Source organism: Lycorma delicatula, chromosome 11 (genome assembly GCF_047948215.1).
Source record: "Lycorma delicatula isolate Av1 chromosome 11, ASM4794821v1, whole genome shotgun sequence".
Taxonomy (NCBI): domain Eukaryota; kingdom Metazoa; phylum Arthropoda; class Insecta; order Hemiptera; family Fulgoridae; genus Lycorma; species Lycorma delicatula.
In genome coordinates, this window is record NC_134465.1 from 66,422,318 (window position 1) to 66,494,406 (window position 72,089).

The window sequence follows — 72,089 nt, forward strand, 5'->3', positions numbered from 1 at the left end:
TAATATTTGATGATGTAAAAGGCCTCCCCAAATCTTAATGCATCGCCGCTCTAAAATCATACAGAAAATTAACTCCTACGTTTTCATCAATGAATGTTATAAATACATCACAAACTGTTTTTATTATATTTGCATGTATTTACATTGGAGTTTACTTCTGGTTGAATAAAACTTTATTCATGTATTCTCCAGAGTTAAAAACTTGAAAATTTTATCCATTTCATTAGCATGATTCCCTAAAAAATCTGAAAACAAATACAGAAATTGTTTGTTTTTTTTAAGTCACCAGTCAGTTGATTTGATGAAATTCTCAATTCTATTCTAACTTTTCTAATTTTGTAACCTCAACATATTTTCTAATTTTACATGATCAACTATCTCTTATATTTCCCAATCTTGTTTTCTATCACCGCTATCTGTCACTGTCTCCAAACTAAACTTAGATATCTTAATATTCTTTTCCTTTCTGCTTTTCCTATGTCCATATTCACAACTACTACTTTCTACAATAATAATTTCAAGTTTCTCTCCCTAATTCATAGATATATATTTGACACGCAGGTTTTATTTTTTTCATAAAAGCTGCCTTTTCTTGTTCCAGTCTGCTTTTGATTTCTACTTCATTTTGGACTTCTTTTTAATTTTGCTTCATAAGTAGTAAGATTCTATGAGTTTGTTTATTATATTCTGTTTTAATGTTTAATTTATTATCCTTCTTTCTGTCATATTTCATTATTTTTATTTTACTCTTATTTATCCTTAGCCTGAATTTCTCCCCTAGCAGTAATAAATCCATGCCATTCAGGCTTGTTACTCACCTTGGTTTTTGCCCAAAAAAAATTGTGAATTTTAACATCATTTTTTCCTCCTCAATTTTCATCTTTAATTCCTGAATTGTGTCTTCTAATTTCCAGAGTTGTTTACTCCCCCAGAACTTTACAAATTTTGTCCATTTCTTTGGCATGAATACTTTTCAAAACATGCTTACAATGTTAACCAATGTAACTTTATCGGTCATTCTACCAGAAGTGCTTGTTCACTCACTCCTTTTTGAATCAGGACTCATCTGAGCCCTTTTTGAATCAGGAGCCTCATCTTCTATTCTTATAACATGCTACCTGATTTTTGCTTAGGTTATATATGTTTTTTTTCCCTATATTTCAATCCAATTTTCTTAAAAATATTAAACATTTTGTTCAATTCTGTATTATCAAATGCCTTCTCAATCTCTATAAATATAATGCAGATGGCTTTTTTTGTTTAAGCCTGTCTTCTAAAGTTAGCCTGATCGCCAGAATGGCCTCTCTTGAACCCATACTCTTTCTCAAAATGAACTGTCTTCAAGTACATTTTCTAACACACATTCTATTTACCTTAAACTATCCAAGTAAGCATTTTCAATGAATGACACGTTGAATTGATGGAACAATTCTGAAATCAATTTCTATGTAAGTTTACAGCAGGCATTCATCTGCAATCATAGCTTGATGAATTCATGAATTTGTTTCATACAAAAACTAACTATGTAAAGCTGACAGAAGAAAGTAATTTCATTAACAATAACCTTGATCAATGGACTGAATTAAAATAAAATAACAGTGAATCATTAGAAAGAGAGCTATGATATTGGAATCATATTAAATTATGAAATAATGCACTGCTTTATATTACATAGCTAAATTCAATGTGAGCTGGCAGACACATTTGTGTTACTGAAAATTCAAACAAGATAAGAGAAAAATAAAATTATTGTTTTTTATGTACATGAAATTTGTTTCAGTCATCAGTATTGTAAAATTAGCTCCCAAATGTATCTTCAAGTTATATGTTTTATAACTATTAGTTTTAACTTTGTAGTTTCATTTTTTATATTCTCTCATACTTTTCAAAACATGGTCGTAGCATTAACCGAATAGGTTAGTCTATCGGTCATTCTGCCATTTTTATAGATCCTTATTTTAAATTAAATACAAAACAGAATTTCATATTGTTTTTTCATTAAAGCTTGATTATTTTTTGTTTTTATAGAAAAAGAACGGTTACTATCACCACTTGAAGTTGTAGATGCAGTATGCAGCTGGAAATCAGTGAAAATTAGTGATGTTAGATCATATTTAAATAGTGTATTACAAAGTGAATTGAAGACAGCTGATCATGAACAAGCACTTATTGAAAAATATACACAAGAAACTGCCAGAATAGAGATGTTATAAAAAGTTTACAGAACTCGTATGTATTAAATTTTTAATTTTATTTTGGTGTGGTGTTCAGTGTTTAAAACTTTTGTTATGTCTTCTTTATGTTTGTCCAAAATGAACCTCTTCGATTTATTTATCGTTAGAAAAAATGTATGAATCTTGAAATGTAATGTAATAACCTGATATTATTGCATAACAAATACATTTATTTGCTGAAGTCATTATCCTTCAGATATTAGTGATTCAGGCTATAAATTCAGTTATGGTAAAAATTGGCTTCAGTCTTAGTTAATAAGTAGTAATTTAAGTAGTAATTAACTTCTAATTAAATGCTAGATATTTTTCATTTTAAGTTTCATATTGTGCCAATATATATTTTAACGTAAAAAAGATTCACTTTATTTAATGAGATATGGTTATTCTGTTTATGCAGTTAACTAACTAGCTGCTCAATGAAACACTTTTTCATAAATGGAAGAACTAAAGATTTTTAAAATTATATTTATAAGTGGAAATTGAATTATTGTATTTTATCACTATTATAACTTTAAAAAAATATGTTAACTAATAATGAGTAGTATTGTGTTACTAGTAATGGAAGTCAATGTTGAATTTAACAGTTCTAGCTTGAATAATCTGTCCAGAATTGTTTTGTAGTTATTCTTTTCCTTTCTATAATAGTTACTTGATAACATTTGTTTCATCTGAGCTGGTTTTAAATCCAGTGCATGGCTGGAAAATCATCATCTATTATTTAATTTAATCTTACTATATCAATGTATACCAAATGGTAGAAACGTTTTTGCTTACAAATTTGAAATTGGAACAGAGTTTAACTTTTGTATTTATGTATTTTTTATCATATCTGTTGCACTTTAAAATACCTGTATATACTCAATTTTTTATATATATAATTAGTATGATTAAAAATTGATCTGAATTTTTTTATTAATTCTTAGTTTTAGAAATTTGTTAGCTGTGTCCTTAATTTCCTTAAATTTATTATCAACAATGTATTGTTTCGTTAAGTTATTAAATTATTTTGTGTATTAAATAATTAGTATTAAATTTTATGTAACATAAAGTAATGATTAATTCAGTATAAATTTAAAGTAAATAAAGAAGTGCTTAACAATAATTGGTTGTCTGGCAATTACTTAATGTATACAGTTTACACAACCGACAAATTACTCCACAGCTAAATTGTTGTACAGCCCAAATACAAACTAATTAAAATAGTTAATCAAATTCAACAAGAAACATACTTAACTATTATCTATTAAGAATTAAGAAACCTCCATGAACAGTGCAAATATTTTACTTCCTAAATATTTATTTGAAATTCTCTCCAACTGTGAATAGAACAGGTTTTATTTAATGATTTTATTGTTATTGTATAAGATATTTTAATTTGTTGTAATGTGATGATGTGTTATGTTGTAAACTTGTAGAAGAATATTGTTATACTTAATATACTTTTATATATGCATGTATATATATATATATATCTTATAATAATGTACATTTGTATGTGTTATATTTTTTTATTTAATTTGTTTTTCCCCCATTTGATAAATGCTTAGGTTTTATATATATATGGGTCACTTTTTGTTTTAGTGGTTCCTTTCTTTTAATATTTTATAGAACTACTTCTTTTTAATAGGTTTTATTTAATAAACATATTTTTCTTTATGTGCAATGTCCATTATTGAATGTTGGCAATCATTTGAGCAATTTCAACCTTGTCTACAGCTGATGGGAGTGAAGATATGGTTGATCCAATGCTTCAGATTCTTCAGTCATGAAATTCTGGTCTTGGATTTCAACTTTCCATGAAATATGAGGTGCAGAAACCAGCATTCCTCTGGATGTCTCACTTTATGTGCATACTCCAGGTTTTTCCTCTTAATAATCTTAAATGCTAGTACATTCTCATAGTGAATCTTGTATCTTCACCTAATCATTGCCAGTAATTGATAGACCACATCTTAAAGGCATCATTTTTGTTTAGTTATGCTTCTGATTAAATCCAAAATTTGACCCTCCAGCAGCACAGAGACGATACACAGCACTTAATCTTTCTCTTCCTACATTTAAGTATGAAGGTGAAGTGTTGTCCACCCACCCATGCCTTCAATTCTCAAAAGAGGTGAAAATCACTAGGTGCTAGGTCTAGATTAAACGTTGGATGGTTGAAAACATCCCACTTGAATTTTTTGAGAAGATGTTGTATGTTGGAGATGTTGTATGATGTTGGCACAGTACGATCAAGAATTCTCATGGATCAAAACCATGCCGGACAAGAGCATGCCTCCTCGTTTGTTCTGGATCGATCTGCAAAGGTGAGATAAAGATTCACAATAAACTTCCTTTGTTATGTTGTCCTCTGCTCTATAAAGTTCACCAACAAGACACATTTATTGTTCCAAAAAACTACAGCTATTGTTTTCCTGTTGCTCAGTGTCTGTTCGAACTTTTTTGCTTGTTTGGAGAAGTTTGCATCCACTGCTTAGACTGTTCTTTGGTTTTGTGGATTGTGACTCAGGATCCAGGTTTTATTGCTGGTAGTGATAGACTTTAAAAACACCTTCCTCCTCATTATTGTAACATGAGAAACTTTAAGGCTGATGACATTCACTGTGATCATCACTCAAATTTTTGGGACCCAACATGAAACAAATTTCTGGTACCTTAGGTCTTTAGCCACAATTGTGTACAGAGAAGACCTTGGAATCTCTGGGAATTTCACAGAAAGTTCACTTATCGTAAACCTCCGTTTGTCACGGACAAAATCATCAACACGCTCAACCAGGCAAACAGTAGCAACAGACTTGGATCCTTGCCCACCTTCATCATGTATGTCCATTCGCCCTTCTTTAAATTCCCTACACCTTCCCATACACTACCATTACTCCAAGTGTTTTCACCATATACTAGGCTCATTCTGCAGTAGATTTCATCAGTGCTACATCCTTCTACTTGCAGAAAACATATTACAGCTCACAGTTGGCGGGAGCATCTCTCTCTCTCTCTCTCTCTCTCTCAAAAATTAAATCGTTAAAGAATAAACCAATTAAGTAAATTTTCTCGTGTACTTTTAATAATACTTTTTTCGTTTCTTGTTTGACATGTTTTTTTTATTATTATTTATATATGTGTATTTTTATGATGATATATATAAATTAAATAGGTAAGGGATTGATTAAATAATTCTAGATTCTTACCAGTTGTTGAATCTTGTTTCAAAAAGTAGGTATGTTTACAATTGGTTGACAATTTATTACTGGAATACAGTTAAATTAATGTGTTACAAAGAAACTACTTTTATATTTATGTATAAAAAAAAAATAAGAACTTATATCCTATAGTTACAATATTCTGTTTTGCAAATATGCTAAGTCTAACTAGGATTCAAACCCACAAACTTCCAGATGAATGGTTGAGAGAGATCTTACTATTGTTTTAAAAAAGTTAAGTATTATAAAAAAGTATTTTAGATGTATTTTATAAAAACATAATTATTTTGATTTTTTTAAATTTAATTGAGAGAATAACATGTTGGTAATGAACTGTATTCTCTGTTGATGTAGATTAACAATTTGTCTATTGTTAAGAAGTAAATAATCTTAATTTTAAAAGTTGTCATTTTTCTTTTATATTATCTTAATAAGGTAGTAAAAAATGTATGTCAGAAAACGTTAACTATCACTATTTAATGTCTATTCATTACATGATGCGTAGAATAAATTATACACACATATATATATATATATATATATATATATATATGATTATTTAAAAAACATATTTTAATACTATGATTATTTTAATAGAAATTTTAAATAGTGTAATTTAATTAATAATTATCTATAAATAAATATTATGTTTTAATCATAAAGATATTTAATTGTATTGATAATATACACAAATGTTGTTTTAAATAAATTTTAAAAAAAGTACATGCAGATGAAATAAGAAGAGCACAAATTATTGCATTTTAGATGCAGATGCTTTTTTAAAGTTTATCAAAAAAAATTGAAGTAATAAACTATTTTTTAATTGTTATTGTTTAATTGTTATTGTTTAATTGTTATTGTTAATTAGTGGTGATATTATATAATATAAAATGAATTGTATATTTTAATGCACGCTTATGTACTGTTCACAAATTATTTGTGCCCTAAAATTTAGATAGTGTGCAATTCATAATTAATGAAGTTAATTGTTCCTTCAGTGATTATATTATTTAAAATTAATTATGGTTCATTGAATTAATTATTAATTACCATAATTAATTATTTTAATTTAACAAATTATTTATTATATTTTATTATATAAGTAATGGAGCTAGTCATGAATTTAATGTTTTGTATATATAATTTTAGTGTCAATAAATGATAATGATTTAACTGACTTTTTTTATTGTTGTACAATCCTGATCATCTGATCTACATCTTAGTCTGTATAAAGCATTGAATATATATTACAGAATTATATTCTTCATTTTTTTAAATTAATATCTTATTTATAAATATAATTTCTTTTCAGTAACATAAATAATAAACATGTATTTTTGTGTATTTTGAGAATAATGGTTTTTTCACTTAGTTCAGTAATCATGAAATGGGTTTATCACAAATGGCGTATTTAATTTTTCAACGAATTTATCACTTGCAATGGAATATGGCTTTCTTCACTTGTTTTGTCCATTAGTTCATCCTTTGCTAAAGGAGAACAGTTTATTTTTAATGAATTACCATTAATTTATAATAATAAATAATTACTCATATATTTTAATCTTTGAAAATCCGATAGATTAAACTTATCATAATAATTTCCAATTATAGATTATCCTGCATCTTTGGTTGGTATAGAATTCTATAACTACATTAAAATATATTCTTTTAATAATTTGTTATTCCAGATTGTTTTCTGTTTTGAAATTTTGAATTACATTAAAAAATGTACCTGTAAACTTTGCTGTCCAGTACTGGAATGATTTAATCTTTGAAATACCTTTAATTCTTAAAAGAATACATTCTTATAATTATACAAGTAAGTATATTAATATAATATAAGCGTGTCCCAAAAAAAATCATCTGATTTGGATTATTTATATTTTGAAAACTATTTAATATAAAAACATAACATTAATTTTGTATTAAAGTTTTTCTACATAGAAAGTCATGGGTGCTCAACATACTCGGAATACATCCACACTAGTTGAATTCATCCCACACTTTATTCCCGTTGGAATTGGGAAATTTGCCTAACCCAAATGCTCAGCAGCCCATACATACTGGGTGTGTGGGGTTCACCGCCTACTGCAGTGGTACCCACTAAAAACCACTCCCTCATGTGATGTGGTGTTGGAATTGCCATTAAAACATTACCTCAATATCATGTGCATCCATACACCTTACATTCATACAAAATACATCTCATTCACATGCTACTGTACACTGTATGCAACTCTTCTAATATATACAAACTTCACTTATTTACATTTTTTTTTTCACCCTACTCCCCTGGGCCAGACATACAATTAAGTAAAGCTGAGCCCAGGGTATATATATTTGTTCTTTTTTATTTTGTCCTTTTACTCTAAGGCAGCCAACCTGCCAACTGGCAGTAAATCTGGCACGGCAGTTCGGCCCCCCTGTTCAGATCTTTGATCTTTATTTTGCCTGCCTCTAATCTCCAGGAGGGAGTAACAAGGCCCAACTATGTGACTCCTGGGACTTTTTTTGTCCTTCAGTTTGAAGATGGCTGCCGTCACCTCATCTTGTGTGAAGCGCTTTCTGTCACACTTGATGTATTCAGTAGCACCGTTATCTTTGCAAGAAAACAATCTAATCAGTGGGAGTCTCGCTATCTCCTCCATGAGGATGGGGAGCCGCCTACTAAATCTGACTTACTAGGACTTGAATGCTGGAACTCTCGACTTACAAATCAGCTGATTTGTGAAGACGCATTCACCACTAGACCAGTCCGGTGGGTTATGGTTGTTGACCTAAAAAAATCGAATAAAACAGGTCTCAGAACCGTAACTACAGTAGGTTTTGAGAAATCTGCGGTGAAAACCAATAAATTGGAGGAAAAAACTCTATTTTTTACGTTTGATGTACAATAATTTTGTTAAGTGGGTTATGAACACATAAAAATTTTAAGCACAACTTGTTGACAACTTAATTAATTATGAACAAATTAGTTTAACATAAGTTGAATAAAATAAACAGAATTTAGAAAAATTAGAATCTTTAACACTAGACCAAAGTGTATATGTAGAGGTTTATAATAGATGTTCAAAAACGAGCCCGGCATTTTCAACACATTCTTGGCACACCTCTGTACTGCTTTTGTTGCGCTTTTTAGTTCTCAGGGCTGTCCTTTGTTGGTCAGCCACATCCATAATGCGGACAATTAATTCCTCAAGAGAATGCATTTTTGTTTTGTATACAATATTTTTCATCCATCCCCAGATGCGTTTCCAGATTATCGCGTTTCACGGAACTATATTCTGAATATGAACGAAATCAGACCATAAATATGTTTTTTTTTTTAATATCACGGCCACACCAACACCTAGGAGGTCCATGTTTTGCAAAAATATCTCGTTTCATGTAACTAATATATATTCTGTACCAAATCTGAACATAAATAATATTTTTTTGAAATATCTCGACTCCACCGTCTTTAGCAGGTTCATGTCTTGCAAGAATATCTCCTTTAACGTAACTAAAATTTATTCTGAATATCAGCCAAATCATAGTATAAATAATTTTTTTGGGAAATATCACAATCTCACAACTACCTAGGAGAAACATGTTTTCCAATAATATTTCGTTTCACTTCACTAATATATATTCTGAATATGAACCAAATCGGACCATAAAAAATAATTATATTTTAAATTTAAAATATAATACTTCAATTTTTTTTAAAAATATGACGGGCCCACAATCATGTTTGATGCCAAAACTTAAAGGTGTTAGATCAGGCAATCTTTGCGGCAAGGAATGTTGACTTGCTCGACCGATCCATTTCTCAGAGAATTATTTTAGTGTGTGGAATCGGCACAAGAGAAGCGGAGAGGCGTACCACTGTGCTGGAAGTATACTTTGTGTCTCAATGCTAGAGGAACATCTTCAAGCAAATGTGGCAATTCTTCTTGAAGAAAATACAAGTAGACCTTAGGATTTATGCGGCTAGATAATATGAACGGTCCAAACCGCTGATTGTAGGAGAAAATACATTGATACTAAATAAGTGTTGAAAATTTCCTTCCACCGTTACATGAGGATTTACTTCTTGTCATGTAATGATTTAAACACAGACATAGTATTGCGCATTGTTGATCGGCTGTTGTTATTTTATTGCCAGCTTTGAAATAATAATTTTTCAAATAATTTATTGTATTTCTGTCATTAATAAAAAAATTATTATCTAATGAATTTTTATTTATTTTATTAAATAATAAACGAAGAATTGTATAATTTCCAGTTTTTTTTAATAGTAAATTTTGATTTTACAAATTTTTCCAAATTAAAAGTAACACGTACACGTTTTATGTGTTTATAACCCATTACAAAGTTATTATATGTCAAACATAAAAAATAGGATCTTTTAACCCCAATTTATTGGTTTTCACCAATTTGACTAAACTTTTTTGTATTTAATATGTTTCAAATCTAATTTTGTTTAAAGTTAAAACAAAATATTTAAATTATAAGTGTACCTAACTACACGATCAGTTTTGTACAAGATTATAATGTAAAACAAAGCAATTTCTCATAAAAAAAATTTCACCAAAATCTACTCTTGCATCACACTGAGTAAAGAAACTGATCGTGTAGAGAAAAGAACGTTACACTGAGACTGGGTACAGATGTTAAGCAGAGATCACTTTCATAATGATACAAGAAAAAATATTTAAATACCTCTTAAATGTAATTTACGTCATTTCATCAGAAAACACACATTTTTATTTTAAGTATAATACAGATTTACTCCTTAGATGTTGCTATCATAAATTTGTTGATCTATTCTTCAATCTCTATCAACAAAACATTGACACACTTGCTCCATCTCTTGTATATTTGAACACAAATACCTTTTTAGCAGTTATTAAAGTATTCTGATTATTTTTATTTTATTTTAAGGTCTCGCTTAAAATTTAGCCGATGAAATTTACATACCTTTCTTTTTCTTTTTTATTATAATTTCTCATGCATTCATCGGTTAATACATTTTTAGTTAATTTATTATGTTCATAAAATTTTTTTACCGTAGCTAAAAACAGTAATAAATTTATAATTTGCAATGTTGTCGAAACAGTAGTATATACTGAAATGAATATAAGTCTTGCTGAAATTGAAAACAAACACCCACATGAGATTTTCATTATTAATCGATCAAATAAAAAAATTAATCTCTTATTCTGATCGGTGTACAGTAATAGATTATTTTGATTAACGTCAAGAACGATTAGGTTTATTACTCTGCTGATAAAAAAAAATTCCCGAGCATTAGACCCGATGAATCGAGATAAAACCTTGATCTAAATAGAATGGGACAATCCAGCCAGAATTAATTGTAAGATAAAAAAATAGAAGTCATTAGACTCCATATTAATTATTTAATGTATAAACTCGAGAAATGATAAGAAAAAATGTGAAAATACTAAATATAAGAAACGATTATAAAATAATTTACAATTCAGGTGTTAATGAATACTATTTGAGTAGAAGACTTTGTGTTTCCTGTTTAGCCTCTGGGAGTTACCATTCAGGTATTACTTCAGAGGATGATATGTATGAGTGTAGTCCTGTACAGTCTCAGTTTGACCGCTCCTGAGTTGTGTGGTTAATTGAAACCCAACCGCCAAAGAATACCAGTATCCACAATCCAGTATTCAAATCTATATAAAAATAACCGCTTTTACTAGGACTTGAATGCTGGAACTCTCAACTTCCAAATCAGCTGATTTGGGAAGACATGTTCACCACTAGACCGACCCGGTGGGTTACTTGAGTAAAAGATTAGAAAAAATAATTCTAACCTTGAACAAATGCAAGAAATGAACATTTAAAAATTGTTTTAAATGCTTACATTAAATTTAAATTCTTTAAGACTGTTTAAAAATTCATTAACTGTGTAATATTGTTTCTGTAAAATAAAAACCTTTTGTTTTATAAATAAATTGGTGGGAAGATAGTTTAAATAGTTCAGCAATTCACTAAAAATGGCAACAGAGACGTAAGACTCTTTCTTATAAGCTGAGGTATTGTGAAAATTTACCTGTAAAATGTTCTTTTGTCTGGTTTGGAAATTGTTATTTTTTATTAATAAGCGATTTTTTTTTCTGTTAGTGACTGATTTCATAATTATAAACACAAGTATTAGTTAACATTTTTAATTTTCTAAATACACAATCCATATTTATAGCCATTTTTTATTTTGAATACTCAAGTTTTTGAGGGAGCCCTAAGAAATGACATTACACTTCAGAGAGGAATATACATAAATATTTATATATGTTTAACAATGATGATAAACTCAGTATTCTACTAAGGTACTTCAAGTATAACAATACAGTTTCATTTTTTTAACTAACAAAATCAATTTGTTCATTCCAAGCCAATTATTCATCTAATAAAATAGCCAGAAAGGAGATGCTGTTACTGTATGAGACTCAAAAATCCTGTTATTAGGTGATGGAAAAATTATGCAATCAGCAATGTTAATCAAAAATACTGTCATGATGTTCTTAACAGCTGAACTCTTGTTCTTCCAATCCACGCTCTATTTTTTTTTATTCCACTTAATAATGGTGAATCCACATCTCATCATAGGTTAGAATACAGTCAAAAAGCATCACCTCCTGGGTGAAACCATTGTTTCAGTTCTGGGCATATGCAAAGTGTTGTCTTCTTATGGTGGTCTATCGACTCTTTTGGAAACCATCTTCTGTTTGTTTTACGGTATGTGCTTTTAGGCAGTCCTTATATTCACAATTATATACCAGTATATAACTGTGAATATATACATAAATTTTTAAATGTTAACTTACCCTTAATTTATATTTATGAATGTGTAGTCTTGTTAAAAAGAATAGTAACTTATCGTTTACCTTATTGTTTCTATCAAAAAACGACCGCAAAACCTTTTTCCTCTTTACGTAACTCAATACTTGGGCTTACAAGAAAGGGCCTTACTATGCTTCTTATTCCATATCTAATAAATTATCTATCTATTAAAAAAATCTTCTGACTAATTTATTTAAAATACAAGTAAAAAATCTTATCTTACAGAAACAATATTACTCTGTTGATGAATTTTTAAATAATACTAATTTAAAAATTGAAAAAACCCTGAATCTTCTGTAACTGTTAAACCTGCACATAAACATGTGCTACAATAATCTTCATTAATGCCTTTTGATTTTTGAATTATTTGGCTGTTATCATTTGTATTTAATATCTTCATACATTTTACAAAACATAATTTCATGATTTTATATTGTACGTAAATAATTAATATGGACTTTAATCGCTTCGAATTTTTATTTTCTAATCGTGCATTTTTTGATGCTACTCTGATTGCATGTAATTATACAATAAATTATTTATAATAATTATAATTAAAATAATCATTAGCAGAGGATGTGGGGTGATGAGACGTATAAGGATGTGGAAGACACAGGATGTGGATTTATTAAGAATTCTCGTTTTCTTAATAAATTTATTACCTGTTGCAAGCAACATATTTGAAAAATTAATATATGTATATCGTATCAAACATGTTAATCACAGAATATAATTAAAGTTAGAAGAGTAAGCCAGTCAAAAAGTAAAATAAATCTTTATTATCCTCAAATAACACAGTTACAATTAAACAAGATAAAAAACTCAGCCGATTATTTCAAGTACATAATCTACATCTTTATTTATAATTATAACATTCAAAACATAAATTATTTTAAATCTACATTTGATTCGATAAAAAATAAAAAGACATTTCAATCCTATTTTCTCCTGTATGCATCATCTTCAGTTTAATATTCTATTAAACTGTAATATTTTGTCTCTATATTTTAGTATAAATATATATTATTCTGATTTGATTATAAGATAAAAAATTACGCTAAGCAAACCGTGTTTTTCATGGTACTGAATTAAGGAGAATTTATATACACAGTATTCATGAAGTATAGTAACACTGAAATAAATTTCAACTCTTAAAATGAGATTCAGCAAATGGTTTTACCTAAAAAAAATAAATTTTTTGGTTAAAAACCTACTGCATCCCAAGGTCCCCCTCCTCTTCAGGGCCAATTCAAAAATGTTTAAAGGAAAGGTTAGAGTTGTGATACGTTATTCTAATAGGTAACTATTAACTAAAATGGTGGTCATTTAATGTTTTTTCAGTTATGTACAAAAGTAACTCTTAAACAGCAGTTGTTATTATTTTTTTAATACCGGTAGCATGTCATTTTAATAATTAAATACGAATGTTTTAACACGATTTGAAATGTGCTGTTGTATGAGAAAATAAATGAAATTCAAAATTAAAGAGAAAGAGATGAGTTCATGGGAAATTAGAGTTGATTTAGAGGATACATATTAACAATATCTGTAATCAAACAAACAAGAAGAGTAATGAATGTAGGCGGGTTAAAATGGTACACTACTTGTAGAAGAGGTGTGAATAAAGGAGATGAGGCGATGGTATTCACGCAGCAGCTCTTTCTTATATAATACAACAACTGTCAGTTCCAGTTTTATTTTGAAAATAAAATTATTGGATTATCTTAGAAAATTATTTTTTTATTACTTTTATTTTGAAAAAATTGCATACTTTTATAATATTAACAATGTTAATTCTACCCTACTGTGTGTCTGTCTGTCTGTAGTGTGTCCGTCCCGCTTAGGTTAGCACATAAAACACCAGTAGTGCGAGTGATGTCATTCCATACAAAAAGTAATAATGTGCTCAGATAACAGGCACTGGAATGTATAGATCGCTAGCGGAAAATCCCGATTCGTTAGTAGATGTCCCGTGGTGGTCAAGTGTATACTTGTTATATTATTATATATTTATTACTTGCACTTGTTATTATTTATACTTGTAATATATATTTATTTCTTTAACCAAAATATACGCAATACATATGTTATTAATATATTTTTTAAATTATGTTTTGCAGTTAAAGAAGAATTCGACGGTCATGTGTTTAAGAAATTTGAGCATAAAGATGGTTTATGCGATGGAATGAGATTTACTGTTAGAAGAATGGAGAATAATGTTTTAAAGTGCAAAATTTCGACTGCAGGTAAGCAAGGAGAAACAATGTATATTCCAAGAATAACTTTGATCGATGAGAGTACAAAAGGGTTTTCATTGAAGAGACTTCAGTTTCCTCTGCGATTAGCTTTTTGTATGAAAAAAGTTTTGAATTGGTCAGTATTGATTTGAGAGGAGAAATTTTTGGGCATGGACAGTTGTTTGTTGCGTTATCAAGAGTAAAAAGCATGGAGTGGAATGAAAGTGAAATTGTCTTCTGAGCGTAGAAATAAACGAGTGAAAATGTTGTTTTTAAAGAAATTTTGGATGGTCTAGACCGATAAGTGGAACAGTGAATTTTTTATTGAAAAGAAGAGTTTATTAAATACGATAAAAGAATTTCAAGGTTTTTTTTTTGTTTGTATGTTCATTAATAAATTTAAATTATACTATATAATATCATTTCGTAACTTATCCTTTATGATTTTTTTCTCTGAGCCCCCTTCAAAAAAAAAATTCAAATTCCGACGCCTATCCCTCACTTTTTCTGTTTAGTCTCTGGAACCACCTTAAGTAATAAACTCTGAAGTAATAACTTCAGAGGATGAATAAGTATGATATGTATGAATGTAAATGATGTATATTCTTGTACAGTCTCAGGTCGACCGTTCCCGAGATGTGTGGTTAATTGAAACTGAACCGCCATAGAATACCAGCACCATCTAGTATTCAAATCAAAATAAAAGTAACTGCCTTCACTAAGGACCAATCTAAACCAGATTTAATCGGAAAGATTTCCTGATATATTTTTGCTTTCAATTTTCATCATTCAAAAAATATTTTTCACACAAGATGTACAGTTTTGAACACCTAATAGTCTCATTCCAAGACATCGCCTGCCAAGGGAACCCACCCTAGTTTCAGAGGGCATGCCATAGGCGGGAGAAGCTACTAATATAAATTAAAATAATTAAATTAATAAATAGCACACATAATAAATAAAGAACCCGACTTAATAGAGAAGGAGATGAAATCTGGCAGAAAATAGTGATACATTTTCTGTCATAAGTTGGTTATTTGTCAATCGATTTTCAAAACTAAGGTGTCATTTTGTTCTAAAAAAATGCGTAGCATTTTCTTAAGAACACATAATATGATAAAAATTTACACGGTCACCGTTAACATTAATATAGTGAAATACTAAAATAATATAAATAAATAATTAATAAAATGAAATATTTTATTTATTAGACAATGTTGTTAAAAATGTGTGTGTATCATCCTCATTCATCCTCTGAAGTTATTGTTCACTTCTCAATCCGATTTTCATATATAAATTTATTAATAAATACAAAATGCCGGAGAGAAGGAAAATCGAAGGGAAATGTAACATTTTTCCTTAAGAAACTTTCTGTTCACTTTTACACCTAGAATCTGTAATGTATAAGCCTACTGTTTTAGATACACACCTGTTTACAATTGGCAATTCTTCAGAATGTCTTAACATCACTCCCAAGTGCAAAATAAAATTCATTTCACAACAGAAATTCTATGAATACCTTTAAACAATATCAGAAATAAGTTAAATTAATTAATATTTTTAATAATTTTTTTATTTTAATTTCTGCTAACACAGGGGGAACCCGATGGGTTAAGTCCTACAGGATAATTTACAGAGAGGTAGTCAGTCAACTCCCATGGATCTTGGGTCAATTGATGTGCTGCTTAATGGCAGTTTCGGTTGCTCCAGGGGTGCTTAAATAAAATTAAGGGAGAAAAAAGGGAATGTTGGTATTGTGAAGCCGTTGTTTTTCACATATATTTATGTTTTATTTACTTTTTAAATTTTAATATCGGGGTCCTTTGCATCCTGTAAGTATGTTCAGTGTTTGTGTCTAAATTTTCTGTCTTGTTTAGTTTGGTGTTTTTAAATAAAATGTAAGGGCCCTTTCCACCCTTACATATGACAAACCTGATTGTGATTTAATCCCTATTTTAAAGAGTGTGATGAGGGCTAATGACTGTAGCAGCTGATGCTCATATAACCAAAAAAATAATAATAATATCCTCGAGAAAAGATTTTATTAATATTATTTTTAAATTTAATAATAAACATAAAATGGGTATAATTCGTATTAAAATAATCAGAAGTACAAAATTTTTTATATTTTAATTTATTATTCAGGAAAAATCACAATATTTAATTAAACAAAAGCTATGAAAATTTTAACATCTTTTTTTAAATAATAGATTTTTTTTTGTACAGATATTATATGTTAATCACTTTAAAACTGATATTATTGTGAATTAAAATTGCATTAAATTATAGAATAAATAGTAACTTATACCTGTGATTTCAATTCAATTTGTATAAGTATTTTATTATAAATAAAAATAAATAAGCTATATTAATTATTATTTATAATTTATACCTCCAAGACGGATGTCAACAACTATAGAAGTATTTCATTGTTGCCGGTGACTTATAAAATACTGTGAAAATGTTATTGAATAGATTAGAACCCCAAATAGATCACATATAGAAAGGTGTGAAGAAGGATTTAAAAAAGGACGATCATATTCAGAATAAATACAAAGTCTGATCGATTCTAAAATATTACGTATCCAGAAACAAACCTTTCTTATATCTTTTACAAAATTTCAGAAAGCGTATGATTTTGTGGACAGAGACTTTTTTCAAATTTTGAGAGAATATGAGTTGACCAGAAAAATTTGAACCTCATTAAACTCACTCTTACAAACACATTCTCTAAATTTAAAATTACAGCAAATATAGGCAAACCTTTCCTAGTCAAAAAAGGGCTGAGACGAGGTGATGAACTATCACCGAACCTATTTTATGGTCTGGTATGGCTTATATTCAAAATAATAATTATTACATGAAACAAGATATTTTTGCAAGACATGGACTTACTAGGTAGTGTTAAAGTCGTGATATTTCAAAAAAAATTTATTTATGGTCCGATTTGGTTCATATTCAGAATATATATTACTTACGTGAAAGGATATATTTTTGGGAAACATGGACTTGCTAGGTGATTGTGGGGTTGTGATATTAAAAAAAAAAATGTGTTTATGGTCCGATTTGTTATATATTCAGAATATATATTAGTGAAGTGAAACAAAATACTATTGGAAAACATGGATCTCCTAGGTAGTTGTGAGATTGTGATATTTCCCAAAAAAATTATTTATACTACGATTTGGCTGATATTCAGAATAAATTTTAGTTACGTTAAAGGAGATATTCTTGCAAGACATGAACCTGCTAAATGACGGTGGAGTCGAGATATTTCAAAAAAATATTATTTTTTATTTTTTTTAACTGAATTTTTACGGGCATCGACTGCTAAGGTCATTAGCCCTCGTCACATTCTTTAAAAGAAATTATTATCTCCATCAGGATCGTCATATGTAAGGGTGTAAAGGGCCCTTACATTTTATTTAAAAACACAAACTTCACAATAAACATTAAAACATAAAAGACAAGGACAATCACAAACACTTACGGGGTGTAAAGGGCCCCAATATTAAAATTTGAGATAGGTTCTCAAAAGACCATGAAATTAAAATTAAAATTAAACTTATTGATACCATATCTTTCTTTCTTTCTTCTACGAAGACTCATTTATAGTTTTTAAGCACCCTCGGGGCGACCAGAACCACCGTTGTGCAGTATATTAGTCGTGCCAGGGTGCCGTAGCAGTTGAATCCTTCTTATATCAGGCCATAGGCATGCACGGCGTACACCCATAGCCTCGCGCCCTCAATCCACCCTTGAGGGTCCCCCATGCCATCATCGGACACACCCCGACTCACTGCTCTTGAATGCAGGTGAGCCAAAATGGCCTAGGCAAGAGGGCTACCTCCCGTCACTATACGTGCCACGCTTCGAGACTCCCTTATATGTATATATAAAACTACCGCTTAGAGTATCTTTTACCACAGCTTTAAACTTCCATTTTATAGACTTTTAAGAAGTCCACTGGCGTGTAAAAATGCAACTATATTTTCTTCATTTCCATTATCCAGATCAGCACTAATATTATTTGTAAGACGGAACCTCTTTCTGAGGTCCTCATATATGGTACACTCTTCTATTAGATGCTTGATTGTCAGTGTTTTATTACAAACACTGCACATTGGTCTCACTTCGCCGGTTAACATATATAAATTTGTTTATCGCGTGTGACCGATTCTAAGTCTGGTCACCGCTACTTGTTCTCGGCGAGTCAACTTAAAGTCGCTTTTCCATTTATAAGGAGAAGTTTTAACTGAGTTTAATTTTGTATTTAAACTCCTCCATTCAGCGTTCCACTTGTTTTTTACTATGTTTGTTAGACGGTTTTTAACATCTGCCACTCTTACAGGAAATGTATCCAAATCATCGCAGACTGTTGCCTTTCTGGCAGCTTCGTCTGCGATTTCATTACCTGTAATACCAGCATGCCCTGGAGTCCATACAAATACGTATCGCTGTCCTCGTTGTTTTAGTACGTATAAAATGGACAGGATGTTTGCAATTAAGACATCCTTAATGTTCTTGTTCCGAATTGCGACGAGTGCACTTAATGAATCGGAACATATTAGCACTCTCTCTTCGCAATAGTGTTCAGTGTAGCGAAGAGCTTGCTGAATTGCAGTGAGTACTGCCGTGTAGACACTGGCCACATCTGGCAGTCTCCAAAAGTGGGCTTCTTCATTTACATATATCGAGCATCCAACACCATGTTCGGTTTCAGAACCGTCAGTATAAATTCTAATATGTTCTTCGTAACTACTGACGGTTGCTAAAAATTCCTGCTGGATGATCACTGCTGGTTTCTTTTTTATTTCTCCTTGAGAGAGATCCAAATTTGTATTTACCGCTGGCAAGAGCCATGGCGGCATTTCTCTAGCAGAAATTGCTAGTGTCTCTGGTATAGCAATTTCATATTTTCTTCTTAATTCGTGGTACCTAATTCCGGTTGGTCTGGAATAGGTAGCACGATGTTCATATACTGCAGCCATAGGATGATTCGTAAACAATTTATTATTTATATGAGCAGGGAAAGCCCATACATTTGCTGCATATCTTAACAAAAGGATCTCTCTTCTATAATGTAGTGGCATTATTCCGGCTTCAGACATCAGACTAGCCGCCGAACTTGTGCGGAAAGCGCCTGTTGCATATCTTATTCCGCTATTATGAACTACGTCTAACTTTCTTAAGTGCGACTTTCTAGCGGATGAATATACGATACATCCGTAGTCTAGTTTAGATTGAACCAATGCTTTATACAATCTCAATAATGTCTCTTTTTCTGAGCCCCAATTTAAATTCGATAAACATTTTATAATGTTTAGGGCTCTTTTGCATCTATCACTCAAGTCCTGTATATGTAATCCCCATGTAAGGGATTTATCCAATACTAGTCCTAAATATCTTACGCTATCTTTATATTGTATTGGATTATCGTCAACTGTCAAAGCAGGACTTTGATGAGGATTCTCTTCCTACAAAAGTGTACACAGCACGTTTTCTCTGGTGAGAATTGGAATCCGTTATTCCTTGCAACTTCATTTAGAGCATTGATCGCTCGTTGCAATTTGTACCTCACCATAGCAGTCTTGTTGCTGGCATACACAATTGCCAGATCATCAACATAGACGCTTTTGCTGATTTCTACTGGAATGGCAAGTATCAATTTATTAATGGCAATGGTAAACAAGGTACCGCTCAACGGCGAACCCTGCGGTATGCCATTTTCCAAGATTCTTTCACATGAATATTCATTGTTGACACGTACTTGGAAGGTACGGTCATTCATGTAGTTGCTGAGCAGTAAAGGCAGATTGCCACGAATGCCCCATTCATGTATCTGGAGCATTATACCATGACGCCAGGTCATATCGAAAGCCTTCTGAAGATCAAAGAAGACTCCGACACAATGTTTCCTTTTAATAAAGCTGTTATATATAACGTCCTCTAAGCTGATCATTTGATCAGTGGTAGAATGGTATTGCTGAAAACCTGCTTGATACGGTGATATCAGGTTTTCTTTTTCCAAAACCCAGACGAGTTGATTATTAATCATTTTTTCCAGTATTTTTCCCATAGCACACATCAAAGAAATAGGACGATAGCTATTGGGGGTCTGTTAAATTTTTATTTTTCTTTGGTACTGGAACAACATAAGCTTTTTTCCACTGCCGCGGGTACGTTCCATCCCACCATATTTTATTATAAAGTTCTAATAATCTGCGTTTTGCAGTGGTATTCAGCTGCCTGATCATATTATAATGGATTTCATCCGGACCAGCAGCTGTGTTGCCTGCTTTTTCCAACGCTTTCGCGAATTCTTCCATTTTAAATGGTACATTATATGAGTAATTATACTCAGTTCTATTCAGAAAATACATTCAACTAAATCAGACATAAAGAAATTTTTTTTGAAATATCACGACTCCACCACCACCTAGGAGGTCCATGTTTTGCAAAAATATGTCGTTTCACGTAGCAAATATATATTCTGAATATGAGCCAAATTTGACCATAAATAAATTTTTTTTTTAAATACCACGATCCCACCACATCGCAGAAATATCTCGTTTTATGTAAGAAATATATATTCTAAATATGATCCAAATCGGACCATAAATAATTTTTTTTGAAATATCACGACTCAACCACAACCTAGGAGGTCCATTTTAGCAAAAATATCTCGTTTCATATATATATTCTGAATATGAACCAACTCGGACCATAAATAAATTTTTTTTAGGATATCATGTACCCTACCACCATCTAGGAAATCCACGTTTTGCAAAAATGTCTGATTTCACATATGCATGTTGGGACTGACAGGCGGCGCCTATGTCAGTCCCAACTATATGAATTTCATGAGTTTGAGGCATTTGTGGGTAGACTCAACGATGTCATTGCCAGAATGCCCAGGAAGATCATCCTGATGGGTGACTTGAATTGTAAGGCTGTTGTCGCCAGTAGTCCTTACAAAAACTGCACAGCAAGGTTCTTTCAGACACCATGACAGTGAATTGTCTTTACTGCTTAAATGACCACACACCTACCTGTGTGGCGAGGGGACATACCTCGATTCTGGATTTAACCATAATGGACAGATGATGGGAGCGCTCCAAGTGTAACTGGACAGTCCTGCAGCACAAAACTGCAAGTGATCACTTGGCCACACTGTTAGAAATCGAAGACCCATTGTTTCGTTTGATAGCCATTCAGAAACCTTTAAGACTGACATGAAGGCTAGTTGCAACTGTCGTTGAAAATGTAGATTTTGGTGAAATTTTTTTTATGAGAAATTGCTTTGTTTTACATTATAATCTTGTACAAAACTGATCGTGTAGTTAGGTACACTTATAATTTAAATATTTTGTTTTAACTTTAAACAAAATTAGATTTGAAACATATTAAATACAAAAAAGTTTAGTCAAATTGGTGAAAACCAATAAATTGGGGTTAAAAGATCCTGTTTTTTATGTTTGACATATAATAACTTTGTAATGGGTTATAAACACATAAAACGTGTACGTGTTACTTTTAATTTGGAAAAATTTGTAAAATCAAAATTTACTATTAAAAAAAACTGGAAATTATACAATTCTTCGTTTATTATTTAATAAAATAAATAAAAATTCATTAGATAATAATTTTTTTATTAATGACAGAAATACAATAAATTATTTGAAAAATTATTATTTCAAAGCTGGCAATAAAATAACAACAGCCGATCAACAATGCGCAATACTATGTCTGTGTTTAAATCATTACATGACAAGAAGTAAATCCTCATGTAACAGTGGAAGGAAATTTTCAACACTTATTTAGTATCAATGTATTTTCTCCTACAATCAGCGGTTTGGACCGTTCATATTATCTAGCCGCATAAATCCTAAGGTCTACTTGTATTTTCTTCAAGAAGAATTGCCACATTTGCTTGAAGATGTTCCTCTAGCATTGAGACACAAAGTATACTTCCAGCACAGTGGTACGCCTCTCCGCTTCTCTTGTGCCGATTCCACACACTAAAATAATTCTCTGAGAAATGGATCGGTCGAGCAAGTCAACATTCCTTGCCGCAAAGATTGCCTGATCTAACACCTTTAAGTTTTGGCATCAAACATGATTGTGGGCCCGTCATATTTTAAAAAAAAATTGAAGTATTATATTTTAAATTAAAAATATAATTATTTTTTATGGTCCGATTTGGTTCATATTCAGAATATATATTAGTTATTTGAAACGTGATATTTTTGAAAAACATGGACCTGCTATATGGTGGTGGCGTTGCGATATTTAAAAAAAATATTTATGGTCAGATGTGGTTCATATTCAGAATATATATTAGTTACGTGAAACGAAATATTTTTGCAAAACATGGATCTGCCAAATGGTAGTGCGGTCGTGATATAAAAAAAAAAAAAAAATTTATGGTCCAGTATGGCTCATATTCAAAATAATAATTATTACATGAAACAAGATATTTTTGCAAGACATGGACCTACTAGGTGGTGTTAAAGTCATGATATTTCAAAAAAAATTATTTATGATCCAATTTGGTTCATATTCAGAATATATATTACTTACGTGAAAGGAGATATTTTTGGGAAACATGGATTTGCTAGGTGATTGTGGGGTCGTGATATTTAAAAAAAAAAAATGTGTTTATAGTCCGATTTGTTACATATTCAGAATATATATTAGTGAAGTGAAACGAAATATTATTGGAAAACATGGATCTCCTAGGTAGTTGTGAGATTGTGATATTTCCCAAAAAAATTATTTATACTACGATTTGGCTGATATTCAGAATAAATTTTAGTTACGTTAAAGGAGATATTCTTGCAAGACATGAACCTGCTAAAGACGGTGGAGTCGAGATATTTCAAAAAAATATTATTTATGTTCAGATTTGGTACAGAATATATATTAGTTACATGAAACGAGATATTTTTGCAAAACATGGACCTCCTAGGTGTTGGTGTGGCCGTGATATTAAAAAAAAAAAACATATTTATGGTCTGATTTCGTTCATATTCAGTATATAGTTCCGTGAAACGCGATAAATCTTGAAACGCATCTGGGGATGGATGAAAAATATTGTATACAAAACAAAAATGCATTCTCTTGAGGAATTAATTGTCCGCATTATGGATGCGGCTGACCAACAAAGGACAGCTCTGAGAACTAAAAAGCGCAACAAAAGCAGTACAGAGGTGTGCCAAGAATGTGTTGAAAATGCCGGGCTCGTTTTTGAACATCTATTATAAACCTCTACATATACACTTTGGTCTAGTGTTAAAGATTCTAATTTTTCTAAATTCTGTTTATTTTATTCAACTTATGTTAAACTAATTTGTTCATAATTAATTAAGTTGTCAACAAGTTCTGCTTAAAATTTTTTTGTGTTCATAATCCACTTAACAAAATTATTGTACATCAAACGTAAAAAATAGAGTTTTTTCCTCCAATTTATTGGTTTTCACCGCAGATTTCTCAAAACCTACTGTAGTTACGGTTCTGAGACCTGTTTTATTCGATTTTTTTAGGTCAACAACCATAACCCACCGGATTGGTCTAGTGGTGAATGCGTCTTCACAAATCAGCTGATTTGTAAGTCGAGAGTTCCAGCATTCAAGTCCTAGTAAGCCAGTTATTTTTACTCGGATTTGAATACTAGATCGTGGATACCAGTGTTCTTTGGTGTTTGGGTTTCAATTAACCACACATCTCAGGAATGATCGAACTGAGACTTTACAAGACTTGTGACTTCATATACACTTATACGTATCATCCTCATTCATCCTATGAATTATTATCTGAAAGGTAATTACCAGAGGCTAAACAGGAAAAAAGAAAGCTCAACAACCATAACAAATCACTAATTCTGCCGCTTAATTAACATCCTATAAATTTCAGTTCGACCTCATTTCACAGAGGTAGCTGAAATCTGAGCCACATCTTCCATTAACCATAACTCGCAAATGAGGCAATTTTGGATGTATTCCCTCCTCACTCTATCTCTGTCTGTATTTGTCTCTGTCTATGTCTCTCTCTGTCTCTGCCTCACTCTATCTTTCTCTCTCTCTCTATCTCTGTCTCACTCTCTCTTTCTCTCTATCTCATTGTGAGTGTGTCTCTCTCTCTCTCACTCTTTATCTTTCTCTGTGTTTTTCTCTCACTCTCTCTCTCTCTCCCTGTCTCTGTGTTGGTGTCACTGTCGCTGTCACTCTCTCTCTCTCACTCTGTTTCTATCCCTCTTTGTCTCTATCTCTCTCTGCCGCTCTCTCTCTTTCTCTCTCACTATCACTCTCTCTTTCTCACTCATTGTCTCTCTCTCTCTCTCTGTCTCTCACGCTCTCTCTGTCTCTCTCTTTCTCACTGTCTCTCTCTCTCTCTCTGTTTTTCTCTCTCGTTCTCTCTCTCACTCTGTCTCTCTCTCTCTGTATCACTCTCTCTCTTTGCCTCTCTCTTTCTCTGTGTTTTTCTCTCTCTCTCTGTCGCTGTCTCTCTCTGTGTCGGTGTCGCTGTCTCTGTCTCACGTTCTCTCTGTGTCGCTCTCTCTGTCGCTTTCTCTCTCTCTCTCTCTCTCTGTCTCTTTCTCTCTGTCTCTCTTTCTCTCTCTCTGTGCCTCTGACTCTTTCTCTCTATCTGCCTCTCTCTATTTCTCACTCTCTGTCTCTCTTTCTTTCTCACTCTCTATCTGTCTCTTTCTCTCTTTGTAACTCGCACTCTCTTTGTCTCTCTCTCTTTATCGCTGTATTTTCGCCTCTCTCTGTTTCTCTCTCTCTATCTCTGTCTCTCTCTGTGTCTCTCTCCCCCTCTCACCCTATCTCTCTCTCGCTCTTTCACTGTCTCCCCCTCTCTCTATGTCAATCCGTAACTCTGTCTATCTCTCTCTCTGTGTCGCTGTCTCTGTCTCGGTCGGACTCTCTCCCATTCGCTCTCTCTTTGTGAGTCTCTCTCACACTCTCTCTCTCTCTGTGCCTCGCTCTCTCTTTCTCACCCGTTGTCTCTATCTCTCTCTGTCTCTCATGCTCTCTCTGTCTCTCTCTCTCTCAGTTTTTCTCTCTCTTTCTCTCAATCACTCTCTCTCTCTCTCTCTTTGCCTCTCTGTGTCGCTGTCTCTGTCTCTTTCTGTCTTTCTCTGACTCTCTCTCTCTCTCTATGTGCCTTTCACTCTCTCTCTCTCTCTCTGTCTGTCTCACACTCTTTCTCTCTCTCTCTCTCTCTTGCACTTTCTATCTGTCTATCTTCTCTCTCTCTCTATCTCTCACGCTCTCTCTGTCTCTCTCTCTCTCTCTCTCTCATTGTCTCTCTCTCTCCCTGTCTTTCTCTCTCCGTTTTTATCTGTCCCTCTGTCTCTGTCGCTGTCTCTCTCTCTCTCTCAATCTCTCTCTCTTACTCACTCTCTGTCTTTCTGTCTGTCTCTCTCTTTCTCTCTCTCTGTGTTTTTCTTTCTCTCGTTCTCTCTCTCTTCTCTTTGTCTCTATGTTTTTCTCTGACTCGCTCTGTCAATCTCTCTCGCTCACTCTGTATCTCTGTCTCTCTCTCCGTCTGTGACTCTGTCGCTGTCTCTGTCTTTCTCTTTCCTTCTCTCTCTCGCTCTCTGTCTTTCTTTCTCGCTGACTCTCTCTCCCGCTCTTTCACACCCTCTCTCTCTCTTCCTCTCTTTGACTCAATCTCTTACTCTGACTCTCTCTCTCTCTCTCTCTGCCTATATGTCTGTCTTTATCTGTCTCTGTCTCTCTAACTCTCTGTCACTGTGTCTCTCTCTATCTCTCTCTCTCTCTCTCTCTCTCTCTGCCTATATCTCTGTCTTTATCTGTCTCTGTCTCTCTAACTCTCTGTCACCACTGTGTGTGTGTGTCTCTCTCTCTCTCTCTCTTTGTCACTGTCTGTGACGCTGTCTCTGTCTTTCTCTTTCCTTCTCTCTGTCACTCTCTCTCTCTCTCACTCTCTCTCTCTCTCTTTAACTTTCTATCTGTCTATCTTCTCTCTCTCTCACTCTGTCTGCCTCTCATGCTATCTCTGTCTCTCTCTCTCTCTCTCTCTCATTGTCTCTCTATCTCTCTTTGTCTCTGTCTCTGTCATTCTCACTCTCTGCCTTTCTCTATCTGCCTCTCTCCCTGTTTTTATCTGTCTCTCTGTCTCTCTCTCTCTTACTCGCTCTCTTTCTCTTTCTCTCTCTGTGTTTTTCTCTCTCTCTGTCAATCTCTCTCTCTCTCTCTCTGTCTCTATCCCTCTTTGTCACTCTCTCTCTCTGTCCCTCTCTCTCTCTCTCTCTGTCTCTATCCCTCTTTGTCACTCTCTCTCTCTGTCACTTTCTATCTGTCTCCCACGCTCTCTCTGTCTCTGCCTCTCTCTCTCTTTCTCTCTCTGTCTGTCTCTCTCTATCTCTGTCTCACTCTCTCTTTCTCTCTCACTCTTTGTCTTTATCTGTGTTTTTCTCTCTCTCGTTCTCTCACTCTCTCTCTCTCCCTGTCTCTGTGTCGGTGTCACTGTCGCTGTCTCTGTCTGTCTGTATCCCTCTTTGTCTCTCTCTCTGTCTGTCACTCTCTATCTCTCTCTCTCTCTCTCTCTCTCTGTCACTGTCTATCTCTCTTTCTCTCTCTCTGTTTTTTCGCCTCTCTTTGTCTCCGCCACTGTCTCTCACACTCTCTCTCTGCCTTTCTCTCTCTCTATGTGCCTCTCACTTTCTCTCTGTCTGTCTCACACTCTTACTCTGTCTCTGTCGCTCTCTCTCGCTCTCTCTATATGTGCTTCTCACATTCTCTCTGTCTGTCTCTTTCTGTCTGTCTTACACTCTTACTCTGTCTCTCTCTCTCTCTCTCTCTCTCTCTGGCTCTGTCTGTTACTTTCTATTTGTCTCTCTCTCTCTCTCTCTCTCTCTCTCTCTGTGTGTATGTCACTATCTCTCTCTCTTTCTGTCACTCACGCTCTCTCTGTCTCTCTATTTGTTTCTCTCTCTTTCGCACTCTCTGTCTCTCTCTCTCTCATTCTCCCTCTTTCTGTCTCCCTCACTGTATCACTCTATCTTTGTCTCTCTCTCTGTCTTTCTCCCTGTCTTTCTCTGTGTTTTTCTCTCTCTCTCTCTGTGTTTCTCTCTGTCTCTCTCTGTGTTTTTCTCTCTCTCTCTGTCTCTTTCTCTTTGACTGACACTTTCTATCTGTCTCTCTCTCTCTTTCTCTCTGTCTGTCACTCTCTCTCTCTCTCTCTCTCTGTCTGTCTCTCTCCCTGTCTACCTCTCTGTGTGTCTGTCGCTGTCGTTGTCTCTGTCTTTGTCTGTCTCTTTCCCTCTCGCTCTCTCTCTCTCCCTCTGTCACTCTCTCGCTGTCTCTCTTTCTCTCTCTCTCTCTCTCTGTCTGTATCTGTGTCTCTCTGTCTCTCTCTCTCTGTTTGTCTCTTTCTCTGTGTCTCTCTCTCACTCTCTTTCTCTGTCTCTCTCTGTTTCTCTCTGTCTCTGTCGCTGTCTCTCTCTCTCTCTCTCTCTCTCTCTCTCCATCTCTGTCTCTGTCTCTGTCTCTCTCTCACTCTCTGGCTCTCTTTGTCTCTCTCTCTCTCTCTGTGTCTGTCTGTCGCTGTCTCTGTGTCTCTCTCTCTCTCTCTCTCTCTCTCTCTGTCTCTGTCTTATTCTGCAGTATTGAAAGTTTATTTTCATAAAAATTTTGCCTCATTTAATGTGCTGTAAAACCGTAAAGATGAAAAATCTTACAGTTTTTAAAGTTAACCAAATTAATGAAATATTAAAATACAGCTCAAGGAAACATAACAAAGATCAAAATTATAACTCAGTGACTTACGTTACTTAGGTTCAACTTATAGGGTTCATGTTGTCAATAGGTACAGCTGGTGATTAGGTAACAATTAGGAGGATCACTGCATTAAAGAGAAAATATTTGAGAATAAAAATCATATAAAAAGTCACTAATTTATGCCAGTGATTTAAGAGATGGATTAACCACCCCAAGCTTTCATGTTACTTTTTTACGGATTTCAATACTAGATTGTGGATACCAGTGTTTTCAATTAACCACACATCTTTGGAATGGTTGATCTGACACTTCATTTACATTCATACATATTATCCTCATTCATCCTCTGATGAGGATGGTGGTGGTTCCAGAGGCTAAACAGAAAAGAAAGCTTCCATGTAGAGCAGCTCAAAAATGTTTAATGAAAACTTTAGATTACAACAACCTTAATCAAAATAGCAGCCATCTGATATTTTTCAGCTAGTTTCAAAGGTAGCCTCCACAGTAGATCCAAATAATAACTCGCATTGAAAGCTAGATCGCTTTGAGGTGAAGCATTTACTGAATTTTATTTTTTTATTATTTCACTGTTACTGTTTAAGAGTTACTTTTGTACATAACTGAAAAAACATTAAATGACCACCATTTTAGTTAGAGTTACCTACTAGAATAACGTATCACAACTCTAGCCTTTCCTTTAAACTTTTTTGAGTTGGCCTTGAAGAGGGGACCTTGGGATGCAGTAGGTTTTTAACCAAAAAATAGATTTTTTGAGGTAAACCATTTGCTGAATCTCATTTTAAGAGTTGAAATTTATTTCAGTGTTACTATACTTCATGAATACTGTGTATATAAATTCTCCTTAATTCAGAAGCATGAAAAACATGGTTTGCTTAGCGTAATTTTTTATCTTATAATCAAATCAGAATAATATATATTTACACTAAAATATAGACAAAATATTACAGTTTAATAAAATATTAAACTGAAGATGATGCATACAGAAGAAAATAGGATTGAAATGTCTTTTTATTTTTTATTGAATCAACTGTTGATTTAAAATAACTAATGTTTTGAATGTTATAATTATAAATAAAGATGTAGATTATGTACTTGAAATAATCGGCTGAGTTTTCTGTCTTGTTTAATTGTAACTGTGTTATTTGAGGATAATAAAGATTTATTTTACTTTTTGACTGGCTTACTCTTCTAACTTTAATTATATTCTGTGATTAACATGTTTTATATGATATACATATTAAATAAATTATTAAATATATTCAGGAAATACATTCAACTAAATCAGACATAAAGAAATTTTTTTTGAAATATCACGACTCCACCACCACCTAGGAGGTCCATGTTTTGCAAAAATATGTCGTTTCACGTAGCAAAGATATATTCTGAATATGAGCCAAATTTGACCATAAATAAATTTTTTTTTTAATACCACGATCCCACAACATCGCAAAAATATCTCGTTTCATGTAGAAATATATTCTAAATATGATCCAAATCGGACCATAAATAATTTTTTTTTGAAATATCACGACAAACACAACCTAGGAGGTCCATTTTAGCAAAAATATCTCGTTTCATGTAACTAATATATATTCTGAATATGAACCAAAGAGGACCAAAAATAAATTTTTTTTAGGATATCATGTACCCTACCACCATCTAGGAAATCCACGTTTTGCAAAAATATCTGATTTCACATAAATCATATCTGTTGGACTGACATAGGCGCCGCCTATGTCAGTCCCAACTGTGAATTTCATGAGTTTGAGGCATTTGTGAGTAGACTCAACGATGTCATTGCCAAAACGCCCAGGAAGATCATCCTGATGGGTTACTTGAATTGTAAGGCTGTTGTCGCCAGTAGTCCTTACAAAAACTGCACGGAAAGGTTCTTTCAGACCCCATGACAGTGAATTGTCTTTACTGCTTAAATGACCACACACCTACCTGTGTGGCGAGGGGACATATCTCAATTCTGGATTTAACCATAATGGACAGATGATGGGAGCGCTCCAAGTGTAACTGGACAGTCCTGCAGGACAAAACGGCAAGTACACACTTGTATCACTTGGCCACACTGTTAGAAATCGAAGACCCATTGTTTTGTGTGATAGCCATTCAGAAACCTTTAAGACTGACATGAAGGCAAGTTGCAACTGTCGTTGAAAATGTTGCCAGACAGAGCAGAGATGGTAGAAATTTGATGCTTTTACTCAGTATATTTGTGGACCGTGCAAATAGTGCATATGTAAAGTGATCTTCGGAGTTTATGATGCCAAAAATAGCGGTTGCAGAAGGAGATGCATATGAAGAGGCTGCGCACAAAGATATGTAGCTTCATGACACTTACTAAATTATGAAATCAAGCAGTCTAAAAAAATAAATGGAGAAAATTCTGCAGAGAGCTCAATTCAGATCTATGAGGGCGAGCCTATCAAATCGCTATGAAGCGATTTAGTAGGCGGCTCCCCATCCTCATGGAGGAGATAGCGAGACTCCCACTGATTAGATTGTTTTCTTGCAAAGATAACGGTGCTACTGAATACATCAAGTGTGACAGAAAGCGCTTCACACAAGATGAGGTGACGGCAGCCATCTTCAAACTGAAGGACAAAAAAAGTCCCAGGAGTCACATAGTTGGGCCTTGTTACTCCCTCCTGGAGATTAGAGGCAAAATAGATTAGAGGCAGGCAAAATAAAGATCAAAGATCTGAACAGGGGGGCCGAACTGCCGTGCCAGATTTACTGCCAGTTGGCAGGTTGGCTGCCTTAGAGTAAAAGGACAAAATAAAAAAGAACAAATATATATACCCTGGGCTCAGCTTTACTTAATTGTATGTCTGGCCCAGGGGAGTAGGGTGAAAAAAAAAATGTAAATAAGTGAAGTTTGTATATATTAGAAGAGTTGCATACAGTGTACAGTAGCATGTGAATGAGATGTATTTTGTATGAATGTAAGGTGTATGGATGCACATGATATTGAGGTAATGTTTTAATGGCAATTCCAACACCACATCACATGAGGGAGTGGTTTTTAGTGGGTACCACTGCAGTAGGCGGTGAACCCCACACACCCAGTATGTATGGGCTGCTGAGCATTTGGGTTAGGCAAATTTCCCAATTCCAACGGGAATAAAGTGTGGGATGAATTCAACTAGTGTGGATGTATTCCGAGTATGTTGAGCACCCATGACTTTCTATGTAGAAAAACTTTAATACAAAATTAATGTTATGTTTTTATATTAAATAGTTTTCAAAATATAAATAATCCAAATCAGATGATTTTTTTTGGGACACGCTTATATTATATTAATATACTTACTTGTATAATTATAAGAATGTATTCTTTTAAGAATTAAAGGTATTTCAAAGATTAAATCATTCCAGTACTGGACAGCAAAGTTTACAGGTACATTTTTTAATGTAATTCAAAATTTCAAAACAGAAAACAATCTGGAATAACAAATTATTAAAAGAATATATTTTAATGTAGTTATAGAATTCTATACCAACCAAAGATGCAGGATAATCTATAATTGGAAATTATTATGATAAGTTTAATCTATCGGATTTTCAAAGATTAAAATATATGAGTAATTATTTATTATTATAAATTAATGGTAATTCATTAAAAATAAACTGTTCTCCTTTAGCAAAGGATGAACTAATGGACAAAACAAGTGAAGAAAGCCATATTCCATTGCAAGTGATAAATTCGTTGAAAAATTAAATACGCCATTTGTGATAAACCCATTTCATGATTACTGAACTAAGTGAAAAAACCATTATTCTCAAAATACACAAAAATACATGTTTATTATTTATGTTACTGAAAAGAAATTATATTTATAAATAAGATATTAATTTAAAAAAATGAAGAATATAATTCTGTAATATATATTCAATGCTTTATACAGACTAAGATGTAGATCAGATGATCAGGATTGTACAACAATAAAAAAAGTCAGTTAAATCATTATCATTTATTGACACTAAAATTATATATACAAAACATTAAATTCATGACTAGCTCCATTACTTATATAATAAAATATAATAAATAATTTGTTAAATTAAAATAATTAATTATGGTAATTAATAATTAATTCAATGAACCATAATTAATTTTAAATAATATAATCACTGAAGGAACAATTAACTTCATTAATTATGAATTGCACACTATCTAAATTTTAGGGCACAAATAATTTGTGAACAGTACATAAGCGTGCATTAAAATATACAATTCATTTTATATTATATAATATCACCACTAATTAACAATAACAATTAAACAATAACAATGTTATTATGTTATTTAACAATAACATTAACAATAACAATTAAAAAATAAACTTATTACTATATTAAACTTATTAAACTTATTAAAATAATAAACTTATTACTTTAATTTTTTCAGATAAACTTTAAAAAAGCATCTGCTACTAAAATGCAATAATTTCTGCTCTTCTTATTTCATCTGCATGTACTTGTTTTATAATTTATTTAAAACAAAATTTTTGTATATTATCAATACAATTAAATATCTTTATGATTAAAATATATTATTTATTTATAGATAATAATATTTATTTATATATAATATATATATATATATATATATATATATATATAATTTATTCTACGCATTATGTAACGAATAGACATTAAATAGGGATATTTAAAGTTTTCTGACATACATTTTTTACTACCTTATTAACATAATATAAAAGAAAAATTACAACTTTTAAATTTAAGATTATTTACTTCTTAACAACCGACAAATGACAGTTAATCTACATTAATCACATTAATAGACACATTTCATTACCAACATGTTATTCTCTCAATTAAATTTAAAAAATCAAAATAAATTATTTTTTTATAAAATACATCTAAAATACCATCAACTTTTTTAAAACAATAGTAAGATCTCTCTCAACTATTCATCTGGAAGTTTATGGGTTTGAATCCTAGTTAGACTTAGCATATTTGCAAAACAGAATATTTCACCCTCATATTGTAACTATAGGATATAAGTTCTTTTTTTTTTATACATAAATATAAAAGTGGTTTCTTTGTAACCCATTAATTTAACTGTATTCCAGTAATAAATTGTCAACCAACTGTTAATAAACATACCTACTTTTTGAAACAAGATTCAACAACTGGCAAGAATCTAGAATTATTTAATCAATCCCTTACCTTTATAATTTAATTTATATATGTCATCATAAAAAAAATATATATATATATATATATATATATATATATAAATAATAAAAAAAAAACTAGCCAATCCTTCCCTCCTAATGTTAAAGAAACTTAAACAAAACATGTCAAACAAGAAACGAAAAAAATGTATCAATTTTAAATACTGACTGAAAATAAATCCTCTATGAATCATGAGACCTTGCTGTTGGTGAGGGGGCTTGAGTGCTCAAGGATACAGAGTAGCTGGACCGAAGGTGCAACCATATCGGAGAGGTATCTGTTGAGAGCCAGACTAAGGAATGATTCCTGAAAGAGGGCAGCAGCTCTTTCAGTAGTTGTTAGGGGCGTGAGTCAGAATGACTTAAACGGCCATATCAACATCACTCAGTCCTCTGAGTACTGCGCAGCTGAGAGCAATGGAAAACCACAGCCGCTTTTTTTTCCAAGAAAATGTGGCTCTCTGCATTTTCATATAGCAATGATGGAGGCGCCTTCCTTGGTAAAATATTCCGGAGGTAAACTAGTCCCCCGTTCGGATCTCCGGGTGGGGACTACTAAGGAAGGGGTCACCAGAAAATTAAAAAATAACATTCTACAAGTCGGAGCGTGAAATGTTAGAAGTTTAAAAAAGGTTGGTAGGCTAGAAAATTTAAAAAGGGAAATGGATAGGATAAATGTGGATGTAGTAGGAATTAGTGAGGTTCGGTGGGAAGAGGAAGGCGACTTTTGGTCAGGTGATATTAGAATAATTAACTCGGCTTTAAATAATGGGCAGGCAGGAGTAGGTTTCATAATGAACGAGAAGATAGGGAAGAGAGTAGAGGATTTCAAAACGCATAGCGATAATATCATTGTAATAAGGATAAAATCAAAACCTAAACCGACAACGATTGTTAACGTCTATATGCCTACAAGCGCCCATGATGATGATGAGGTAGAGTGTGTATACGAAGAGATTGATGAAGCAATTAAACACGTAAAAGGAGATGAAAATTTAATAGTAGTTGGAGATTGGAAAAGGCAAGGAAGGAAATATAGTGGGTGAATACGGGCTGGGCAAAAGGAATGAAAGAGGGGACAGACTTATAGAGCTTTGCACGAAGTATAATTTAGTAATTGCCAACACCCAATTTAAAAATCACAATAGAAGAATATACACTTGGAAAAAGCCAGGCGATACTGCAAGGAATGAGATAGATTAAATCATGGTTAAGCAAAGATTGAGAAATCAACTTGTTGACTGCAAAACTTACCCTGGAGCAGACATTGATAGCGACCATAATTTGGTGATAATGAAATGTAGATTGGAGTTTAAAAACCTGAAGAAAAGTTGTCAGATGAATCGGTGGAATTTAGAGAAGCTTGAGGAAGAGGAGGTAAAGAAGATTTTTGAGGAGGACATCGCAAGAGGTCTGAGTAAAAAAGATAAGGTAAAAAAAGTAGAAGAAGAATGGGAGAATGTTAAAAAGGAAATTCTTAAATCAGCAGAAGCAAACTTAGGCGGAATAAAGAGAACTGGTAGAAAACCTTGGGTTTCAGACGATATATTGCAGCTTATGGATGAACGTAGAAAATATAAGAATGCTAGTAATGAAGAAAGTAAAAGGAACTATCGGCAATTAAAAAATGCTATAAACAGGAAGTGCAAACTGGCGAAAGAAGAGTGGATTAAAGAAAAGTGTTCAGAAGTGGAAAGAGAAATGAACATTGGTAAAATAGACGTAGCATACAGGAAAGTTAAGGAAAATTTTGGAGTACATAAATTAAAATCTAATAATGTGTTAAACAAAGATGGTACACCAATATGTAATACGAAAGGTAAAGTCGATAGATGGGTGGAATATATTGAAGAGTTATACGGAGGAAATGAATTAGAAAATAGTGTTATAGAGGAAGAAGAGGAAGTTGACGAGGATGAAATGGGAGAAACAATACTGAGATCTGAATTTAAGAGAGCATTAAAAGATTTAAATGGCAGAAAGGCTCCTGGAATAGACGGAATACCTGTAGAATTACTGCGCAGTGCAGGTGAGGAAGCGATGATAGATTATACAAACTGGTGTGTAATATTTATGAAAAAGGGGAATTTCCATCAGACTTCAAAAAAAGTGTTATAGTCATGATACCAAAGAAAGCAGGGGCAGATAAATGTGAAGAATACAGAACAATTAGTTTAACTAGTCATGCATTAAAAATCTTAACTAGAATTCTATACAGAAGAATTGAGAGGAGAGTGGAAGAAGTGTTAGGAGAAGACCAATTTGGTTTCAGGAAAAGTATAGGGACAAGGGAAGCAATTTTAGGCTTCAGATTAATAGTAGGAGGAAGATTAAAGAAAAAAAAACCAACATACTTGGCGTTTATAGACCTAGAAAAGGCATTCGATAACGTAGACTGGAATAAAATGTTCAGCATTTAAAAAAAATTAGGGTTCAAATACAGAGATACAAGAACAATTGCTAACATGTACAGGAACCAAACAGCAACAGTAATAATTGAAGAACATAAGAAAGAAGCCGTAATAAGAAAGGGAGTCCGACAAGGATGTTCCCTATCTCCGTTACTTTTTAATCTTTACATGGAACTAGCAGTTAATGATGTTAAAGAACAATTTAGATTTGGAGTAACAGTACAAGGTGAAAAGATAAAGATGCTCCGATTTGCTGATGATATAGTAATTCTAGCCGAGTGTAAAAAGGATTTAGAAGAAACAATGAACAGCATAGATGAAGTCCTATGCAAGAACTATAGAATGAAAATAAAGAAGAACAAAACAAAAGTAATGAAATGTAGTAGAAATAACAAAGATGGACCACCGAATGTGAAAATAGGAGTAGAAAAGATTATGGAGGTAGAAGAATTTTGTTATTTGGGAAGTAGAATTACTAAAGATGGACGAAGCAGGAGCGATATAAAATGCTGAATAGCACAAGCGAAACGAGCCTTCAGTAAGAAATATAATTTGTTTACCTCAAAAATTAATTTAAATGTCAGGAAAAGATTTTTGGAAGTGTATGTTTGGAGTGTCCCTTTTTATGGAAGTGAAACTTGGACGATCGCAGTATCTGAGAAGAAAAGATTAGAAGCTTTTGAAATGTGGTGCTATAGGAGAATGTTAAAAATCAGATGGGTGGATAATGTGACAAATGAAGAGGTATTGCGGCAAATAGATGAAGAAAGAAGCATTTGGAAAAATATAGTTAAAAGAAGAGACAAACTTATAGGCCACATACTAAGGCATCCTGGAATAGTCGCTTTAATATTGGAAGGACAGGTAGAAGGAAAAAATTGTGTAGGCAGGCCACGTATGGAATATTTAAAGCAAATTGTTAGGGATGTAGGATGTAGAGGGTATACTGAAATGAAACGACTAGCACTAGATAGGGAATCTTGGAGAGCTGCATCAAACCAGTCAAATGACTGAGACAAAAAAAAAAAATATTTAAATAATATGAACTTTCAGTGCAACTATATTTTTTATATTTAAAATTTATCTTATAGTGCCATCATCCGTATATTTTACTACTATATTCAAATCTGAATAAAAGATTTATTTATTATTTATAACCAGGAAAGTAAAAATTGTTGCACTAAAAAGTAAAAATAATACTTTATATATTTCTTTAAATTTTATTTTATTACTTATTTCTGAATTAATACATGTACATTATTGCATGTACAATGTTGTTTATTAGATTTGAAAATGTACCGTGTCCTCCTGAAATTCAAAATATAGAAATAAATTAAAAACTTTATTAGTTCAAATAGATAAATCCTTTAAAAAAACAAATTATAAATTGAATTATCATTTTAATTTATTTAAAAAATTTTTAGAACAATTGTGAATTACATTTTTTTTTTAAATTTTAAGTATTTTGTTGTACACTAAGTGTTAAATTATATTAAAATTAATAACATTTGTATATCTCAATTAAATCAGATACTTTTAGAGAACTTTTATCCATCACTTCAGTAGAATGTTGAATTCTGAGTTTCACTGATGTTGAGTAGCAGCAAGATGAGTGTATCTTGTTGGCAACAATTATTGGTGTAGATAGTTGAAGACTATTTGATTTGTATTAGTATTGTGTTAATAAGTGTTTATATAATATTAGGTAATTATATACAGTTACGGACTCATCTCCGATTTTGATGAAATTTGTAATATACTTTATTCACTATAAAAAATTATTCATCAGAAATGCCTTTCATCTGAATTAGGTACCTCATAAGTTACACAGTACCTTCATCAAAAATTTTGTAATTAAGAATTGCATAAGTGTAATATATATTATTTTTCAACTAAATAATTTGGTTTCAATAAAATTAAATTAAGAATGAGATTAGATTTATTTAAAACTAAATTAAATTAGGTTAAGCTTAAGGTATTGGTTTTAAATATGCCGCGTACAATTATTTAAAATTGTGCAAGTGAAATTTAATTAGTTTTAGATAAGGCTATGTTAGATTGGTTTATAAGTAATATTTATAAATTTGAAAGAAACTTGCCATCATTTATCTGAGTAAGTCACAATTCAAGACTTGCTCACTATTTACTGACACATATATAGTGTAAAATAATGAAATTTGGGTGCAGATACTGTGGAACTCATGAGGAACATTACTCAAGTGAAAGGTGTTTCCAACAAATAATTTCAGTTGTATTGAATAACTTACGTACTAAATAAGATATATTCCAGATTTCATCAAAATTTGTTTAGAAACAATAGTTGGTCACCCTGTTGCAGTTTTATAATAATTCAATTTTTAGTTTATGAAAAAGGTCAAGCAAGGTTTGACCTTGGTCAAGGTCGTGGTTTTTGTGTGGCTAAACATTTCATTACCTCTTCTAACAAAAAAACATAATTATAGCATTGAAAAATTCAACTGAAGTTTTTATGCGAATATGTTAGCCTGTTTTTGCTAGAATATTGTCAGACTAGTTAGACTGATTTGGATGAAATTTGGCATGAATGATATCTGTGTATAGAACATTATTCTATCAAATGTTGGTCATAACAATCGATCAAGGGGATGAGGAGATTTGAATCTTATCAGTGGTTCTGTACCTTAAAATTTTACTCAAACAGTAAGTAAATTTTTTCACTTAATTTAATAACTTTTTTGGTAAGTAAAGTACTTTCTAATGATGTTCATTCTTCCTCAAATCTCCATACATATTGGTGTAAAAAATTCCTTTTTTTTATCATTTGTGGTCTCAGTCACAATCTTGTACTAATTAGATGATTCCATTATATTAGTATGTCACTCTGATTATGTACTTAAATAATTTCATTCAGGGAAGGAGGATATATATACCTAATGTTTTCCTTATTTTAATCAATTGTTATTGTTCTGTTTGATATTTTCTGCCTGATTAACCAATTTTTATGAAATTTTGTATGATCCAAAGATGGGGTCAATTGATCAAGAAGGTGGAGGTGATATGATCACATGGTTCCCAACTCAACATTTTAATTTTTTATCTCTTAGTAAGTTTATATACTTTTAGTTCATTTTAGGGAATATCAGACCCTAAATTAAAAGGGTGAAGGAAAAACTTTTTTTCACTTTTAAAGAATCGTAACTGAGTTTATAATTTTATTTTTTTAACAAGATTGAAATAGGTCTTGGAAAATGCTGCCAGTGTGAAAAAAAATCTATTTACAAGATATCAAATATATATATAAAACCAAGAGTTTAATAAAGTTAAGAAAAGTGTAAAAATATGCTACACATTTTCAAATAAGGGTCTCCGTCTATTTCTTTTAATCCTACAAGAATATATATTACTTTTAACACTAAAATTTTCTAACTAGTTTTCTTGAATTTACATGTGAAAATACTTTTAAAAGCAGAATTATATTAGCCAATTTCAAAGTTGAGAGTTCTAAGGTTCAAATCCTAATAAAGGCAGTTATTTTTATACAGATTTGAATACCAGATCATGGATACCGGTGTTCTTTGGTGGTTGGGTTTCAATTAATAATACATCTCAGGAATGATCGATCTGCGACTGTACAAGACTACACTTCATTTACACATTCATACATATCATCCTCTGAAGTAATTCCTTACAGTGGTTCCAGAGGCTAAACAGAAAAAGAAAGGAGGCTATAAATTATTCATAATAAGCAATCGATAATGGAAAAACTTAAATACCAGTAAATCTTTTTAGAAGCTACTTCATATATTTATTTTTCTACATCGCCAAACTCAAGAAATAAGAAATTCATAAAGATAGTAATTGGGCAAACAAACATATATCCTAGCTTTGATCTGATTTTCAGCCTCATCAGACAAAATTTTAAGGTGCTTTTTTTTTAGCTTTGTTGAATAACACTTCCGAATCAGGCACTCATTAAAGTAAATAATTACTCAAATAAATAAATAAATTTTAAACTGCAAAACAATGAGGTTGCACGGAATCCATACTTAAAATATAAATTTCTAAAACTTTCTTTTCAAGATTGAAATCCAGTTATATCTCTAGTATTAATATAAACAGTATGGGAACATGTTTTTAAAAAGGGGAATGTCAACTTAAAAATTAAAAAAAAAATGTTTTAAAATAGTTTTTTTAAATTTATAATACTTTTATCTGTTTTTAAATTGTGGCTGTTAAAAATGTTACATGAGGTAGCTTTAGAGCAAGTAGTTCAAATAAGATCCACATTGATTTACTAAAAATTTTTTTTTTTATAAAAAAAATTACTTTGAAATAAAATGTCATTTGATCAAGAGTCACCAATTGAACCCAAAATCTTTTATTAAGTTTTGATTTCTTTTTTCTTAATTATACTTTAAATACTGCATATTTTTAGGATAAAAATATTTGATTAACTAGGTAAAATCAAAAACAAATTTTTACTCAACATTTTGATCTTTTTTGCAATTGTATTCTAAATGTTAAATAATTAAGTCATTAACATTTAAGAACTTTACAGAGTATTTGAAATAAAAATCTGTCAAGGAAAAGCCAGGAGCATTACACAATACTGCAGGTTTTTTTTTGTTGCAGCAGTAACAACCTTCATATAATGTACAAATGTATCTCAAAGTTTTCCCAGGACTTTCATAGCCTAGTCTACTCATGAAAATAATAGAAAAGTTCATATAAACATATGTCCTAAAATGCTTTGTATGCGAGTTACTGTAAGTGAAAAATTTCGCTCAAATTTCAGCTACCTGGGTGAAATGAGGTTGTACTGAAATTTTTAGGACTTAAATAAGGAGCATTGAGAAAATAGTCACAAACCGTAAGAAAATAGTGATTAAGGTTATTATAAAATCTTAAGGTTTTTGACCTGAAAACCCCAATAAAATAGGTCCCAGAACCAATTCTTCAGCAGTTTTTGAAAAGTCTTGGGTTAAAACCAATAAATTGGTGGGGAAAACCCTGTTTTTTATGTTTGACATACAATAACTTTTTTTAATGAGCATAAAACTTTAAAAAATCTTATAGAGAATTTAACTTTGAACAAAATGATGTTAACATAAGTTGAATAAAACTAAGAAAAGTTAGAAAAATTCGGATTCAATTCAGAAACAGTAGACCAGACCAAGGTACCAGTTTATAATAAATGTTCAAAAATGAACCCACCATTTTCAACACATTTCTTGGCACACTTATGTACTGATTTTGTTGCTCTTTATTAGTTCTTCAGAACTGTCCTTCAGTTGCTCAGCAGCGTCCAAAATGACAATTAATTCCTTATGAGAATGTATTTTTGTTTTGCATACAATATTTTTCATTCATCCCTTGGAGGAAAAATCTAAAGCAGTTAGATCAGGTGATCTTGGTGGCCAGGAAAATGAACTTCCACCACCAATCCATTTCTGGAAAATGATGATTTAAGAGAGTGGAATCGGGACAAGAGGAATGGGGAGTCATGCCATCGTACTGGAAGTATACTTTGCGTTTGGTGCTAGAGGAACATCTTCAGGCAACAGCAGCAATTCTTCTTGAAAGAAAGTGCAAGTAGACCTCAGCATTTAAGCGGCTAGGCAATACGAATGGTCCAAACAGCTGATTGTGAAGAAGGCCGCCGTACATTGACGCTAAGTCTGTGGTGAACAATGATTGCCTTCCACTGTTTTATGAGAGTTTACTTCTGCCCAAGTATGCCCATTGCATAAGTTTTTGACACCATCTCGAGTGAAATTAGCCTTGTCGCTAAACAAAACATACTTGTAGAGTTGTTGATTTGCATTCCACCAGTTGTAGAACTCCAAGCAAAGCAGACTGTCCCCTGGGTGTATATGTTGAACTGGATGTTAATGATGAGGATAAAACATGTTTTGTTTTAGTGTCCTACAAACAATCGAATGTGAAATGCTGATCAACTTAGAAAGATGTCGTGCTGGACTGGTACAAATACTAAGTAGTGAACCTTTCTCCAGAAGATAGCAAAAAGTCATGCCGATTTGGTTTTTTGGAATCTGGAATCCTGCTATTCGGAAAACTTATTTCATATTCTACTGCTGCAGCTGTAGCATTACCATTACAGACAGCCAAAATGAATACCACATCAGTGTATTTCTCTGTTGTAAATAAGTACAGTTTTTTCAAGTTAAAAACCATAAGAAATTACTAATTATGTCCCTTAATTAACGTCCTAAAAATTTCAATACGATCTCATTTCACCTGGGTAGCTGAAATCCGAGTGAAATTTTGCACAAGCCGTAACTTGCAAACAATCCGTTTTAGGACATATGTTTGTATGAATTTTTTCCATTATTTTCACATGCAGAATAGGTTACAAAATTCCCGGGAGAGCTTAATGATACATCCTATTTATTTATAATGTTTGCATAGAAAACATTAAAAAGTTTTGTAAATATAAAGTTTTTGGTGCTTAAAAGAGTTTTTGAAAGGAATTCAGGACTAGGTAAAGTTTGAATATCATTCTCATTCATCCTCTGAAGTATTATCTAAACGGTAGTTACCGGAGGCTAAACAGGAAAAAGAAAAGAAAAAAAAGGTAAAGTTCGAAGGTTATTTAGAGGTTAGATTCCACTTTATGGAAAAATGTTTCTGACAAGACTTATGTATCATTGTCTCTAGAATCCAAATTCGAGGTGCAAATGTGTCCCATTTAAAAAAATTAACTTCTCCGCTGGTCAAAATCATAATTTTTTTAACCGTTTAAAAACGGTTAAAACACACTTAAAAATAGTTAAAAGAAATAAAGTGAAAATGGTAGTAGCTTGTATGTAGGAAGATGCCAGCTGCTTTAGAATTTAAGATGTAAAATTTTATGAGACATATGATAACTTAGTCAAGCGTGTTTCATTTAAATATACCTATTAAAGATAAGCCAGTGATAGAAGGGTTACATTTAAAATGGGCACCCTACATAATACATTTTATAATGCAGTTTCATTAAATTACATGTCTTTATTTTGTCAATTTAAATAAATTGATATATTGATATTAATACGATTGTTAGTTGCATTTCATACTTTATTATATATATTTTTACATGTACTTTTTTTATCATGATCCTGTAGTGAAATATAATTTTTATTATAAATTCTTACATAAAAATCCAACAGAATATTAAAGTGCAGGAAAGTTTAAAACCTTAAAAGTTATTATTTGAAAAAGGTTTGTTAAATCTATCTATAAAGGTATAGTTGTTAGTATTTTAATATTATATCCAACTTAATATATGTAATAAGATGATGTGCTATGATACAGACAACAGAAAGTACAAACATAAAATTCCATCATTGCGTGATCAAAATTAATCTTCATTTATTTTAGTATTTTGAATGCAGTCTGATGGTAGTGCATATTATTTTATCTAATTTGTTTTATTCATGTTGTGTTGTATTCTATTAAATAATGAAAATCTTTTGCCAACCATTTTTGTATCTGTTGGGGTTATGTGAATTTTGTTGTTTGTGACATAGTTTTACAATAATAAAACTATAGATTGAGTACAAAAATCTGACTGATTTGAGATGAAAATTTCTGGCACTGTATGTTGTGAACATTACCCCTCATGTTATAACCTCCATTTTTGAGTTAACTTTGCCACAGAGTAGTCTTGTAAATGATTTCAGGTAACTGTTCAATTATTTATTCTGCTTTTGCAATGGTAACTTGCAGAAAAGTAATGGTAACTACAAGATTTTTCAATCAACATGTATACTGTTCTTATGTTCTTATTAAAATTTTAGTATGATCTCTATACAAAACCAAAATTGATTCAGACTGAAACTTGAACCAATCTTGAATATTAAATGTAATCATTTAGAATCCTAGATCTTCTGTACAGCATGCTACAGGTTTAAATCTGTCAACAAGTTTATTTCCAGTATAACTAAAGGAATTAAATTTCCATTTGTATAAAATCGGGTAACACAGTCATGAAAATTAGACATAAACCAGTCTTGAAAACTGTATGACATTAAATCTGATGCAAAATGACCTAGAGATGTTGGTCAATCTGTATTAATGGTATAAAGTACATTTTCATCTCTATAGTGTGGTTAACAGGTAGAATTGACATTGCTTAACTGTTGAAAATTCACATGAATTCATCAGTAGCTTTTGCCTAACCTGTGCAAACTGTTTGATGTTGATGAATGATTCTGTTGTTGATGATTGGCCCTTAAACATTTGAAGATTACGATGAAATAATGCGCTAGTGATTCCTGGTAGTTAAAACAACTGCATTAGATTAATAATATGTTAGTGGCATATTAATAATAATAAACCGTATTCATATCTTAGTTGCGTGTGTAAACATAAATGGTGTGCATAATTTGTTTAAAGAACTCTTATTCTTTAAATAACTCAAATTATTCTAAAATTTTTTCCTAGAAATGTTTCTTAAAATATGTTGATACACTACAGAACAAGCTGCATTCTTCAAATAGCAGTTATCCAAGAGATTAAAACACAGGAAATTCTACACCAGATAACATTGAGCTTCTGAAATTATTTGCAGCACCATATGAAACTTGTAGAAGACCATTTGTATTGGACAATTTTTAGATAAGAACTGTAATTTTTGTTGTATATTTTTCTACTATATTTGTGAATTGTTAATAATAAAGTTTCATTAGTAAAGAATGTTACCTCTTGTTTTCATTTTTAAAGCTAGCAAATATTTTATGCCCATATTTTCTTTTATTGATAGAGATCGTGTGGCAAATTGTAAGAGACCATATATATACAATACGGTCCTGCAGCTTGTAACGATAACTTTTTAGTAGAACGATCAGTTGTTGGACTATTACGTCTTGCTATCAGACTAATGAGATGTGAAAATATGAGTTATCTGGTAAGTTATTAAGCAGTACTATAATATTAGGAAAATTATTATCCTTAAAAGGTACAGCGGTGTTGTAGACGTTTTAGTCCTCAATATATTTTATATAAACAATTGATGTACATTTGAATACTCTCTTTAAATTAAATCATTCCATGAGAAATTGTTACGTAACACTTCATTCACTACAATTCCTCTACATTCATTCCTCCTTCCTCTACAATTCAATCTAGTGACAATGTTATTTTAAACTGTGTGAAGTATATTATCTTTCTGATCATTTCTTCTTTGTTTTCTCTTTTTAAGATTTGAGGTGCAGATGACTGTATACTTAACAGCAATTAATACATTTAATTGCTGTTAATACAAACTGTTAATACATTTGATTGCAATTAATACAAACAATACATTTCAACATTCGACAAATGAGTCAGCTTTAACTGCTGTTGTAGCAATCAAGTTTTGGATAGAATTATATTCTATTTTAATTGAATATATTTTGCTTTAATGATTTCATCGTATAAGTAGATGGTTATTGAGCTAGCTAACTATAATAATAATATTATTATAATGTAAGTATTGTCAAACCCGAAAACATTCATTATAAAATAAATTTATTTTCCTATGAATTACAGAATGTTTCCCTCTTAAAATTAACTCCACACCTTGTTGTCTTCAAGTTGGTTACCCCGTAAAATAAATGTAAGTTTATTGTTACGCATTTAACTTCTCTCCTCTATATTTTTAAATTGCAGTGGTTCAGAAAGACAGAAAAATTATCTGATAAGAAAATAACAATGAACCTAATATTAACATAGGTTTCAAGTGAGCTGTTAAAAGATTGTGAGCTGTATAAAGTGAGTTGTAGAAGTGAGCTGTATAAAGATTTTGATACACTTTAATTAATACTTTTTTTAATACATAGAAATTTATTAAATTCAAATACATTAAGATATAACAAACAAATGAGATCTTTCAAAAATCAAAAAAAAATGTTCTAATTATGTAATGCATTTAATAAAAGAAGGACAAACTCTAATGAAGACGGAAGAATCAACAAAATAATTTATAAATGTGTTAAAGGGGAAGAATTATGTTTTTAGAAAATCTATAAATTTGTAAATTTAAAAGTAATAAAACGATCATAAATGAACATATCAATAATCAAGCAGACGTCCTTTTCAAGAACCTCAATTTATTCAAAGCAGGAAATAGATAAATAAAATTAAAAGATAAGAATAACCATTAAGAACGAATAAGAAGAAGGCCAGATAAGGCATGACATCAAATAAACGTTAACTAACGACGTTGACTAAACGCTATATAAAGATTAAAGAAATATGAAGTATCAGTATAAGTTTTCACAGTGGTGTGATTCTGAGACGCGTCAACAATAGATAAAGGAATGAAGATAAGAAAAGTAAGCAGTTGTAAACGTAGAAAAAATTAATATCATTTATCAGTTGTTAACAAAACAAAATCTTATAAGGAAAACTTTTTATAAGATTTTATAAGGAAAACTTCTCTTTTATTTATAAGAAAGATTTTATTGTAAAAATGACAATGGAAGTCCAATTTTCTTGTAAATTGAATATTGTGTCGAGTTACATGAAACTGTTCTGCTGTTAGTGGTTTGATAGAGGTGGATATCGTCATCTTACTAAAGAATTGTATTATTGGAATCTTCCAATAATACAATTCTTTAGTAAGATGACGATATAATACAAATCTTTGTATTATCTCAAGGATAAGTTAATTTAGTGTATAGATAGATACTAGCCGGCGTGCCAAGCCAGAATCTGAACCCCTGGGGTCTAGGCGAAGCCCAGAGTCGCATCAGGGGGCAACACGGGCCCTACCTCAGGGATACAGAGCTTGTGTTGCTCGCCATTCCCGTGTTGCCATGCACACCGTCGCCCTAGACACTTGTACACTTGAGTGTACTCTAATTGCTATAAAAAAACTTGATAATTTTTTCTTTCTTTTGGCACAAACTGTACAGCTGTAACTGTAACAGTTTTTTTGTAATAAATTTTTTTAATCACGGAAAGACTTTATGGATACAAGAATCAAGAATCAATGGATACAAGAGAAATCAAGAATCACTAGACTCATCATTAAATCAACATTTGAAACAATCACATGCAGGATTGCTTGCAATACTCGTAGGAGTTCATCTAAGGTATTCCCAGTAAAGGAAGGTAGGTCATTAAATCGGCTTGTCATAAATGTATCACATGCTTTAGAATCAAACCAAAAAGCTACAGAATCAGTCATGGGTAACTTACTGTTACCTATGGCCTGTTCTGGAGCTCAGGGATTTGTACGATATGTTTTTCTTTGAAAAAATTCAAGAAACTACTACTATCTCTGCAACTAGTCATGAAAGCATAAAATGGAATTTCATTCCACCTAGATCATCCCATTTTGGTGGCCTTTGGGAGGCTGGGATAATCATTCAAGAACCATATTGTCTGTACTGCTGGCAAAGCTTCCTTAATATATAAGAAATTAAATATAACATTTTATGTAGGGTAGAAGCTTGGTTTAAATTCCCAACCTCTCATCCCAATCTCATCCGATCCTAGAGATTTCAGTCTTTTCACTCTTGGGGAATTTTTAATTGGTCAACAGCTGTTCCTGAAGAAGATGCTGCCTGGTATCAACCTAATAGCCTTATGAGATGGCAATGACTTAAGCGGATTACTCAACATTTCTGGGATAGATGGCAAAAAGATAAGTTGCTTCCACTTCACCTTGGATTGAAGTTCAGTGATGCAATCATAACATTCAAGTTGATATTCTTGTAATACATTAAGAAGATAATACATGCATGATGATAATTTAACACCATTGAAGTGGAAATAAGGGCATATTACTGAAACAATGTCAGAGTGGTTATAAAATAAAAACTCAAAACCAAATCCTTAGATTTGTAAACAAAGTTTGCCCACCCCCAATCACTGACAATAATGAATAGAGAGAGATATTCATGTATATTTATGTTATTTTATCTTTCATTTAACAAGAAGATAGGGAGGAGAGTGGAGTATTTCAAGACGCATAGCGATAGAGTCATTGTAATAAGGATAAAATCAAAACCGAAACCGACAACAATTGTTAACGTCTATATGCCTACAAGCGCCCATGATGATGATGAGGTAGAGTGTGTATACGAAGAGATTGATGAAGCAATTAAACACGTAAAAGGAGATGAAAATTTAATAGTAGTTGGAGATTGGAAAAGGCAAGGAAGGAAATATAGTGGGTGAATACGGGCTGGGCAAAAGGAATGAAAGAGGGGACAGACTTATAGAGCTTTGCACGAAGTATAATTTAGTAATTGCCAACACCCAATTTAAAAATCACAATAGAAGAATATACACTTGGAAAAAGCCAGGCGATACTGCAAGGAATGAGATAGATTAAATCATGGTTAAGCAAAGATTGAGAAATCAACTTGTTGACTGCAAAACTTACCCTGGAGCAGACATTGATAGCGACCATAATTTGGTGATAATGAAATGTAGATTGGGGTTTAAAAACCTGAAGAAAAGTTGTCAGATGAATCGGTGGAATTTAGAGAAGCTTGAGGAAGAGGAGGTAAAGAAGATTTTTGAGGAGGACATCGCAAGAGGTCTGAGTAAAAAAGATAAGGTAAAAAAAGTAGAAGAAGAATGGGAGAATGTTAAAAAGGAAATTCTTAAATCAGCAGAAGCAAACTTAGGCGGAATAAAGAGAACTGGTAGAAAACCTTGGGTTTCAGACGATATATTGCAGCTTATGGATGAACGTAGAAAATATAAGAATGCTAGTAATGAAGAAAGTAAAAGGAACTATCGGCAATTAAAAAATGCTATAAACAGGAAGTGCAAACTGGCGAAAGAAGAGTGGATTAAAGAAAAGTGTTCAGAAGTGGAAAGAGAAATGAACATTGGTAAAATAGACGTAGCATACAGGAAAGTTAAGGAAAATTTTGGGGTACATAAATTAAAATCTAATAATGTGTTAAACAAAGATGGTACACCAATATGTAATACGAAAGGTAAAGTCGATAGATGGGTGGAATATATTGAAGAGTTATACGGAGGAAATGAATTAGAAAATAGTGTTATAGAGGAAGAAGAGGAAGTTGACGAGGATGAAATGGGAGAAACAATACTGAGATCTGAATTTAAGAGAGCATTAAAAGATTTAAATGGCAGAAAGGCTCCTGGAATAGACGGAATACCTGTAGAATTACTGCGCAGTGCAGGTGAGGAAGCGATGATAGATTATACAAACTGGTGTGTAATATTTATGAAAAAGGGGAATTTCCATCAGACTTCAAAAAAAGTGTTATAGTCATGATACCAAAGAAAGCAGGGGCAGATAAATGTGAAGAATACAGAACAATTAGTTTAACTAGTCATGCATTAAAAATCTTAACTAGAATTCTATACAGAAGAATTGAGAGGAGAGTGGAAGAAGTGTTAGGAGAAGACCAATTTGGTTTCAGGAAAAGTATAGGGACAAGGGAAGCAATTTTAGGCTTCAGATTAATAGTAGGAGGAAGATTAAAGAAAAAAAAACCAACATACTTGGCGTTTATAGACCTAGAAAAGGCATTCGATAACGTAGACTGGAATAAAATGTTCAGCATTTAAAAAAAATTAGGGTTCAAATACAGAGATAGAAGAACAATTGCTAACATGTACAGGAACCAAACAGCAACAGTAATAATTGAAGAACATAAGAAAGAAGCCGTAATAAGAAAGGGAGTCCGACAAGGATGTTCCCTATCTCCGTTACTTTTTAATCTTTACATGGAACTAGCAGTTAATGATGTTAAAGAACAATTTAGATTTGGAGTAACAGTACAAGGTGAAAAGATAAAGATGCTCCGATTTGCTGATGATATAGTAATTCTAGCCGAGAATAAAAAGGATTTAGAAGAAACAATGAACAGCATAGATGAAGTCCTATGCAAGAACTATAGAATGAAAATAAAGAAGAACAAAACAAAAGTAATGAAATGTAGTAGAAATAACAAAGATGGACCACCGAATGTGAAAATAGGAGTAGAAAAGATTATGGAGGTAGAAGAATTTTGTTATTTGGGAAGTAGAATTACTAAAGATGGACGAAGCAGGAGCGATATAAAATGCTGAATAGCACAAGCTAAACGAATATTTCTTCAGTAAGAAATATAATTTGTTTACATCAAAAATTAAGTTAAATGTCAGGAAAAGATTTTTGAAAGTATATGTTTGGAGTGTCGCTTTATATGGAAGTGAAACTTGGACGATCGGAGTATCTGAGAAGAAAAGATTACAAGCTTTTGAAATGCGGTGCTATAGGAGAGTGTTAAAAATCAGATGGGTGGATAAAGTGACAAATGAAGAGGTATTGCGGCAAATAGATGAAGAAAGAAGCATTTGGAAAAATATAGTTAAAAGAAGAGACAGACTTATAGGCCACATACTAAGGCATCCTGGAATAGTCGCTTTAATATTGGAAGGACAGGTAGAAGGAAAAAATTGTGTAGGCAGGCCACGTTTGGAATATGTAAAACAAATTGTTAGTGATGTAGGAATACTGAAATGAAACGACTAGCACTAGATAGGGAATCTTGGAGAGCTGCATTAAACCAGTCAAATGACTGAAGACAAAAAAAAAAACCTATATTTTTAATTTAAGTCTCCATATAAATGTTATGATAAAGCAGAGATCTCTGTAAAAGTATTTAATAATGGGGGGAAAGTAAAGCAGCCAGTGAAAAAATTAAATTTTTTAAACCATTAGGATAATGATAATTGACAACTACAGCAGTTTATTTGTATGGGAAATTTTTTGTATTCTGATAGGTATTAAGTTATGTATCTTTTATGCAATTTTTTGTTCTTTCATAAAGTATATTAATTAAAAATTTTTCTTTGTTAGGAATTTTGTGTATGGATTCGCCAATGGTTTATAAAAACCTCTTGATTTTCTGTTAAATGAATGACAGTCTTTTTTCATTTTTTTATATACTCTTTTGCTAATGACAAAAATATTTTACTAGCAATAAAATTAAACCTATACCTGTTTGGTTACACTACTTTTTTTTATTGGTTCTGAACTTGTATATCTTAATACATATTTGTACCTACGAACTTTATTTAACTCTTCATTTAATAATCGTACTAATTTTAAAATATTAGTATAACTTATTTCATAAAGATTTTATTTTAAAAGAGGAACAAGTTTTTTTAATACCTTTAAAAGTTTTTTTTTTAATATCCTTAAAGATTTTTTATTGAAGGTGCATAATAACAAGTAATTATTATTTCACAACATGCTTAATATTATTTTATCATGGAAGGTAATATTGAAATTTATTTGTTCTCATTGTTTTTACTTACAGCTTACAAAGCTGTAAGTAAAAACAAATTCTATAAAACAACTACTGCTTTCTATGAATGAATTTGGAGAGATTGTAGTTCTCAAAAACATACATCATCCATTACTAAATAACTAAAATGCTAATTCACAATACTGTTAATAATTTTGGATTGCTGGTTCAGTAAAATAATAATAAAAAAAATGTAAACAAAGAAGTACATGTTAGCCTTAACAGGAAGATTTTATTTTTTTGCTTAATATTACAGTGTGAAAAATGTGACCGCTTTAATTTATGATTTTATTTTGGAGATGAATATACAAAGGAAATAACAGGAATTATTTGTCGCCAATAGTGTTTACATGTAAAGGACTAATTAAAAAATCAGAATATAGGTTGTTGCATATTCATTAAAAATTGATTCTAAATACCTCATCACTTGAAAAAAACTATAGCAAAAACAATAGAATCAGTGTTAATTATTGTAAGTGCTAATTGTGTAAGTTTATGGAATGGAGTTTTTATAATCTCATATAGAAACATTTTAATGTTGCAAGTTAAATGCTATTTAATTTGATTTCCATACCCTCAGTTTATCAGTTGTACAATCATCACCGACTTTATCATTGAGCTTCTACTATATCTTTCAATAGATTGATTCGAAGATAATATGCCTTACATAAATGGATTGATTGATGGTTATATTAATAATTTTTGGTTTCCTCAACATACTTGATTCTTGACTACCAAATCTATCATCATTATCAACTTTTATTTTCATCTAAGAAGCTCCTCTACGTCATGGTAATTTTCGGGCTTTTGAACCATTTTGAAGATGAGACACATCATTTTAACAAAACCATTCTTATTACTGCTAGGAACAAAAAATTCAATTATTATATGTTATATTTAGAGCTCAGAATTTATTATTAAAATGCAAATTTTATCTATGTAAACATGGATAAAATTTTCATTTTTACATTTTAATTCCCAAAGATGAGAAGTTATCTTTGTAGGTATTAGGCTTTTCAATTTTTTGGTAAACGCTAGATTTTTCCTGCTAAATTTAATATTCTATATAGAGTATTCTCTGGTTATGAAATTTAATACAGGAAGAAAAGTTGTAATTTTTATCTTTGGTAAGAAGAAACTTGGTATGATACTCTTAACAAAATCGTTCATGCCTATGTTTCTATTTCTTGTGGTTGCTTTTTGTGTGGTTACAGGAAGTAATGTTCTTAATTGCCTTAAGCAATGCTTCCTTTAAAATTCTTTGCTCCTTTTTTCTAAAGACTGCCAGGGGAAAATTTCATTTGCTACTCTTTTGCACACTTTTTTCATAAACTAAAAATATTTTAAATTATCTCCTTTGTCAGACCATATAGTTCTTTACTTTCACCACGTTCCTTAATATTTTGTTATTAAAAAATATATATATACATATATAGTGTGTGTGTGTGTGTGTGTATTAGTTGTGAACATATAAAGTGCTTACTAGGTAATGGGAAAACAACAGATTTTGAATCAGGTATACTAATTATAAAAATCTGATTTACAATTATATCACTATAAAAATTCTTCTAGAACTCACTTTATCAGTCTCAATATTGCTGAAGTACTCATAAAAATAATGTGTTTGTTTTTAATATCACAAAATGCTTCTTGAGTTTCATAATACAATGAAAACGAGAAGCGCCAAGCACTACTCCTCACTCATCTGTATCTCTGTTCATTTAGTGATGATCTAATAGAAATTAAGGATTGTGTGGTATTTAATTCTTCTTATATCTATATTTCACCTTGTAATTGATAATTTATTTTTTAAACCAGAATGAATGTGCAAATATTTTATTGTTGTTCCAGAGCCTTTGTCACCAAAACATCATGTTGTACATCATGGATTCAGAGAAGAATGTGAAGAATCTTCAGATGAAGATATTTGTCAGCAACAGGAGGCAGTGGAAAGAAGCATAGCTGAACTTCAACAGGAGGTTTGCTGTTTCTAATTAATTCTTGGCTGTTACCATAATGTTGAAATGTATTTTTTCCTCTTGAAAATTTGTTATTAATTGTAAAGCTATGCTAATTAGTAGATGCTTGTAAACTTAAATTAAAAGATGCTTAGCGGTTTTCTCAAAGGAAACAGATTAATCTTAAAGTTAAGTTATTAGTAGAAGTGATAGATGTTTTACTGTATATACTGACTCATTAGCATTTAACAAATTAACAAATTGAGAAATTTTACACTTAATACGCAGAATATTAAGTGCAATTAAGACCTTGAGAATAGAGTGAGAGAGAGAGAGAGAGAGAGAGAGAGAGAGAGAGAGAGCGTGAAAGTGTCTGTAGATGGGATTTGATCCCTTCTCATGAAGTTAGTGGGGGATTAAGTGATTTTGTTATAAAGTAAAATATTCTATTTGTTTGAATTTAGTATGATTATTCTTATTATTCCAATATATAAATCAAGTTAATACATTTATCTATTTCTTTATGTAATTGCTGTACTAAAAATGCATAACAAATTAAGTCAGTAGAAATTGTCAGATGTTATGATTTGTACATTCAATAAAATGATTTTTTAGGAACAACCTAATTTTATTATCTATTATTCTACACAATATTGAATTATGTGTCTTACCCTTGGACCTGTTTACATTATACGGCATTTAAAAGAAAGCTTTGTTTTTTTAGTATCTACAGTAATTGCAATCATTAATTGCATGTTTATAAATTTGGAAATCTAATAATAACATTGTCGCATAATTACATAATTTCTTTGCCATAAAAAACACCAACATTTTACGTACTTATGTACCTATTGTAATCATACTGTAGGTTGAGCACATCTCTACCAGTGATATTTATTCGACACTGATTGATTAAATTAAATATCAATAAACATGAAAGATAAAAAGCAAAACTATCTTTATTACTATGTATTCATTGTATAATTTCACTGAGCCAGATGTTAAAGCACCTGCTGCTGATGCTAATTAATTACCATTGTTAATCAACTTGAAGAAGTTAAACAACTTACAAAGATGTGTAATTTACCTCTGCCTTTTCAGTACTCATTTTTCTTTCTAGAAACAAAAAATTAAATTTGGTCTAAAACTTAATATTAGGGAAAAGACTTGAAAAATGTAATTTAATTATGAAAAATTCACACATGTAATGATTCACAAGAGAAAAACAGAAACTGCTACTTAAATCTGAAATAAAGCATTAAGGAACATCAAAAAATGCTTTATAACTTTTTGTCATTAAGATAATATGTACAAGAAATTATGTCAATTAGAGGTGTGAAATATTAATATTGTTCTTTTCAGGCCTGGACAGGTCTTACCTGTTGTAAGAGTTACGAACAGTAAATTAATAGAAATGGTAACTCTAAAAATGAGTTTTACCATATTAGGTAATATTATTGAAAATAAATTTAAATCTTATGGTAACGTTTAACAAAAATATCTTTTTATTTATTACAGATATCTTGTCAGCAGGTAGTAATATCACAGGCTAGTAAGGCGTTGAATTTATCTAGTTCAACAATTGAATTTTCTGGTTCTGCTGAAGAAGTCGAGAGAGAATGTCTGCTGTTAGTTGCAAGTATGATTATTTTTTTATTAATTTATCAATACTCTTTCAGTCAATAAGATTAATATCTTATCTTATGTGATTAATTTGGTTAAAGCCATTAATATGTATTTTTCTTGTCTAATTTTATTTCTAAAATAAAAATTAAAATGTTAGTATTATTTTTAAAAAAACAAACAATTTTTGTAAATGTTTTATAATAATACCAGAAAATTCTACAAAAATTGATTTAAGTTAATAAATAAAAACAGATTTTTAGAAAACACTTTATTAAAAATGTTGTGAGATTACATTTATTTGGATAATTTATTTTATCTGATGTATTTTCATTATGTAATTAATTTTACTTATAATGAGCTTGAAGAGAATAAGGAACCGACTCCTTGTTTATCAAATTGTCTTCAGTTTCCAGCAAGGTAATTTTTTCACTTAACAGCTCATCATTCTTACTAATAACCAACTGCAAAATAATAAAAATAAAAGGTGATTTAACAAAAAAATTAATTTAAAGACACATCAAATTATCAGTTACCATATTTGTTCACAGATTACAACTTAAATGACCAACTGAACATTAACAAACAATAATATGGTTTTGGTCCTTATAATATGTGAAATGCAATATTTGACTTGTATTTTTTAGTATTTATTCTATGCAACACATTTACTTTAACTTAATTGTCCATTGTAAAATTTTAAAGTTACATTTTTAATGTAACCTTAGAGGTATTAATTTTTAGGCCTTGATCTAAAACTTAATAATATTGGGGTGAATAATTAAACTTGAAAAATAATTCATGTACTTCTGTTTAATTCACTTATTTAATTCATACATAATGATTGACTGTTCACAAAAGAAAAACAGAAATAGCTGTTTTATCTGAAAAAAAAATTAACTTGCACTCACTTTACCACAAACTATTGTATGACTATTAACAATATAGAAAATAAATATATTCATTATTTTTTAATACGACGGTGAATCAAATATAAAGCAGAATTTTTGTTTTATAATTGGATAATAAAAATATACGCACAATATTATTTTTCTACATAATTTCCTCTTTTGAAAACACATTTTTCCCAGCACAAAGGTAACATTTGAGTCCACTATCATAAAATGAAGGTGAGCATTATGTCAACTAATTGCTCACAAACACTTCAACAGCACCATTCTCTTCAAATTTCTGTCCTCCAAGTGCTACTTTTAGTGGTCCAAACAAATGATAATCGCTGGACGATAAGTCCAGACTGTATGGAGAATGCTCCAATGTAGTCCATATAAATAAAGATGCAATTTTTTCTTGACCTCTGTAGCTTTTCTTCCCACTATACAATGAGCTGCAGAACACTTTACATAATACACATATACTACACCAAGAACACTACATAAATTACAACATATACACTTACACAATTACACAACAACAACCTATACTTATATTTCTTACATCTACACTCGGTGGTATTGCGACATATTACGAAACGCAACCGTAACCCAAGGTGGGAACAAATCGTGCCGATGGGTGAATGGCTCTACGTAGTGAGTCTCGAACGATGTCCTCTGGGCACCAGGGCGAACCTAGTTGTATTTAGCTCTAGCGTACTGGAACGCATGCGCTCTGCTGGAGTGGTCCATTTTTAGCCGGTACTCGTGGGACCAAAATTTCAGTTCCAATAACAAACACAATGATGGTTGGTGGTCCATCTGAAAAAACCACCAAATCTAGTCTTGTGAAGAGACCTCGGTCAGCTTTGTCTGATGAGGATAAAAGTCCTACCAAAGAGAACCGCAAATTATTAGAATTGAATTCTAAAAATTAGATTATTATTATTATTAGATTTGTTGTTCTAAGAAATAGTCAGGAAGGTGGCTCCCTTCAAAAGGTTTCACCTTTCTTAATAAACAAAACCATAACAGGTGCAAGTGGCTCCCCGAAGAATATCAGGAAATTACGTGACGGATCGATTGTGATTGAAACATTCAATGATGAACAGAGTCGATCTATCTTACATCTCCGTAATATGGGTGGTATAAATATAAGTGCAGAAAGCCACAAAACATTAAATACGAGCCCGGGTGTAATTTTTTGTCGAGACCTCTTAGATATAGATATCTCTGAAATAGTTGATGAGCTTTGCCACCAAGATGTTGTTGAAGTGAAACGTATAATGAAACGACAGAACGGAACAGAAGAACCGACACCGTCTCTTATACTAACATTCAATCTCCCTGTTCCACCAGAGAAGATTAAAGTGGGTTACCTCTCGGTTCGGGTACGACCATTCATACCCAACCCACGGCGATGTTTCAGATGCCAAGGTTTTGGTCACACTACAACATCTTGCATGAAAACTGAGATCTGTGCTCGATGTGCTAAAGGTCACAATGACACTAACTGCGAAGAAAGTGAAAAATGTGCAAACTGGAGTGGTCCACATACTCCCGAGATTGCCCAACTCCCGAGCCCGGTTGGGCTCCCGAGATTGCCCAACTTTTAAAGAAGAAAAGGCAATTCTCAAAATCTGTACGGAGCAAAAACTATCTTTCCCGGCTGCACACAGAGAATATAAAAAGATAAACAATTCTTCACGGAACCTGGTTAAACCAGATGTATCTTTTGCCACCGTTACATCTAAACAAATTCCTACAAATGTTAATAATCAGCAGTGCGGATCCTGCAATGAGCTTAAAAAACTTGTTCAGATGCTTTCTGAACAAGTAGCTTCACTTACAGCCACTATCTCAGAGCTGACAAAAATGAATAAAAAGTCCTCCATCGCAGTTAATGAATCCAACAGTGTGATACATACAAAAGTCCCTGTTCCCAAAGTCGTACCGGCACGAGTAGCGACTATCACAGCTGGCAGTAAGCCACCTAATAAGGTCCCCGTAAAGGGAACCCACATAACCACCCCCTCTCGGATGTAAACTGCAGCATCCCATTCAAATAAATCTCCTCCACCATCACCTCATATACTTGAGGATATGGTTGAAGAACCACCCGACCGTAGGGCATCAGAGTTCTTTAAAATAAAAAATACAAAAAATAAAAACCAGATCACGTACAGCTAATTTTTATATAATTTCCAAAATTTAATTATTTAATTTTTTTTATTTATTTTTTTTACGCTTATGAACATTATTCTGTGGAATGTTAGAGGTATTCGGTCCCGCATTGAAGATATTAGAGTACTGGCGCATGCACATGATCCACTCTAATCATGTGTTTTCAAGAAACTCACCTTCTACAACATGACCCAATTACACTCAGAGGATAGTTCTGTGAGAGATACGATTGCCTAGTAGACAGTAGGGAGAGTGGTGGATTGGCTATCTTCATGAAGAATGGGGTGTCGGCTACAAGAATTCAACTAACCACTGTCATTCCTGCTATTGCAGTAAAGCTCTCTATCCCCTTCAAATTGCATATCTGCAATCTGTATCTCTCACTGAACACTGTGTTCAGTGCTCTAGATGTCTCAAGTCTCCTCACGCAAATACCATCTCCACTGTTAATAGTAGGAGATTTCAATGCCCATCATATTTCCTGGGGCTCAATCTTCTGCTCCACTTGAGGAAATACGATAAACAGAGTGAGACAAGACTTGGACCTTTATCTACTGAATAATGGATCACACACATTCATGTCCTTATCATCTGGTACTGTATCTAACATTGATCTCTCCATATGCTCACCGAATTTACTCCCTCATTTTAATTGGTCTGTTTGTGATGACTTTCACGGTAGTGATCACAGACCAATTATTATTGGTTTCGATGTAGACTGCGAGATTAAAAGAAGGCCACGGAGATGGATTGTTGAAAAGGCGGATTGGAATGGATACCATAAAGCATTCCAATCGCAGTATGACGATGATGCGAACATCCTTGACCAATATTCCTCTTTTACGTCCATGATACTTGAGAATGCCAACAGATGTATTCCACAAACATCGGGTAATCCTAGACGTCCTTTCGTTCCATGGTGGAACGATGATTGTAAATATGCTATTAGGAATCGACGGCAGGCACTACGCAAATTTAATCATAGGCCTACAGCTGAACATCTAAATTTATACCGCAGGGCTAGAGCAGTGTGCCGTCGGGTATTCTTGAATTCTAAGAGGAATTCATGGACGAAATACGTGAGCACTATCTCACGCACTACTCCCACGTCTACTGTGTGGAAAAAAATTCGTGCAATTTTCGGATCACCGAAACAATCTATTCTCGATCTTATTGATGAAGGAGAACTCCTTTCATCACCTTCAGCAGTGGCAAATAGTCTAGCAAAATCTTTCCGCTCGGTGTCTCTCACCTCATCGTATAATAACGATTTTCAAAGGTACAAGATACAGATAGAAATATTATCGTTAAACATTGGTGATTTGGTTGGTGAATTAAACACCCCATTCGTATTTAAGGAATTGTTACATGCACTTAAAAACTCACAGGACACTTCCCCTGGACCGGACAACATTCGCCTTTCCATGCTTTCACACCTTCCTAATTCGGCACTACAACAACTTTTGAATATTTTCAACGGTTTATTCTCCAAACAAGTCTTCCCACCCGGCTGGTCAGAAGCATTTATTATACCAGTACTAAAACCTGATAAAGACCAAACCAATCCCTCAAGCTACCGCCCTATTTCATTAACAAGCATTTTGTGTAAAATAATGGAGAGAATGGTAAACTGCAGGCTTACATGGTACTTGGAGAAACATGGCTTTCTATCTCCAGAATAGTGTGGTTTCCGACAAGGACGATCTTCCATTGACCATCTAGTGTCACTACAAACAGCCATACAAAACGCTTTCCTCAATCGCCAGCATCTCGTTGCTATCTTCTTCGATATAAAAAAGGCATATGACACAGCCTGGCGACGTGGTATTCTTAACACTCTCAAAGAATGGGGAATCAAGGGCAATATGCTTGCTTTTATCCGGGGATTCTTAAATCACCGAACGACTCATGTTCGTGTTGACGATTAGCTCTCAGGTAGTGTCATCTTGGAGAATGGAGTGCCTCAAGGTAGTGTATTAAGTGCCACCTTATTTTCTGCAGCCATAAACAGTATTACCCAAATGTGTGCAGGCTCCTATCTCATGTTCTCTATTTGCTGATGATTTTGCTATTTACATTGCAAGCCGTTCAACACCCACAGCAGAGAGACTACTGCAGAACATTATATCTCACCTTGAAGCTTGATCCAGGATTACTGGTTTCACTTTTTCATCCGAAAAAACAAAATGTGTAGTCTTTTCTCGGTTACGAAACCCTTCTATGCCACAAGTTTTCCTGAATGGAGAGATTATTACTATCTCTACTTACGTCAAGTTTTTAGGTTTATATTTTGATAGCCGTCTTACTTGGGTCAAACATATAAAAGAATTAAAAACAAAATGTTCCAAACTTCTAGATATGATGCGAGTCCTTACTAACACCAACTGGGGAGCCGATAGGTCATGTATGATACGTTTTTACTATTCCTTTGTTCGCTCCCATTTAGATTGGTTGTGTCACCTACTCTTCAGCTCGTCAAACCGTGCTTAAAATGCTGGATAGTGTACATCGTGCTTTCCTTCGGCTTGCCGCAGGCGCGTTTAGATCAAGTCCTGTCGCAAGGTTACTTGTAGACTGTGATGAACCATCACTTTGGGAAAGACGAGACCAGCTTTTATTATCTTATTTTGCTCGTCTCAGAGGACAGCCAAATCACCCGGTTCTTGACTCAGTGTTTAGAAATCCTAATCTAGGAAAGGATGAGGACCATCCACGTCGTACTGCACCTGTAGGTGACCGTACCCGGCATCTGCTGCAGCATATAAATGTTGACACACCGCCATTCTTTCCTACGTATCCTTGCTCATATCCTCCGTGGAGAATAAACCTTATAAATTTTACTTTTGACCTTATGACATACAATAAACAATCAACACTACCTATTATCTTCCAGCAAATCTTTCAGTGTATTCTCTCCAAGATGAAACCAGATGCGGTTGTATACACTGATGGATCGAAACAAAATGATACCGTTGGTTGTGCATTTGTTGTCAATGAAAGAACTTATATGTTTGGTCTACCCGGTATTACGAGTGTGTTTACCGCTGAACTATGCGCTATAAATAAGGCTCTAAACATCATTAACCCTAAATATAGAAAAATTCTTATTTGTAGTGACTCGTGTAGTGCTCTCCAAGCCTTAAAAAACTTTTATTCCAAACATCCTATCGTCATTGAAATTTACAACTCAATCTCCGAGTTGAATAATCGTAACACAGAAGTAAGTTTTTGCTTTGTCCCTAGCCATGTAGGGATTCCAGGTAATGAACATGCAGATTCCGCTGCCAAAGATGCATGCAATCAACCTCCTTTAACCACCCGAGTTGCTACTTCTGATTTTACTAATTATGTAAAACAATCTTTAAGATCAAGGTGGCAAGGTGACTGGATGGCTACTGTAGATAATAAACTCCGGAAGATTAAAGATTCTGTGTTGCCATGTGACTCCTCATATTCAAAATTTCGGCGTGAAGAAGTAGTCCTCTTGTCGGTTGCGAATAGGACACACGAGTACCTGATGACAAGAGGATAAGCATCCCTATCCGCATGATGCAACTGCCGCATGACTGTGCGCCACATACTCGTGGACTGCATATGTTATGCGGCGTTGCGTTGTAAATTTATTATTTTAGTGCTTTTGTTACCCGAGAATGGGCCTTTACACCCATCTCGGACTTTGTTAAATTGTTTCTGCTTTTCTTTTTTGTTTTTTTTTATTATTAGTTTGATTGTTTTAACTTTTACTTTTACCTACTAGTTTTAATTATTTTTATTTTATTTTTTTTCATTAAAAAAAATCTGGGCAATGATAACGTGAAGACGTTTATCACCCTCGAAAAAAAAAATTAATACTAGTATTGGCTCATATACGAAAAGATGCAGTAGAAAAATCACTAACTTCAATGAAACAGGCAGAAATCACCGACATTTTAAACAAACAGTAATATAATCCATTTTTAGAAAGTAAATATTAATACAATAATAAAAGCGTGTTTAAATACTAAAAGAAAGAGTTTCGACACTTATTTCGAGTTCCAAAACAACCTCTATCCAAAAGATACCCTATCCTGTATCTTTCAATTGAACTCTCGATAATCCGAACTTTTCGTTATCTGAACAGACACGAATTTTTATTAGTTCGGATCATCCACGGGCTTTTGTATACTGCACAGTCAAAAAATTACTGGGAAGCCTGTTGCTCAAGTTGAATTTTTTTCAATTTGAGTTTTCAAATTGAGATGTTCCACTTTCACTAATGTTACATTTCTCTGTGCTTTGAACTACATGACTGCCATGAATCCACGATGAAGAGACATAATTCTTCTGTACTAACGAGAAGTGTTTTTAAAGTACGATCTGTCTTAAATTTACCACTTATATATGTGATGTAAACAGACGGTGCTTGCATACCTCAATTACTTTAAACAATAGCCAGATATTAGCAACAATTTATTATTTTTGTTATTAGTTTTATATATATATATATATATATATAATGAGTGCTACAATTCAGATCCTACCAAGTATTAAGTATGAGGTATAATATGATTTTTGACGGCAAAAAACAATTCTGCAGCAGAAATTCACAGGCAAATTTATGGCATATAAGGATAATGGATGGCATATCAGTCTTTTTTGCTTGATATGAAAATAATGGAGATTATTTTTTTGAGCCAAATGGTGACAAATAACAAGATTTGGGTCTCTCACACAACTACAAAATTCAAACAGCGTTTTATGAAATGATGACAAAAATCTCCACAAAAACAGAAATTCAAAACAACCACTTCAAGACAAAAATCATGTAGGAATCAACTTCTGGGATAAGATAGGGGTTTTGTTGGTTGGTTTTTTTGCCAAGAGAAGAGACTATAAATACTTCATTTTGTATTGATACTAAAAATACTGCAGCTTGAATGTAAAACAGAAGGAGAGACATGCTCAATATTGCTTCATGACAATGCTCATCCACATGTTGCCAAGGAAACTCAAGTCTGAATGAACAATTTGGTTGGAATCCATTGGAACCACCCAGCTTATCCTGACTCGACGCTGAGTGATTGTCACTTGTTTCTCTATCTCAAGTGATCCCTTGCTGGTCAGTGTTATGACGACAATGCTGATAAGAAAAATGCTCTACAATAGAGGTTATTTTCACTGGCACCACCATTCTTTGAAAACGCAATGAAAAAACTGATTACAAGATATAAAATATGCCTTAATAATGGTGAAGATTATGCAGAAAACTGGAAAAGGTATGTTTTCCATGTAATAATAAAACTATCCTCTTTGAAGTTTTTAATATTTTTTAATAACAAAACTGTACTTACTTTCCAGATATCATACGTAACTAAATAATTTTAAATAAAATGTATGTACTTATTATTTTAAGTAGCTGTAGGTGTGAAACCCATTTAAAGTTATCAATGATGAAGATACTAAAATTGTATCTAAAATATTGTACTAAAATTGTATTGTAACGTGTAAAAAAATTCAAAACCTGACTAAAATTTAAACCCAAAATCTTCCATGAAATATTTCAAGAAACTTTTATCAATTTTTATCAAGAAACTTTAAAAATAAATAAAAACCCAAAAAGGGGCAAGTTTTGTTCTGCTTTACTATGAGGAAATGAAGTACTGTATCTCTGAGTTTCAAATGCTGGTACAACTAGAACCTGTAACATTAACACTAATCAGGTAAAATATTAAGTTTTAAATAAATGAATATCACGCACACACACACACATCATACATGTATATTTAATTAAAAACATAGATACAACTAAGATTCTAAGGTTTAATTTAGATCATAAATTATGATAGCAAGCAAAGTTTATATAATAATAAACATTAAAAATGTTGCAATTATTATAGAAAAGAAAAAAAATCAAGATTTGAAATCATAGAATTCCACTATAAAAGCTCCTAGTTGAAGATGACTTTGCAAGATGCATGGAAAAGAGTAACAAATAGTATATTTATAAGAAAATGAGGTTTAAAAAGTAAAAATGATAACAGCCCAATAACTGTCAAAAAGGTTATCAAACACTGTGTGCAATATAATGATTTTGAATCATAAGCAATCAGAAAGCTGAAGAGAAGTAGAATGATACTTATGAAATTTTATGTGAAAAATAATGGACAAATCAACAAAGTAATGAAAGATTTATGAGAGGAATAGGGGAAGATCAGAATTAGGTTAAGGTGATAAGATGAAGTGGTTAAGGTAATAAGGGGAAAACATGGTGCTTCACATTCTACAAAAAATGTTCTGTGAAAACTCGTAGAAGAAAAATTGGAAGAAAGGAGAGGAAGAACAAGGATTTTGGATGCTTACAAATAGTAAGAAGAAAAGAGACTCAAGATTGCAAACAATGAAATATATGAAGTTGAAACTTGTTAAAAGAGAGATTTACCACTAAAAATATGAAAAAAGGTAGTAGCTCCATTATAGATGAAATTACTAAAATAATATGATATAAAAATAATAAAAATTTAATTTTGGAGGTTTCTTATTGCAGATGAGGATAAATCATTCAATGAACAAAGAAATAACTCATTAGATACTATACTAAAAGATTGATTAAAACATGAAATAAAAGTGAAATGAAAATTTTAAATATTCTAAAACAAAAGAATAATCAGAAAAATCAAAATAATAATATAACTGAGGAAAAATTTTACCATAAAAAATTATTGCAATATTACACAATCTAGAGATAAAAGGTAACTCCTATGAAGTTAATGATTAATGTGAGAAAATTCACTCTAAAAATCATAAGTACAGTTTCCAGCCACTAGTCAGGTTTACTTATAAAAAAGCTTCTATCTTTTCCTGTACAGCTAACATCACTGTTCCACAATCTCTCTTCTTCAGTCTTTTTCCTTCTTTTGTATAAACGCTTCCATTTCCTTCAACCAGTTTTCTTCCTGAAACTTCAATCACTATAACAGAAATAGGTCTATATTTTCTGGTTTTGATTACCATCTCATACCATCTACATAATTCTCATAACATATTCCAATTTCTGTCCATATATTCAGAACTTTTTGTTCTATATTATCCATATCAGCAGTTTATCTTCAAAAAAAAAATGCTCTCATTATTCTCACTTCAATCTTTTCTATCAACTTCTTCAGTGCATGTCATGTCAATTTCCTTCAAAGTACTCCTCCCCTACTCACACACTTTACCCAGCAGTGTTTCCAGTTCACGAAGCAGTCCTAAATAGCTTCATTTGAAACAGCCTTTAAGGTCCTTTGACGTGCTTTCTTGGGGGTAAAGATCCTTTGCCAATCCATTGTGATGATTGAACTTTCGTCTCTATGTCGTAGCCATAAACCCAACTTTCGTCTCCCGTTATGATCCTTTGCATGAATGTTTCATCGTCATTGACTTGTTCAAGAAGTTGCCGACAAATGTCCACTCGATGTTCTTTCTGTTGTGTGGTCTTCAAACAAGGAACAAACTTTGCTGCAACTCTATGCATGTTAAATTTTTCAGTCGGAATGTCATGGCATGATCCAGTTAAGATGCTAATCTCTTGTGCAAGTTTTCTGACAGTCAATCGGCGATTTGCACACACCAGATCATTGATTTTCTGAACGTAGGTGTCATCAGTTGAAGTCAAAGGCCTTCCTGGTCAAGAGTCATCTTCAGTTGACTGATGACCACTTTAAATTGTGAAAACCATACCTAACATTGCGTACGACGCAGAGCATTATCTCCATAAACCTGTTTCAAAAGTTGAAATGTTTCTGTGAAAGTTTTCCCCAGTTTCATGCAAAACTTTATGTTGTACTGTCACTTCTGAAAATTACACAAAATCGCTACAAACACTTATAAACTAAATAACAATAACATAAAAACTACATGAGATAACAATCCAAGAACAAGTGGTTACAGAGGAAGTTAGGCAGAACACAATGCTGCCAACTGTACGTCACTAAATTTCTCTGTCAGCACCAAATTAAAAATGTTCAGTTATTTTCCGAACAGACCTCGTAAATTGTCCATCATAACAATAAATAGCATAGGTGAGGGTTCTAGCCAAGCTGCCTTTTTTCTATCTTTACAAAACCAACAATTCTCTTAATTCTCTTTTACCTTTTCTAAAATCTCACTCTCTAATCCCTTTCTTTTTAATGCCTTCCATGCTTTTCTTTTGTCCAAGCTATCATGTCATATGCCTTTTCAGTATCCAGAAAGCCATCAGCAAATCCTTCCCGTATTCATAGCCCCTTTCTAATTCTATCATTATTAATATAAGGTCACCCAGTCACTCTATCAGAAACCAATATTGTTTCTTCTGAGTCTTCCTTCCACTCCTACCAGAATCCATCTCTCCATCATCATTTCAAACAATTTTATATACTAATTGAATGGTCAATTATTAAATAATAATTTTTAAAAAAATAAATAAATTTTATAAATGAAAACTTACCTTCTTTGTAGTTTCAAGATCCAGTAACTGGATTGATTTTTTTCAGATATGAATAAAGATCAAACATAGGCAAAAAGTCAATATCAGTTAAGAACATGTATGGTGTATTTACCTGTTGCAATGAAACATTTCTTAAAAAATTAATTGGATAAAAACTCTGAGAAAAATACAGGAGAATAAATAATTAAGAATTTGCTTAAATATTTTGTTACTGCAATTTATTTTAAGAAGCAATATACTATATCATAATCTTGACAAAACACATGCGTGCGTATGTTGTTTTAGAATATTTGTGTTATGGAGAAAAAGGTTTTCCATAGAGTACCCCCCCAAAAAAAAAATGTTCTGAATCATCCAAAATCATAGGTTTTATAAATTAATCAACCATTTTCAAGATAATTCTAATTTTTTGTGATCTCAAGATTACAAAGTACTTCTCATGATCATGTCTAAAAAATACTGGGAAGGTTTTACACCAAGAATGAAATCTGACAAATCAAGATCATTACTCATGTTTGGAACTGATGTTAAAAATATACTGTTTCCTATTGGCAGGCAAACAACAAGTTCACTAAATATAACCCAATTTTGCAATGACTCTTTCTGTATTATTTCACACATTCATGATATGAATTTAATCCATTAAACTAAATAACCTTATTCACAAATGTAAACAAAAAAGAGAGATCATACAAATTTGTATAATCTTTCCTTGCAGAATCCCAGTAGGTTTGTACAACCAACACATTCTACATGTGGCCATTGAGAACTTAGTATATTTTCAGTTGCAAAACTATGGTATTATATTTTACTGATACTTCAAGCAATAATAACAAATTTCTGAAGTAATCTAGTCAGAAATTATTTTTATTCTTAAACAAATAATAAAATTAAAATAGCATTAGAAATGTAATGATTTCTTAACAGAATGTACTATTAGAAAATTGTTTAATAAAACTACGATTTTAATTTGTATAAGATGGAAATCCTGGATATGAGTAATACAAATATAACCAAAGATGAAATAATACAGAAAAATTAAAAATGGAAATATGGAATAATTACTAATTTGTGGAAAAAATATTGACACAAGTTTAGTAAAAAGAGTGATGATTGTAAATGCACATTTCAAATAAATCAATCAAAAAATAATTACAAAAATAGAAATGGTACAATTTGAAGACTGAGAAAAGAATAACAAAAAAAGAAGAATAACACAAATCTATTATGTATCTTAAAATAATTGTAATGCACTTCAAAAGAAATTAGTGCAGAAAATTGAAAAGTAAACATACTTTTTTAATGCAATGTTAAAATTATGTGAAAAAAATTATTTACAATTTATAAAAATGCAATAAAATCTTTAAAAATAAAAAAATTCACAAAAAATTTAACTACAGAAACTAAAAATGAATGGAGTAGAATGAACTACATATACTTAGCAAAAGTAAAGAGCAATGAACATGAATCTGCTCTACTTCATCATTCAAAACAATTGAAATGGATACCTCCCTGTCATGTGGGTTTTAGATCTGGCATAAATGAGTTAATTATTCCAATCCACATTCATGTTTTTAATGTTTCAAACAAATTTACACAATTTTTCTGAATAAATAACAAGTATAATTTTTTTTTTTTTGTCGTCATTTGACTGGTTTGATGCAGCTCTCCAAGATTCCCTATCTAGTGCTAGTCGTTTCATTTCAGTATTCCTACATCACTAACAATTTGTTTTACATATTCCAAACGTGGCCTGCCTACACAATTTTTCCCTTCTATCTGTCCTTCCAATATTAAAGTGACTATTCCAGGATGCCTTAGTATGTGCCCTATAAGTCTGTCTCTTCTTTTAACTATATTTTTCCAAATGCTTCTTTCTTCATCTATTTGCCGCAATACCTCTTCATTTGTCACTTTATCCACCCATCCGATTTTTAACATTCTCCTATAGCACCGCATTTCAAAAGCTTCTAACCTTTTCTTCTCAGATACTCCGATCGTCCAAGTTTCACTTCCATATAAAGCGACACTCCAAACATATACTTTCAAAAATCTTTTCCTGACATTTAAATTAATTTTTGATGTAAACAAATTATATTTCTTACTGAAGGCTCGTTTCGCTTGTGCTATTCGGCATTTTATATCGCTCCTGCTTCGTCCATCTTTAGTAATTCTACTTCCCAAATAACAAAATTCTTCTACCTCCATAATCTTTTCTCCTCCTATTTTCACATTCAGCGGTCCATCTTTGTTATTTCTACTACATTTCATTACTTTTGTTTTGTTCTTGTTTATTTTCATGAGATAGTTCTTGCGTAGGACTTCATCCATGCCGTTCATTGTTTCTTCTAAATCCTTTTTACTCTCGGCTAGAATTACTATATCATCAGCAAATCGTAGCATCTTTATCTTTTCACCTTGTACTGTTACTCTGAATCTAAATTGTTCTTTAACATCATTAACTGCTAGTTCCATGTAAAGATTAAAAGGTAACGGAGATAGGGAACATCCTTGTCGGACTCCCTTTCTTATTACGGCTTCTTTCTTATGTTCTTCAATTGTTACTGTTGTTGTTTGGTTCCTGTACATGTTAGCAATTGTTCTTCTATCTCTGTATTTGAACCCTAATTTTTTTTAAATGCTGAACATTTTATTCCAGTCTACGTTATCGAATGCCTTTTCTAGGTCTATAAACGCCAAGTATGTCGGTTTGTTTTTCTTTAATCTTCCTTCTACTATTAATCTGAGGCCTAAAATTGCTTCCCTTGTCCCTATACTTTTCCTGAACCCAAATTGGTCTTCTCCTAACACTTCTTCCACTCTCCTCTCAATTCTTCTGTATAGAATTCTAGTTAAGATTTTTGATGCATGACTAGTTAAACTAATTGTTCTGTATTCTTCACATTTATCTGCCCCTGCTTTCTTTGGTATCATGACTATAACACTTTTTTTGAAGTCTGATGGAAATTCCCCTTTTTCATAAATATTACACACCAGTTTGTATAATCTATCATCGCTTCCTCACCTGCACTGCGCAGTAATTCTACAGGTATTCCGTCTATTCCAGGAGCCTTTCTGCCATTTAAATCTTTTAATGCTCTCTTAAATTCAGATCTCAGTATTGTTTCTCCCATTTCATCCTCCTCAACTCCCTCTTCTTCCTCTATAACACCATTTTCTAATTCATTTCCTTCGTATAACTCTTCAATATATGCCACTCATCTATCGACTTTACCTTTCGTATTATATATTGGTGTACCATCTTTATTTAATACATTCAACTTTCCTGTATGCTCCATCTATTTTACCAATGTTCATTTTACTTTCTTCATCACTAGCATTCTTATATTTTCTACGTTCATCCATCAGCTGCAATATATCGTCTGAAACCCAAGGTTTTCTACCAGTTCTCATTATTCCGCCTAAGTTTGCTTTTGCTGATTTAAGAATTTCCTTTTTAACATTCTCCCATTCTTCTTCTACATTTTCTACCTTATCTTTTTTACTCAGACCTCTTGCGATGTCCTCCTCAAAAATCTTCTTTACCTCCTCTTCCTCAAGCTTCTCTAAATTCCACCGATTCATCTGACACCTTTTCTTCAGGTTTTTAAACCCCAATCTACATTTCATTATCACCAAATTATGGTCGCTATCAATGTCTGCTCCAGGGTAAGTTTTGCAGTCCACGAGTTGATTTCTAAATCTTTGCTTAACCATGACATAATCTATCTGATACCTTGCAGTATCGCCTGGCTTTTTCCAAGTGTATATTCTTCTATTATGATTTTTAAATTGGGTGTTGGCAATTACTAAATTATACTTCGTGCAAAACTCTTATAAGTCGGTCCTCTCTTTCATTCCTTTTGCCCAGCCCGTATTCACCCACTATATTTCCTTCCTTGCCTCTTCCAATGCTTGCATTCCAATCTCGAAAACACTATTTAGTGCTGCAAAATAAAAGCTATATTTATTCTTGAAACCCTGGAGTTTTTTTTCAGACACCCAGTATAAAATGTAGCTACTTAATCCTGTTTACTGATGAATTTTTTCCCATCATAAACTACTTTTAAAATGAATATCATGGAAGAGATATTCATGGGGCGATATTAATATATAGTCTGTCATTATCACTTCAGGCATAAAAACATTTTAGTTATATATATCTGTTACTAAAAAAATAAAAACAGTAACCTATATTCATTACACAAGCCATTTATCTGGCAAGGTCCATTCCCTGTAATACCATAGATAAGCCTTTAACATAATCATGCTATGTTTCCTTTTAAGCACACTATATTTGAAAAGCATTACATCTTAACAGTTCATAATTAATGGTCATTTTTTTATACTTTTATTCTTGAATCTGACAATAACTAACAGAGTTTTAATTATATCTATAAACGACCATATTTTACAAAGTATCAGACTTGAATAACGCACCAGTATGTCTTAATAATTCTGACATACTCATTAATAAATTTAATTTGTTTTGATAAGTGATCATTACTTTTATTTATTATTATTTCCAACAATACAACCAGGTTAATGAATTAGGTACACAGTACAACCCCGCTTAACCGGACCCCATTCAACCAGACTTCTGGATTATCCGGACCAATATCAGAAAAGGCATTTTTTAATTTTTTAAATAAAATATGTACTGTAATACAGTATTAAGTAAATTATTATTTTTTTTAATAAATTAAATAAAGAAACACAGTAGTCGGCCAACTGTATAATGTATCCATTTTTTTATTGGCAGTTAGTTTGTATCACAGTTTTTACATACTGCAGTACTTATTATATTACATACAGTACATACATATTCGGTACCACAAACATTTACTTTTTCTGAGAATAGAGTTGTTGTGCAATATTTTTGTATAGTAGTTATAATGACTCATGCGCTAAAAATGTTTGTTTACAGTCATAACCATCCTGCCATCACTTTATCACTCATTCTAAGAATAGGGTGACGTAATGTTAACGACCGGATGTATAGGTATAGGCCTATACAATCTGTTGTGCTTTATTTTAGTTAACTTTTATTCATAAAAGCAGTAGAGTACCAGTAATCATTGAATGTTGTAATCATAAAGTGTAGTTTGCTATAGTAGTGATCGTAACTGAAATGTTGTGTTCTACGCAGTGTAATTTTGTGGAGTGGCAACTAAAAGAAAGAGGGTAGTTATTTCTATGGAAGAAAAACTAAATACGCTAGTTTGATAAAAGGGGGAATCTGTAAAAAAAAAAAATTTCTGTTGAACTAGGTGTAGGAAACCAAACTGTTTCGAACTAGAAAAAACACAAAAAAGAGATTGAAGATTTCTGTTCAGAAATGGTGGCTAAAGATAGTTTAGGTAACAGGGCGACTATCAGAATGGCAGGAAATAATCAGCTAGATGAAGCTTTATTTATGTGGTTTATCCAAGAGAGGGAACATGGAATTCTTATGTCAGGTGTCACTTTACAATCTAATGCTTTAATTTTAAATGTCAAATTAGGTGGTGATCCGTCATTCATAACAAGTTCAGGTTGGTTAGATAGGTGGAAGGCTCACCATGGAATACAGTAGCTCAGTGTATCAGGGGAGAGTTTAACAGAGGATCATGTTGCTAGCGAAAATTATATAATGACATTTTCAAATTTATAAAAGAAGAGAATTCATCACCTCAGATTTTCAATGCTAATGAGATGGGATTATTTTTTTAAATGCAACCTAAAAAAAAATCTAGTTTCAAAATTGGATTCTGCTGCTAAGGAGCATAAAGTTTGTAAGCAAAAGGTGACAATTCTTTTATGCAGTAACTAATGCGTCAGG

At 32.1% G+C, this 72,089-nt stretch overlaps 1 protein-coding gene across 1 annotated transcript; it reads left to right on the plus strand.

The window, feature by feature from the left end:
• Nucleotides 1-9,146: 9,146 nt before the first annotated feature.
• Nucleotides 9,147-54,813, plus strand: LOC142331960 (uncharacterized). Its single transcript, XM_075378014.1, has 4 exons — nt 9,147-9,198; nt 14,407-14,532; nt 53,019-53,146; nt 54,644-54,813. The coding sequence occupies exons 1-4, from the start codon at nt 9,147-9,149 to the stop codon at nt 54,809-54,811; spliced, it is 474 nt and encodes a 157-aa protein (XP_075234129.1). The 3' UTR covers nt 54,812-54,813.
• The last annotated feature ends 17,276 nt before the right edge of the window (nt 54,814-72,089 follow it).

Coding starts and splice junctions, on each gene's coding strand:
- LOC142331960 (XM_075378014.1), top strand. CDS start 9,147: ATGACGGGCCCACAATCATGTTTGATGCCAAAACTTAAAGGTGTTAGA. Junction 9,199..14,406: donor ACTTAAAGGTGTTAGATCAG/GCAATCTTTGCG, acceptor TATGTTTTGCAG/TTAAAGAAGAATTCGACGGT. Junction 14,533..53,018: donor GTGCAAAATTTCGACTGCAG/GTAAGCAAGGAG, acceptor TTGTTGTTCCAG/AGCCTTTGTCACCAAAACAT.